Here is a 72089-nt window from a genome sequence, read left to right as displayed (position 1 = left end):
TGTTGCAGCTACTGATTATAAGCCTTATGAAACAGGATGGGAAGCTCCAAGTTGTGAGTATAGCCCAAGCTGTGACATGTACAGACATAAATTCTGCATGTTATTCACAGCTACTCCAAAAATCCATGCCCTAGAATGACAGACAGCAACTATTGCATTTTCAGAGGAAGATGAAAAAGATTTGAAGAGTGTAGATCCTGTTGTGTGGGCCACAGGTCCAACAGATGTTGGTCTGATTACAGTCATTCCACCTGTGGAAATTAAACCAATATCTTCTTACAGACCCAGAGTAAAACAGTACCCTTTGAAGCCTGAAGCTTCTATAGGCATTGAACCAGTCATTAAAGATCTATTAAAAGCAGGAATAATTAGGAAATGTAATGACTTTTCAAGATGGCGGCGCATGCATACGCAGCGACCTCTCTCTGTCCCGCCCAAACGGTGTTTTGTCCGTCTAATGAGTGTTTGTCCGGCAGTTTTTTTTTGTTCGTCTCGTCGTACTGAGTCGTGCTACAAGTACGGCAGGCAGGTTCTGCTTGACATCGGCAAAAGAGAGTTTTGTCGAGTTCTGGACTTTGATGCGGGAACATCAAAGGAGCTCGGACTGCTACGTCCTGAAGCGTCGCCGGGCTCGTCTGCTATTCCTCCCCCGGTTGGGAAGCGTCGAAAGCGGTGTGCGAGGAGGCTGAAGAGGGGCAAACGCGGGGGCGTCCGGGCCAGGCTGGCGGCCAGGCCTGCTCGCCCGGCCGTGCCTTCCATTCTTCTGGCGAATGTTCGATCGCTGGACAACAAAATGGATTACATTCGCCTGCTGCAATCTACAAACCGGACAGTGCGGGACTGCTGTGTGCTCGTGTTCACTGAGACTTGGTTGACTGTCAACATTCCGGACTCTGCCGTACATCTGGAGCGGCTAGCGTGCTATCGGGCGGACCGGGCCATTGTACAAGGGGGGAAATCTCGTGGAGGTGGAATATGCGTCTACATCCGTGACGAATGGTGCCGGGACTCTGTAGTGGTATGCAAGCACTGCTCGCCACTGGCGGAGTTCGTGATCATTAAGTGCCGTCCTTTTTACCTGCCAAGGGAATTTACCGCGATTCTGCTAGTCGCGGTTTACATCCCGCCTTCCAACATCGAAGGCGACAGGATCGCGACTCTTAGTGAACTGTACCAGGCTGTCAGTGAACAAGAGACAGCGCACCCTGACGGTTTCACCATCTTCGCTGGGGATTTTAATCATGCTAACCTGAAGTCTGTTTTTCCGAGGCTTCACCAGCATGTTAATTTTCCTACGCGTGGCGACAGCTTCCTGGACCGGGTCTACTCTTCACATAAAGGAGCTTTCAAAGCCGCCCCCCTGCCCCATCTTGGACTTTCTGACCATATCACTGTTATGCTTTTGCCCGCATACAGACAAATGGTGAGAGCGTCCAGGCCGGTTCGCAAGCAGGTACGGGTGTGGCCTGAGGGTGCCTCTGATGCACTGCGTGACTGCTTTGGCTCTACTGACTGGGACATGTTTAGGAGGGCTGCCACTTGCGACGATCGGACAGACATTGAGGAGTATACTGACTCTGTTTCCTCCTACATCAGGAAGTGTATTGATGATGTGACTCTCTCAAAATCCATCGTCACTCGGGCTAACCGGAAGCCATGGCTGACAGGGGCTGTCTTCAGGCTGCTGAGGGCCAGGGACAAAGCCTTTAGAGCAGGGGACGAGGCTGGCTTGAGGACTGCGAGGGCCGACCTGTCCCGGGGCATCAAAGAAGCAAAGAGGGCGTTCTCGTGCAAAATTACCGCCCACTTCAAGGACAGCAGGGACGCACGGAGCCTTTGGCAGGGCATTCAGACCATCACGGATTACAAGCCCGCGCCGCAGAGCTGTGAAGGCGACGTCCGTCTGCTCAATGACCTCAACCGCTTCTTTGCTCGCTTCGACGCTCAGAACAGCACTTGCCCGCTGAAGGCCACTCCCCCTTCACACGAGCTGCCCCTGTGCCTCTCCGCCGACAGCGTGAGGAGGGCGCTTGCCGCCATCAACATCCGTAAGGCGGCGGGCCCTGACAACATCCCGGGTCGGGCGCTGAAGGACTGCGCTGGTGAGCTGACGGATGTCTTCACGGACATCTTTAACACTTCCCTGCAGCAGGCCATCGTCCCGTCGTGTTTCAAAGCTGCCACCATCGTACCTGTGCCGAAGAAACTCGCTCCGTCCTGCTTCAATGACTACCGCCCCGTGGCACTTACGCCCATCATCATGAAGTGTGTCAAACGTGCACTTTCCAATAAAGTGCCTCCGGCTCCCCAGTAACGGGTTCGATAAGCCGGGGCGAAGGGACTCGTCCGCAGCTGACCACCCGAGTCAAATTAATCCTCTTGGAATCAACCCAACTTCTATACGACGTCAATCCCGCTTAAATCATCCGACGCGCAAGCCGAGTAACTCAATTCGAGGCAAGTCGCCGGTATGACCACGCCGTAATGATGGCTCCCTTCAGGTGTTTGATGCTGGTATTTCGTTACGGATGTTTTTAGATGCCTTTGTTAAGGCCTCAGGGATTCGTTAGTCTATAGCGCCCCGTAGCGCTGCTCTCGCCGAAGTAACTTTTAATATGGCCCTGCTCTGGCCGGGTTGGGGAAGTAAAGAGATTACTTCCCTTTTTTCAGTGGAAAGTCAGATTGACTAAAGTATGACAATGATAGGGTTGAAAACAGAACTTTAATACATTAATCACTAATTCCAATGTTATATATATAAACACTTAACCGTACAGGCGTAATTACTTCTGAAGGCAAATTAACCCCTCAAAATCATCCAAAGTGGCTTTTGATGCGGCCCGAGTAAATTAAATACTTTTGATCGGGCCCCGTTCCGCTTTTGATGGAGGAGCGAGCCTACTTCCCTTTTTTCCGGGAGCAAGTCCAAATAGCAGAAGTAGGACTATGACAGCGCTTAAGAATAAGTTTATCACATTATTCACTAATCCTAACGGTATATATAAACACTTAGCCGCAAAAGCGCTTCCTCGCACTCAATTGTTTCCGACAAAATGATATTTTACTTAATACGGGTTCAAGTGATTTAATCGAATTATTATTATCCGGTAATAAACTCTGAAGGCAATTTAGTCCCTCAGAATCATTCAAAGTAGTTTTGACGCGGCCGGAGTAAATCAAATACTTTGGCTCAGATTTTGACGCGGCCGGAGTAAATCAAACACTTTGGCTCAGGCCCCGTTGCGCTTTTGATGGAGCCGCAAGCCTACTTCCCTTTTTCCCGGGAGCACGTCAAATTAGCAGAAGTAAGACTATTACAGTGTTTAAGAATAAGTTTAATACTTTATTAACTAATCCTAGCGATATATATATATATAAACACTTAACCGTAAAAGCGCCTACTCGCACTCAATTGTTCCTGTAATAAATTCTGAGGGCAAATTAATCCCTCAAAATCATCCAAAGTGGCTTTGACGCGGCCCGAGTATATTAAGTACTTTGGCTCAGGCCCCGTTCCACTTTTGATAAAGCCGCAAGCCTACTTCCCTTTTTCCGGGAGTAAGTCAGAATAGCCGAAGTAGGACAATGACAGTGTTTAAGTATAAGTTTAATACGTTATTTACTAATTATAACGTTATTTATATAAACACTTACTCTAAAAGTGCTTTCTCTACTTCGATCGTTTCCAACGGAATAATATTTTATTTAATACGGGGTCAAGATGATTTAATCGAATTATTATTATCCGGTAATTAATTTTTTATTTTTTTTTTTTTTTTTTAAAGAAAGTCATGGTACAACAAAACCAACAACAGGACTGACCGACAAAGTCGTGGAACAAAAAGACAGGGTGACATTACCAAATACAGGAACAGAATGACAGTAACACATGCAATGATCCAACGGTGAGCGAGGGGCAGACAGGACTTAGATACAAAACACGTTACATCGATTGAGGTGACACAGGAAGAGAGGGGCGACGCGAACAGAAACTATGGCAACCTAGACACATAGCAAAACTGGGGACGAGACATGACAAATCTCCCCTGAAATAAAACTCACCTTTCTTCTTGTTTGTTGTCAATCGCGCATCGCATTCAGCCATCCTGGCCAACACACTTAGTCAGTAAAATACATAATTGACGACACATCGTTTGATGCGATGGTGCAATCCTTGAGGGTGTGTTATTGTCAAATATTGTTTGTTTTTAATCTCTATTGCGGACCGGACGTCATACGGAGGCCGCCATTACAGATGCGCAGAACAGATGCGCAAGACACGTCAGCTATATTAAGAGCGATAGTTGTTTTCTTCCTATTAGTTTCAATTCACAGTTTAATTAGCAGTTTCAATCAGCAAATAACAAAATGCGTATTACAGGTAAAATTTTATTTCACAACACTTTGCCTTGTTCCTTTGGTCTCTGCTGTTCATCCTAAAACACAAAGGCGCTCTTTAAGCAATGCGACAGTGAGCACCCGGCGCGCTGCGGTTGCGCGACCGCACCAAATTAAGCTCCCTGCGCAGTGCGCACTGAGGTCCACTTAAATTTTAGAAAGTACATCAGGACTTTAAAAATATCTTCTAAATTTCAGCGACGGCTCTGTCACAATAATGCTACCAGCGCGGTGCAGTTGGGCGGTCGGCGGCGTGCTACGGTTGAGAGTTCTCTCTTGCACTCTCTCTCTCGCTCTCTCTCGCTCTCGCACACACGCGCACACACGCACACGCGCACACACGCAAACCGGATATCATACGGAAGCCGCCATTACAGATGCGCAGAACGGATCCGCAAGACACGTAAGCTATATAAAGAGTGAGAGTTCAGTTCTCTACCTAAATCCGTATTACAGGTAATATTTTATTTCACAACACTTTGCCTTGTTCCTTTCGTCTCTGCTGTTCACTTCAAACACGCTCCATGCGACCGCAATGCTCTCGTATCAGACAAGGCTTGCTCGATCACCTGCTCGTTTGCTGTCCCGTGCGCGCACGGAGCGCGGTGGTGCGTTTACGGGCAGTCGTAGAAATCAACGCCAACAGAAAAAATTACATCCAGCCTAGTTAAGACCATACCAAAGACTATAAAAATGGGACCCATTGCCTCCCTGCGTGTGTGACGATCATTGGGACTTAAAAAAAAATAAAATAATAATAATAATAAAATATATTTTTTAAAAAAATTCATAAAAATTGGGTGCGTATTATACATGGGTACAAGCTTTTTCCCAGCATCAGCATGCCATTTTTAGGGGTGCGTACTATACATGGGGGCGCACTATACACGGAAAAAAACGGTAATCCCTCAAAATCGATCAAAGTAGCTTTTGACGCGGCCCGAGTAAATTAAATACTTTTGATCGGGCCCCGTTCCGCTTTTGCTAAAGCCGCAAGCCTACTTCTCTTTTTTCGGGAGTAAATCAAATTAGCAGAAGTATGGCAAAGACAGAGTTTGGAAATAAATCTAATTCTTTAGTCTCTAATTCTTAAAATCTCCCGTTAATAAATCGGCTTATCAACCCTTCCACAAACAATCGACTGCATATACCTATTATACTGTCACAACCGTGCCAGAGCACGGGCTGCCTGCACTTCCCTCGGCCACACCCCTTTCGTTACCGTAATGTCTGTCACCTGGTTCCTCTTGTTACCCTGTGTATTTAAGCCCTGCCCGTGTATTTCTCCCTGTCGGTGTCTACTGCTGTGATCCGTCCCTGTCCGCGCCCAGTGTTCCCGTCGTTTGGTTTTCCTCGGTCTGTCTGGAGGCTCACGGTCAGAATTTTATCCTTGTCCAAGTGTCCATGTATCCAAGTTTCCAAGAAGACTTCTGTCTGTTTTCTGGCCGTGAGTCTCTATCCCGTTTGTGTCTTCGTTTCCCCACCTGACTCCCTTCCAACTCCCTTTCCCTTCAATAAATCCTAGTCCAAGCTGCATTTGGTCGCCCTGGCTCACCTCATTCTTGACAGAAGACACCGACCAACACAGCGACCAGCGCTTGGACCCCCCTCTACCACCAGCTTCCGTTGCCAAAGCCAAAGTCAAGCCGAAGCCATGCCAAGCCACAGCCGGGCCACAGCCAAGCCACAGCCAAGCCCAAGCCCAAGCCACAGCCACAGCGACAGCCCAAGCCCAAGCCACAGCCCAAGCCACAGCCCAAGCCACAGCCCAAGCCACAGCCCAAGCCACAGCCCAAGCCACAGCCCAAGCCACAGCCCAAGCCACAGCCCAAGCCATAGCCCAAGCCACAGCCCAAGCCACAGCCGAGCGAAGCCACAGCCGAGCCAAGCCACAGCCGAGCCAAGCCACAGCCGAGCCAAGCCACAGCCGAGCCAAGCCACAGCCGAGCCAAGCCACAGCCGAGCCAAGCCGAGCCAAGCCGAGCCGAGCCGAGCCGAGCCGAGCCAAGCCAAGCCCCATCTGCGACGCCATCGGTTCCCCAAGTCGCCGCCCGAGTGCGGTTCATGTCCCCCAAGTCGCCGCTCGAGTGCGGTTCATGTTCCCCAAAGTCGCTGCCGATTGCGCGTCAGGCCCCCAGTGTGTGCCGCGAGTGTGGCCCTGGGCCCCTGACCTCCGCTGAGTGCAGTTCTGTTCCCCAAGTTCCTGCCGATTGCGCGTCAGGCCCCCAGTGTGTGCCGCGAGTGTGGCCCTGGGCCCCTGACCTCCGCTGAGTGCAGTTCTGTTCCCCAAGTTCCTGCCGATTGCGCGTCAGGCCCCCAGTGTGTGCCGCGAGTGTGGCCCTGGGCCCCTGACCTCCGCTGAGTGCAGTTCTGTCCCCCAAGTCGCCCCCGAGTGCGGCTCTCTGCCCCTAGTCGCCGCCCCCCGAGTGCGGCTCTCTGCCCCTAGTCGCCGCCCGAGTGCGGCTCTCTGCCCCCCCGCCCCCCCATGTGCCGTCGTGAGGGATTGGATTTTGGGACGTCGGGAGCCGTCCCTTGTGGGGGGGGTACTGTCACAACCGTGCCAGAGCACGGGCTGCCTGCACTTCCCTCGGCCACACCCCTTTCGTTACCGTAATGTCTGTCACCTGGTTCCTCTTGTTACCCTGTGTATTTAAGCCCTGCCCGTGTATTTCTCCCTGTCGGTGTCTACTGCTGTGATCCGTCCCTGTCCGCGCCCAGTGTTCCTGTCGTTTGGTTTTCCTCGGTCTGTCTGGAGGCTCACGGTCAGAATTTTATCCTTGTCCAAGTGTCCATGTATCCAAGTTTCCAAGAAGACTTCTGTCTGTTTTCTGGCCGTGAGTCTCTATCCCGTTTGTGTCTTTGTTTCCCCACCTGACTCCCTTCCAACTCCCTTTCCCTTCAATAAATCCTAGTCCAAGCTGCATTTGGTCGCCCTGGCTCACCTCATTCCTGACATATACGAATTAGCGCACAACGAATTAAATGAGTATATACAACTCTCTACAGATCACAATCCTCCAAAAACTGAACAATTCCACTCACTGATGCCCTTGCAAATACAATCATTCAATCCTGGAGTAATTCTGATTGCAACAATTAAATCAGAAAAGAGGAAAAGGAAGGTACCAATTGGGGGTTATTTTTTGGTGGAAATAAAGTCGAGTGATCAATTCGATTTTATCTCTAAAAATCTAATTTAGAAACTAGTTTTGGTCGCGGGAGGACCCTACTTCCCCGATAGCGGTCTCTCTCCCCGCACGGAAATACAGAAGGAGTCGGTCCTCTCACCTAGTTTCTCAAGCAAAGTTGTCCAGTCCAATTCTTTTGAGTGAATCCAAGTTAATCCGTGCCAGCAATCTTGCGTCTTACACAAAAATCTGAAGGCTTTGGAAAAAAGTCTTCAAACTCCTACCGGCTTCTGTTCGCTATGACCGCGGTCCAGGAGAGAGCCCTGTCGATGTCCAGGGTGGCCTTTTTATAGACTTCTCTGGCCCTTCCCTTTTCCGCTGGCCTCTATACTGTCCAGTTTCCCACGCCTACGGCTTCTATACTGTCCAGCTTCCCACGCCTACGGCTTCTATACTGTCCAGCTTCCCACGCTCATCCCCTGCGGTTTTTCCGGGCAGCTCATTTCCGGCTCACTCTTTCCACCGAGATTCTGTGGAAACCCCCTTGGCAGGCACCCTACTTCCTCTTTTCTTTACTTCTCCTTTTTTAAAACCAATACTTTAAAGTCAGACTTTGGTCAACCATTAAATCAAAATAAATCAAAGCCTTTGAATTGATTTCTTTCTTTTCTCTTTTTAACACACCCCTATTCTCATAAGGGTGGGCAGTTTAGTCCAATTCTGTGATAATATTGCTTTAAGCCGTTACAGAATATATTTCAGCCAAGCAATTGAAATAAAATACAAAAAATAAAATGAAATAATAAAACCAAGAACTCATTTGTTTTACCCTTTTTAACACACCCCTATTTTCATAAGGGTGGGCAGCTTAGTCCAATTCTGTGATAATATTGCTTTAAGCGGTTACAGAATATATTTCAGCCAAGCAAGTAAAATAAAATACAATTAAAAGAATAATAAAAACCACCTTTGTGCTCTCGTGTGTGTTCCATCGATCAGACCACGCTCAATTTTGGTTTCTGGCAACGATTTGGCACCATCTTTTGGAAAATTTTGGAATTTCAGTTTGGCCAATTCACTCCCTAATACCTAACTCAGATTTTGCCCCATCTGCTGTTTAGAATTTGGAATGTCCGCCCTGCCAATTTATTCCTGGGAGCAATCCATACTCACTTTTTTGCACCATTTGTTACCCAACTCCCACGTTACATGACAAGTGCTTTGAGCGGCTTGTCATGGAGCACATCCGATCCGTTCTCCCCCCCACCACTGACCCCTTCCAGTTTGCGTACCGAGCCAAGCGGTCTTCTGAGGATGCCATCTGCTCTGCCCTCCACTCGGCCCTCACCCACCTGGAGAGGAGGGACTCGTATGTGAGATTGCTGTTTGTGGACTTCAGTTCTGCCTTCAACACCATTGTGCCACAACGCCTCATCAGCAAACTTGACGCGCTGGGCCTCAGTACCTACCTCTGCAACTGGCTACTGGACTTCCTCTGTCAGAGGCCACAGGTAGTACGTGTTGGCGACAAAATCTCCGCCAGCATCACGCTGAGCACGGGGGCCCCCCAAGGCTGCGTGCTCAGTCCGCTGCTCTTCACCCTCCTGACGCATGACTGCACTGCAACCTACAGCGACAACCGTATCGTGAAGTTTGCTGACGACACAACTCTGGTGGGTCTCATCACCAAGGGAGACGAGACTCAATACAGGCTGGAGGTTGACCTTCTGACCACGTGGTGCAGGGACAACAACCTCCTGCTGAACGTCGACAAGACCAAGGAGATTGTTATGGACTTCCGGAAGGGTCACACCCAACACCTGCCGCTGACCATCGACGGTGCTGTGGTGGAGCGAGTGAGCAGCGCCAAGTTCCTGGGGGTGCACATCAGTGAGGATCTCTCCTGGTCCACCAACACCGCATCACTGGCAAAGAAAGCCCAGCGCCGCCTGTACTTCCTGCGGAAACTCAGGCGAGCGAGCGCTCCTCCGGCCGTCATGACTGCATTTTACCGCGGCACCATTGAGAGCGTCCTCTCCAGCTGTATTGCTGTTTGGGGTGGCGGCTGCACTGACTACAACTTGAAGGCCCTGCAGCGCATAGTGAACACTGCTGGTAAGATTGCTGGTGCTTCGCTCCCCTCCTTGAAGGACATTTACATCTCCCATCTCACCCGCAAGGCGACCACGATTGTGAGTGATGCGAGTCACCCCGCTCACTCTTTGTTCGAGCTTCTGCCCTTTGGGAAGAGGTACAGAAGCCTGCGCTCCCGCACCTCCAGACTCTCAAACAGCTTCATACTCCAGGCTGTTAGGATCCTGAACTCGCTCCCCCGTTCTGCGTAGCGTCCTGTACTTTTACTGTCTGAACTGTCTGAATGCACACTGGCTCTTATTATTTATTATTTGTTATTACTCTTGTTTGTTTGTGCCTTTTTGTTTATGATGTTTTTTACTTTTGCGCTATGCTTGCTGGCTCCGTTATTTATTGTGTTATCTGTTTATTTATTATTTATTCATCACTCTTGCTGTTGATTGTTTGAATTTTTGCCTTCTTGTTTTTATATCGTGTCGCGTACATGTATGTCTATCGTGTTATGTGTCTCGTCACCGTGGGATAGAGAAAAACGTAATTTCGGTCTCTTTGTGTGTTGTGACATGTGGAGAGATTGACAATAAAGCTGACTTTGACTTTGACTTTGACTTTGACTCTCCATGTAATACACCTATATTCCCAGTTCAAAAAGCAGAAGCATCAAAATGGAGAATGATCCAGGATTTGAGAGCTGTAAATGGTGCAGTGCAGACCAGGGCACCAAATGTTCCTGATCCACACACATTACTAAATTCATTGCAGCCAAATAGGACTCATTTCACCGTGATTGATTTGAGTAATGCATTTTTCTCTATTCCTGTAGCTGATGATTCTCAGTATTGGTTCGCATTCACATATAAGGGTCAGGGGTACACCTACACCAGATTACCACAAGGTTTTTCCGACAGCCCAACCATTTTCACACAGGCTATCATGAACTGTATGGCTGGTTTCACACCTTCATCTGAGAGTCAAGTTTTGGTCTACGTTGATGATACTTGAATTGCTTCGGAAACAAAGGAAGCATGCAGACGTGATTCCCTCCTCCTTCTGCAACATCTAGGCCAGACAGGAAATAAAGTCAGTAAACAGAAGTTACAATGGGTAAAACCAGAAGTGAATTATCTTGGTCACACACTCTCAGCAAGGGGAAGAGCAGTACAACAGGGCAGGAAACAGGCTATATTAGATACACCACGACCTGTCACAAAGAAACAACTTATGTCTTTCTTAGGACTGTGTAATTACTGCAGAGCCTGGGTTCCACTCTATGCTGAGATGGCTCAACCATTGATAGAGGTAGCTCATGGACAGCCATTAGCACTCAAAGATAAAATCACGTGGACCCCAGAAGCAGAAGAAGCATTCACAAGATTGAAATTGGCATTGGTTCAAACAGCAAATTTGATCCTACCTGACTACAGTAAAAGGTTTATGCAAACAGTGGACTGTAAAGATGGGTTTATGACATCAGTACTGACTCAACAACATGGCAGGAAATGGCTACCGATAGCTTTCTATTCCAAAAGACTTGACCCTGTAGCTAGAGCTTTGCCACCATGTGTTCAAGCTATATGTGCTGCTGCAATGGCAGTAGAATCGTCAGCAGATGTCATCTTGTTCCATCCCACAGACCTGTTTGTACCACATGCTGTTGATGTGTTGTTACTTCAAAGTAAAATGAATATGCTGTCTCCAGCCAGACATTTGTCTTATACAGCTCTGTTACTGTCACAGCCACACATAACCATTAAACGCTGCACATTATTGAATCCAGCTACCTTACTCCCTACACCAAATGATGGATTACCTCATAATTGTGTAGAGGAAACTGAACAGCTGCAGCTACCCAGAGCAGATTTGTCAGACACACCACTCACCACAGGTAAAACGTGGTTTGTAAAAGATTAAAGATTAAAGTCCCAATGATCGTCACACACACACCTGGGTGTGGTGAAATTTGTCCTCTGCATTTAACCCATCCCCGTGTGATTTTAATCCATCCCCTGGGGGAGAGGGGAGCAGTGAGCAGCAGCGGTGCCGCGCTCGGGAATCAGTTGGTGATCTAACCCCCCAATTCCAACCCTTAATGCTGAGTGCCAAGCAGGGAGGCAATGGGTCCCATTTTTATAGTCTTTGGTATGACCCGGCCGGGGTTTGAACCCACAACCTTCCAGCCTCAGGGCGGACACTCTACCACTAGGCCACTGAGCTTGTAGATGGGTCTTGCTCAAGAACACCAATAGGGAAAACGCAGACAGGTTATGCTGTAGTGGAAAACCCAGATACAGTAATAGAAGCAGCAACTCTTCCTTCGCATTTCTCAGCCCAAGCGGCTGAAATCATTGCACTGACCAGAGCATGTACTCTAGCAGATGGACAAGATCTAACTGTATACACAGACAGCCAGTATGCATTTTCAACTGTTTTTTACTTTGCAAAACAATGGGAAAGGCGTGGAATGATAACTTCAACAGGAAAGCAAATAACACATGCACAACCTCTAATCCAACTCCTCCAGGCAGTAATGTTGCCCACAAAGCTTGCAATTTGTAAATGTGAGGCACACACACGGAGGAAAGACTTGGTATCACTAGGCAATGCCTTAGCAGATAAAATAGCAAAGGAAGCTGCTATAGGCAAATACGGAACCTCAGACCTATTTCTGAGATTGCCGTCAGAAAAGGAGGAACTAATAAATACACAGATCTTGCATGATATGCAACATTCAGCCCCTAAACAAGAACAGAAAATGTGGATTGCTAAAGGTGCACAACTGACAGACAAAGACATATACATTGTAAATAATAAGCCTGTTCTCCCTAAATCCCTTTTTAGAGCAGCTGCAATTTCGACACACGGAAGTACTCATGTGTCGACAGGGGGGATGCAGGAGCTAATATCACAACACTTCACAACGTATGGTTTCAATTTGTACTCAAAACTTTTTTGTAGAGCGTGTGAAGTCTGTATAAAAAATAATCCACAAGGGAATGTAAGACCAAAGAGGGGAAAATTCCCAGAACCAAATTATCCGTTCCAAATGTTGCATATGGACTTCATAGAACTAAACAGGTGTGGATTCTACAAATACTGTTTAGTCCTAGTAGATGCCTTTTCAAGGTGGACAGAAATAATCCAAGCAAAGAATGCAGATGCTATAACAGTAGCAAAGGCTATCTGCAAGACCATCATTCCCAGTTATGGTATCCCAGAGACCATTTACAGTGACAACGGACCACATTTTGTAAATTCAGTCCTTCACAAAATGGCTGAACATTTGCAGATTACATTAAAAAATCATTGTTCCTATCATCTATCGAGTGCTGGCCTTATTGAACGGACAAATGGAACAATTAAAAATAGATTAACCAAATGCATGGCAGAAACAGGAAGGCCATGGCCCGAATGTCTAGATTTGGTAAAACTCTACATGAGGATTACGCCCTGCAGCAAGGGTTTAACCCCTTATGAGATCATTCATGGCAGAGCATACAGGCTCCCTCTTTTCTCACATGATTTAGACAAAGCGGCGGAAGAGCTAACTCTAGCTGACTACATGATCAAAACCATGCAAATGAAAGAAGTCTCAAATGCAAATTTACTGCCCTCCACTCCTTTATCTTCACAGGATGACTCAGCGAAACCAGGTGACTGGGTCTTCATCAAAGTAATCAAAAGAAAAACGTGGTCTTCACCCCGGTGGGAGGGACCATTCCAAGTCCTACTCGCCACACCCACAGCTGTCAAGATTGCAGAAAGACCCAGCTGGATACATCTCAGCCACTGTAAGCTGCAGAGAGTGCTTGGCCCCTAGGCCCCGGTCAGGGCGAAGTCTGGCTACAAAGGAGGTGTCAATTATAGTTTGGCATCAGTCTCAAACCGGTGAAGAACTAAGAACCCTGACCATTTAGCTCCCTGGGGGTTCAGGTGGCTCTGTGGAACTGAACGGGAAATGGCACTCAGAGGAGTGCTTGTCTGTGCTGTGGCTGTAGCATGCTTGCCAATGACATGGAGTGTCCAGGATCCTCAAGGGGAAAGTGGAACTTCCGCTCGAATCAAGAGAATGACGACCGAACTGTTGACAAAGTATATAAAGATAAACCCAGATATACCCCATGCAGACAACATGAACATGTGGTACCAGTATGTATCCATGTTGGCCGAAACATACAATCAAACTAAATGTTATGTATGTTCCATAATGCCACGATCAAGTCAAAAACCTGTCCTACATGCCCGACCCATGCCAGAGAAAGATGCATGGTGTTTCGCAATACTAAGGGCTTTTGGGTTTAACCCCCTCAAAGGACTCAGACGGTCGGGAACTACTGAGGCACAACTAGCCGCCTATCCCTGTTACAACATCTCAACGCCATTCACAATAGTGTCAAAAAGTTCTGTCGTCACACCCGCACCAGTGACTCTCGAAGTGAGTGAAACCGTCTCACATCCCCTGTGCTTCAGACGAAGACGTGTTGATGGAATAAAGGTGGGAGAAACAAAACGCTGCATCACCACCTCACTTCTGGAACCTACCGACGAGACCTCGATGAATACCACAGAAGCAATCAAACAAGTCCTAGCAGGAGGCGAAAATCCCCACTCTATCATCGAAGGGGGATGGTGGCTCTGTGGTCGCCGAGGCTACGCGGTCCTTCCAGGACGATGGGATGGCACATGTGCCCCCGTATATGTGTCAGATCACACTGTGTTCCTCAGTCTGACACATCTTCAGGAACATCATCAGCGAAAGACACGTGCAGCTGTTGCTCCCACCTTCCGACCCTACGACAGTGTCTGGGGCTCAGACGTACCAGATGAATACAAGCTTTGGAGCACAGGACAAAAGGTGGCACTCACACTCTTCCCACAGGCGGGTGTGGCTAAGACTATTCTCCGAATAGAGACTATGGACTACAGGTTGAAGACCTTTGCCAATTTTACTCTAGAGGCCCTTACAGGTTACCAGTCGGAACTGCAAGCCCTGAGACTAATGGCACTACAGTCCCGAATGGTTTTGGACCTCCTGACTGCCGAGAAAGGAGGTGTGTGTGAAATAGTTGGTACCTCCTGTTGTACCTACATCCCAGGAGAAAATGACACCCACATCGAGTATGCTCTACAAGGACTTCGGAACCTCCGTAGGGCTATGTCCCAGGACGAAACTCCAGCCAAGGATGGCCATCCCTTTTTGTTTTATGGCGATTGGAGGCAACTTCTCTTGAAAGTCGCAGTTCTTTTAGTTGCCATACTGTTATTTCTCTGTATTTTTACATCATGCATCATTCCTTGTATTCGTCACATGATGACTAAGATGTTGACATCAGCGTTTGCTGTCCAGAATATCATGTTGGTCCAGCGTGAACAATATGAGTGGGACTACCTTGCGTAAATCGCCTACCTATTTGGTTTTCTTTTTGATGGTCCCGAACAAAATACATTCCATTATGACGAACATGGCCAAAGCCGAATGGAGAGCTGTAGTTCTGATAAACTCCGGAACGTAAACTTTCATACTTTTTGATGTTACTATACTATATCGTGTAGGCATATACTCATTTACACATATGTAGTTATTAGTTGATGTTTTGTTTTCCCATGAATTCCAATGTTAAACAGGGGGGAATGTTGGGAAAAATACACTTTTTTATCATTGGATTCTACGTATCTACTTATGTGTGCAAGATGTTCCGCAACATGTGATAGTTTGGCCTCGTGATAATGACTTGGGAGCAGATGGCTGGTTAAGGAGCTCATGTGTGGAGTCACGAGCCGCGCTATACAATGAGCCCATAGTTAGCTATCCATGTACGTATCATGAGGTTGTCATGGGATGACTGAAGCAGACAAACGTCTTATTTAAGTAGAAGTCATGAGAACTCCAACAGAGGTATCCATCCCATGAGCACTAAGACTACGTCTTTTGTCTAGCTAAAGTCATGGGACGACCATACCGTTTCTGTCCTAATAGTATCGCTGTTGCGCGGTGGTCATGAGATGTAATTGTGGAATGTCCTTCCCGTCTAAAGAAGCTATGCATTCATGTACATGTACACTTGCCCCTTTGTTTGTTCCTCAATAAAAGGCAGGACCAAACTGAAGGAAGGGCACAGATCCCAACCACACTCGCTGTGTCTGGGATTGAGCCCATCTGCAGATGATCGCTCGCCAAAAAGAGATATCATGCCTCTGTGAGATTCTTTTCAGAAAAATGTTGTGAACCCAACAAGTACATATACAGCTTCTTCGGGATGACGGATGTGATGACTATGATGTGGTGCAAAACGTGGATTGGGTAGATGCTGTTTGACTCGGCATTATTTTACGGAAACTTGATGATTTGACCATCGAAAATGCCTTGCAAGTGATGGATACAATGATGTACCGTTTCTGTGTTTTTCTTTTTCTTTTTTTAATTGATAACAGTCTGGTCGCCTAAGGCAGAGGGACCGTGTAACTCTTTTCCTGCATTTAATCTGGCCGCAGGTTTTTAAGTTGCACATACTTTGGACTGGAGTATTGAGGGAAAAAACTCACTGGAAGTTATTGCTTTCATTGTATTTTCTTACTTATGTTTGATTGTTCGGGTTTGACATAATCATATGATAAAACAGGAGGGATATGTTAGGGTTTGCAGAATATCTTCATCGTATGATTATGTTGGAATGCAACCTGTAATAATTTAACTAGTTTGTCCTGTCTAGACAAAATTAGTTTACCAAAGTGCTGAGATCCTTTCAACTGATTGACTAGACGCAGAGGAAGCAATCAAAGTTACTTTGTTTACAGAAAGTCGTAAAAGGCCCCCTGCTATGCTTTGATCAGCAGGGGAGCGTCTCCACCCTATCCTGTGTGTTCCCACACCCCCACTTTCAACCCCACTCTGTTTCTCTCAATAAATAAGCACCTGACGAGGCCTGAGTCAGACTTTATTCGACCATCGCTGTAAGCACAGCGACGAGTGAACTCTCCGCCTGCATGTGTCTAAAACGACTAACTTGTCTCCAGTGTGGTTCTTGCAAGATAAGTTAGAGTGAGCACCACCCTAACAGCAACTTCAGACTTGCATGAACTCACTGACACTGTCACATCATACATCAGTTTTTGTGAGGATCTGTGTGTGCAGACTAAGACCTTCTGCACGTACAACAACGACAAACCTTGGTTTACACCGAACCTCAGGAGGCTGCGCAATGTCAAGGAGGAGGCCTACAGGAGCGGCGACCGCGACCTGTTCAGGCAGACCAGAAACACACTGAACCGAGAGGTCAGGAAAGCCAGGAGGTGTTACGGGGAGAACCTGAAGAGACACCTCTCCGCCAATCCTGATCCCTCAACAATGTGGAAAGGTCTGCAGAGCATCACGGGCTACAAGAAACTAACCCCCCGACCTGTGGAGAGCCCAAGGCTTGCTAAACAGCTAAACAAGTTCTACTGCAGGTTTGATCGGTCCTCCCACACAACGGGACATCCTGCAGCACAATCTACATACTCACCTCTCCCCACAACTGCTCTGTCCACACCTCTATCATCGCTGTCACCCACTCTCTCTCTTGCAGAGGCCGCGCTCGCACTCCAGGTCCGTGAGGAGGAAGTACGCCAGATGTTCCGGAGACAAAAGACCAGGAAGGCACCGGGCCCAGACGGTGTGTCACCTTCCTGCTTGAAAGTCTGTCCTGAGCAGCTGGCGCCCACCTTTGCACGGATCTTCAACTGTTCTCTGGAGCTGTGTGAGGTTCCCTCGTGCTTCAAGAGCTCCACCATCGTTCCAGTGGCCAAGAAGCCCGCCATCACTGGTTTGAATGACTATAGACCCGTCGCACTGACATCTGTGGTCATGAAATCTTTCGAGAGGTTAGTGCTGAACCACCTGAAGGAGGTCACGGGCCCCCTGCTTGACCTCCTTCAGTTTGCCTACCGGGCAAACAGGTCAGTAGATGATGCGGTCAACATGGGACTGCACTACATCCTGCACCACCTGGACACCCCAGGAACGTACGCCAGGATCCTGTTCGTGGACTTCAGCTCGGCGTTCAACACCATCGCTCCTGACATCCTCCAACAGAAGCTCATCCAGCTTGCGGTGCCTGCCTCCACCTGTCAGTGGATCTACAGCTTCCTGACCAACAGGAAACAGCGTGTGAGGCTGGGGGGCATCACATCTGACACCCGGACCACCAATACCGGAGCCCCTCGGGGGTGCGTCCTCTCCCCACTGCTCTTCTCTCTTTACACCAATGTTTTCTCCTCAGGTGACTCTCCTGTGAAGTATGCAGACGACACCACTCTCATCGGGCTGATCCAGGATGGTGATGAGACTGCGTACAGACAGGAGGTGGAGTGACTGGTCCACTGGTGCAGCCCAAACCACCTGGAGATGAACCCGCTCAAGACCGTGGAGATTACAGTGGATTTCAGGCGACTCCCTTCACCACTTTTACCCCTCACTATTCGCAGTAATACTATTCTCTCCACAGACACCTTCAAGTTCCTGGGAACCACAATCTCTCGGGACTTGAAATGGACCGGCCACATAGACGCTGTCCGGAAGAAGGCCCAGCAGAGGCTGTACTTCCTGAGACAGCTAGAGAAGTTCAACCTGCCGCGAGAGCTTCTGAAGACCTTCTACACTGCCATCATCCAGTCTGTCCTCTGCACCTCCATCACTGTCTGGTTTGGATCGGCCTCCAAACAAGACAAGCACAGACTGCAACGGACAATCAGGACTGCAGAAAAGATAATTGGAATCAACCTCCCATATATCCAAGACTTGTACCTGTCCAGGACCAGGAAACGTGCAAGGAACATCTTTACAGACCCTTCTCAGCCAGGTTGCAGTCTGTTTGAACTACTCCCCTCCGGACGGCGTTACAGAGCTCGGTACGCCAAAACCAGCAGACACAGAGAGATCTTATTCCCCCAGGCTGTTGCTATGATGAACTCACACCACTCTTAAGAGTCTCAGAGTCATTACTGTGCAATAACATCCGGTTCTCCACACCTTTTTTGAATTTGTCTACACTGTTTGTACTATGTGTCCTCTCTGCATCCATTGCAGCCTGGTCATCCTGGAAGAGGGACCTTCCCATCAGTGGTCTCTTCTCAAGGTTTCTCATTTCCTCTAGCTGGAGTTTTGAGTTTTTCATTGCCCTTTTAGGAGTTTAAGATCAGGGGATGTTTGAGAATATTTGCCATTTTTCACATGTCCTGTGTTGTTAGTCACCTAAATGTTGAACAGAGGGTGTGATTTACCGAAGTCAAATTCCTTGTTCGGCACGCTCAAACATGGCGAATAAAAACTCTTGAATCTTGAATATTTACGAAGGGGCAGGCTGTGTGAGGGAGGACACACACTGCACCGACATGAGAGAAGAGAGGGGGCTGATTAACGTGGGTTTCTATCAGCGTTGTCCCCTCTTGCCCCTGCGTAGAGCCGGCACTGTTTAATACAATTTATTCAGGGTTGGCGGGCCGGATTAAATGGTCCCATGGGCTGGATGTGGCCCGCGGGCCGTAGTTTGCCCACCCCTGTTCTAGCCTGTCAAGCGTATACGCTCACCACTAACCACTGTGTTGCCTGAAAATAAGGCAACAAACTCTGATAAAAAAAAATTTGAGCTGGGCAATTGAATTAAATATTGTAAGTTTAGTGGTGCTAAAAGTGCATCCTCAGCTCTTTTCCCTGGGAAAGCGTTCCAAGCGCCCCCCCTCGTCCCCCTCACTTTCCTCCTCCCTCCGTCCCTGCAACATTTCTCCAGGTAGCGTTCTCCAAAGTCTTGCTATTAATAAGCAACATATTTGATTAGCAATGTGCAGCAGTCTGCAAAGTCCCAAACAGCACACCATATGAGCAGCGTGCGGTCGGAGTTTGGCAGAATTATTTAAGGTGTGACGCCGCCCTGAGGGTCCCCAACATGCTTTTGGGGGTGCGGAGGTGTCGATGAGAGAATGTGGCTTTACAGTGGAACGGTTTGAAAGACAAACACACTTGTGCAGGAGTGAAGAAGTGCTTCCTGTTGCTTGCTTGTTTTGCAACCTCTGCATTGTTCAACACCTTTTCTGCTTAGGACACAAGCACCTTAAATGGTGACGTTGCTCAAAATGACTAGAATACCAGCAAATCATTTATTTATCTTTTAAATTATTATTATTATCTTTATTATTATATAACAAACATGAGGCGGATTGGTACGATGCGCTGGGCGATGTTGCAGGGAATGCTCCGGGGCATACCGTGCAGGGCCGGCCGTCCATCGTGCTCTCGTTGAACTTCTGTCCCACGGTGAAGGTGATGTGGGTTGTCCGGACCGTAGTGGAGGTCTTGATGGACAGAGTCTCGCCATCCTGCGTGATCTCCACGAAAGGCTTGGACGCGCCACGAGCGCGCAACTCTGACTTAAATTCTGCTAGCTTAATGCTAACGCAGTTCAGACTAACTACTAACAAATATCATCTGAATAAGAATTCATCCAACCAACCTTGTGACATCAACAACATTGTTACAACAACAAGCCATGTTTCAAAATATTCAACTGAAACTACTCAAAAACAAAGAAAATGAAACGTAACTACTAAAAAAATGTCAACCTCAAATATTCAAGTTCAATATTCAACGCAACATACCAAATCGACGGTTATGGCTACCCTTACTTTAACAGATGTCATTGTAATGTTTCAGCTGGTACAGAATGTACCCTTATTTTAACGCAGTGGTTCCCAAACTTTTGCAGGCTGGCGCCCCCTTTGGCTCCCCAGTGAATTCCTAGCGCCCCCCTCCTACCCCCCCCCCCCCGCATTTCATAAATAGGCCTACTTAAAGACAAAAATGACAACATTGAAGGTATGAAAAGCAAGTTTACCCTCTCATGTATTCATTTTCTTCCATTTATTCACAGAAAATGGTGGCGGACGTGATCTAAGGCAGTGGTCCCCAACCTTTTTTGTGCCACGGACCGGTTACATGTCAGAAATATTTTCGCGGACCGGCATTTATATAAATAAATAATACATTTATATAAATAAATAAATAATACATTTATAATATCATTACCATTACGTTGAATTAGTGGGAGCACTGAGTTTGTTTCTCAGAAACGAGCCGGTCCCATCTAGACGTAATCGGAGACAATGACACCCGAAGTGATTTAAGGTTTGTCTTTTATTGCAGGATGCTTGGTCTCCATGTGTTGAAGCAGTTTTGAATGCTTCACTGCCTGGTTAGTTAGCCTGTCGCCACATATTAGCTTTGCGGGCTCGACTGGGGAAACATGTCACGTGACCGGGATGAGCGTCTTGACCTGAATTAATTGATCGTCGATAAAAAAAAAATTCTGTGCGGCTTGGCGGCCCGGTACCAAGTGACCCACGGACCGGTACCGGGCCGCGGCCCGGTGGTTGGGGACCATTGCCCTAACCAGCTCAACACAACACAACACGGCGCGTTCTGGCGAGTCCCCAATTTCATGTTGACTTGAACTCAAGATGATGTTGACCGCCAGAATGCGGTTTTTATTATAAGATAAAATTCTGAACATTACAAGCTTGAAATTACAAACCTGAGCTTTTGCTTTTGTAGCTATGCTGTCGTATCTGACTGGGCCAGAGCGGCGTGCGTGTTGTGTACAAATCGACTGCCGCCCCCCTACCGCCCCCCTACCGCCCCTTTCTTCCTCACCGCCCCCCCAGAGCTTTCCACCGCCCCCAGGGGGGCGGTACCGCCCACTTTGGGAACCACTGTTTTAACGGATGTCATTGTAACGCTTAAGCTGTTGCACTAACTTCATGGCAAAGCACAAGAATGTAAAACACAACTTCATCGAACAATCATTAACTCAACACATAATCATAGCTAACCTATGCTTATGGGTACTCTTTATGTTAACAGATGTAAGGGATTTTATGACAGCAAAGCAAAATATCCTAAAACTATCCAAAAGTGAGTGAGTGAGTGAGTGAGTGAGTGAGTGAGTGAGTGAGTGAGTGAGTGAGTGAGTGAGTGAGTGAGTGAGTGAGTGAGTGAGTGAGTGAGTGAGTGAGTGAGTGAGTGAGTGTGTATTGCGGTGTGTATTTCAAAACAGGTCGTGTTACCCCAGTCAATAACTTCTACTAATCTAACGAAGGATTTACTATGTCACGTCAGTCTAAATTTGGAACTGCAACAGCGCCGAACTGCTTTTTAATAAGAGTTCATTTTGAGGAACTGACTTCCAACTAACCGTTTGTCAGGTCTCTCTCATGTTAAGCTTTGGGTGAAATTTGGAATTGCACTTGAGCCAATTTGCCTGGGCCAAATCCGATACACATTTGTGCACCACCATCTTACCTGACAAGCTAAACGCGCTGCACAAATGGGTGACGTCGGGCAGCACCCACGTGATCCCACGGGGATGCCGTTCCCAGGCTCCGCCGGCTGGCTGCTCACTTTCTGGGCCAGTTCTTCATCTCCACGAATCTCAGGCAGGCAGTATAGGTGTTGGCCAACTCCTCCTAGACCACATTGGTAGTATCGCATTTGCCACTTGCCTTGTACAGCCCATTAAGTTTGGACCGGTGACAGACGTTGTACCACCAAGCGCCCTTGAAGCTGTTGGCGCAATTGGCTCTCGACTTGTCTTGGTCGCGGTCTTTGGTGGTGAACTTCATCCCAGAATGGTAGGTGAGGCAATCGCCTGCAAAGCACACAAACTTGCTTTTGAGCACACGCAGGCGGCGCAGGCTCTTGAGCGTCCTACCTGCGTTTCCAGAGTAGCCGCTCACAAGCAGCGGGCAACCATCCTTGTCGGGGTCCAGCGAGTTCCGGCCCACCAAGAATTCGTCGTAGAGAGCGTAGTAATTTCTGCCGTCGAATATGGTGATGTCGATCCGCAACTGATAAGCGCCCAAGGCCGTCAGAGTGTGGATGTTCCGCAGGCTTGCAAACACACAATGGCGGCGTCACGTCACGTGCCCGTCAGACAAAGTGTCACCGACGCAAACCACAAAGGCTTGACAAGAAGGATGTCTTTGAGGTGTGTGCTTCAGACCGAGCCAGTGCTCTCCCGCGAGGTCACCAAATCCCTTTCGATACTCGTTCCAACCACGAAAGAAATCAACAGTGCCGTCCGTCCTTTCTCCTCTGGATCACCTGCAAACACACACACACCATCAGCGGAGCAAATGAGCATGACTGGCCAACTGGACATTCAGCATTGAAGAAAAGTGCCAACTTTATTGGTGAACGCATCACAAGGGGAACTTTGGGGTGTTTTTTTGGAGGAGGTAAAGCACTTACGGTCCACCCTCCCCTGCCCAGGCTCATGTTGCAGTAAGCCTCAAAGCTGTCGGACCCAATAAAGAAGGTATGGATTCCATCTTGGGACATTCCTGCCGCCATGACCTGACTGCAGTCTCTGGCCATGATAGCTGAAGCCCAAAAAATACTATACGTATATGTGAGAGCGCAAAATAGATGCCCGCTTTAAACAAACTCGACACGCTCGCTAGCTACGTAGCTACCTTGGAGTTCCCTGTTAAGTGTGGGCTGATCCACCACCTTCTGCTGCAGGCTGGACAAGGCCAAACTGAAGTTGTGTAACTCCGCGTTCTCTTGTGACAGCACCTGCGCACCAAGCGTTTGAAAGAACTGAAATGAGATCTCCAACTGGGACACTTTGTTTGCATCTTTCAACAATACTTTTGTTCTTATTAAAAGGAGATAGTAGTTTGTGTGTAAGAGGAGGAAGGGAAGTCCTGAAATGTCCACCTCACCTGAGGCATTCAAAGTCAAAGTCAGCTTTATTGTCAATCTCTTCACATGTCAAGACACACAAAGAAACCAAAATTACGTTTTCGCTATCCCACGGTGACGAGACACATTACACAATAGACATACAAGTAAACGACACAATATAAAAACAAGAAGGCACAAACAATAAATAATAAGAATGATGAATAAATAAACAGATAACACAATAAATAAGAGGAGGAAAACGGAGCCAGTGTGCATACAGCAGACAGTAAGCGCAGCGCAAAAGTACAGCACGCTACGCAGAAAGGGGAATCGAGTTCAGGATCCTAACAGCCTGGAGTATGAAGCTGTTGTTGAGTCTGGTGGTGCGGGAGCGCAGGCTCCTGTACTTCTTCCCAGAGGGCAGAAGCTCAAACAAAGAATGAGCGGGGTGACTATTGCTATTGTAGTCCGTCTCCAGGTCTTTCAGTGTCTGATTCAGAAGCCCTTTGTCGCTGCGAATCTCCTCCCAGACTTTGGCCAGCAGGCTCTGACTCGCGTTCTGACTTGCCTTCAGCTCTGCGAATGCGGTCTGACCTGCCTTCAGCTCTGCGAATACGGTCTGACTCTTCTCCAGGTCGCTGTGAATCTCCTCCCAGACTTTGGCTTGCAGGCTCTGACCCGCGTTCTGACTTGCCTTCAGCGGTCTGACTCTTCTCCAGGTCGCTGGAAATCGCGGTGTGACTTGCCTTCATTTCTGCGAATGCGGTCTGACCTGCCTTTAGCACTGCAAAGGCGGTCTGACTCTTCTCCAGCTCGCTGGAAATTGCGGTGTGACTTGCCTTCAGATTTGCGAATGCGGTCTGACCTGGCTTCAGCTCTCCGAATGCGGTCTGACTCTTCTCCAGGTCCTTGGAAATCGCGCGGTGTGACTTGCCTTCAGGTCTGCGAATGCGGTCTGACCTACCTTCAGCTCTGCGAAGGCGGTCTGACTCTTATCCAGGTCGCTGCGAATCTCCTCCCAGACTTTGGCTTTCAGGCTCTGACTTGCGTTCTGAATTGCCTTCAGCTCTGAGAATGCGGTCTGACTCTTTTCCAGCTCGCTGGAAATCGCGGTGTGACTTGCCTTCAGGTCTGCGAATGCGGTCTGACCTGCCTTCAGCTCTGCGAATGTGGTCTGACTCTTCTCCAGGTCCTTGGAAATCGCGGTGTGACTTGCCTTCAGGTCTGCGAATGCGGTCGGACCTGCCTTCAGCTCTGCGAATGCGGTCTGACTCTTCTCCAGGTCGCTGCGAATCTCCTCCCAGACTTTGGCTTGCATGCTCTGACTCGCGTTCTGACTTGCCTTCAGCTCTGCGAATGCGGTCTGACTCTTCTCCAGGTCGCTGGTAATCGCGGTCTGACTTGCCTTCAGGTCTGCGAATGTGGTCAGACTCTTCTCCAGGTCGCTGGAAATCACGGTGTGGCTTTCATTCAGCTGTGCTAATGCGGTCTGCAGCGCCGCCCAGTGGCAGGCTAAGTCGGTACAGTTGTGGTCCGGGACGATGTTGGGCAAAGCCGACGACGACACCAACGCGCCCAAATCTTGTTTCGTATTTCAGTGAAAAAAGATGTTCTGAGGCCTTGGAACACATAAAGCAGACATGTCCAAAGTCTGGCCCGCGGGCCAATTGCATCCCGTGGTCAAATTTCATCAGGCCCGCAGCCTCTCTCATAAAATCTATAATATGTGGCCCGCCACCACTGTTGACCAGCGCATAAAATACACACGTACAAAAGCTATGTTATATTTACTCAGAAGAGGGCAGCAGCACTCGGTCGAACTCTGGCTGCATGATCCCTGTGTGACCCTTTCCTGCCAAGTTCTGAAATGGCAACCGCGAGTAAAAAAAAGGAAAGTTGACCGTGAGAGCAGGCGCTTCCAGGACAAGTGGAAATTGGACTATTTTTTCACTGAAATACGAAACAACTGTGTCTGCCTAATTTGCCAAGAGACTGTCTGTTTTTAAGGACTACAACAGGGGTGTCCAAACTTTTTGCAAAGAGCACAACTACGGAGTCACTCACTTTGTCATTTTTCGTCAAATTTTACGTTGTGGTTGATGCGTCATTTGTAGGGGTGTAAATCCCGGTTTTTGTCATATTACGATATCATATCGATAAAAAGAAGCACGATACGATATTAAGCCTGCTGTGATTCATTCACGATACATCACGATATAGTGCTCTACGATCGATATATATATACTTTTTAAATAAAAAATATAGAACAATATCCTGATTTATAACAATTCATACGCAAAATCAACAAGGTACTGCAAACTCTTTATTTAGGAAATTACAAGAGTATTATAGTATACAAAGTGCTTATTTTAACACTGAACTTTGATGTCGTGTTTTTCCTTTAAATGTGCGGCGAGATTTGTGGTCCCTGAATATTTGATCACCGGATGGCAGGATTTACAAACTGCACGTGTCTTGTCCGTTGAGCCGTCTTTTCTTTGGAATCCAAAGTGCTTCCAAACGAATGACTCGAAGCCTAAAGGGGAGCAAATTTCCTCGTCTTTTTGGACACTAGCCATAGCACCAGCCCAGGAGCCGGGTACTAGTTGTCGACTCCCCTTTCAAGTGCCTGCTTTTTTTTATTGGACTCATCCGTGCCTTATTTATTTTAAACTAATTGGTGTTAGTCTTCACTTTTATGAAAGCTTTGCAGAAGTCAAAATGAAGTGTTGCATTCAAAGACAAGTTTACTTTAAATTGTTTAACATCTTAGCATGTTCATCTCAAATGTAAGACGGTCCTGATGGGATGACGATCTAGTTTGTGTGGGGAATTGACAACGGGGTACAAGATGGACGAAGTGCTCTCTCTAGCGGACATTGAGTAGATTGAGTACAACAGTGATTACGTCGTCATTAGTTAATTCAAAAAATCCTAAATCATCAAAACACAGTTGAGAAATTGAACCACACAATATTTGACATACGGTGAACCCCTGCACATTTGCAATCAACATTCTCAACTTTGCAAATTTCTTTGGAATCTACCTATCAGCTATTTGCTGAGAACTTTGGCTAGTTGCCGTTTTTGTGCTGTAAGGGAAACAGTTTTATTATCCACATTTGAGATGTCCTGTTATGTTGGCTGATTTTGAATGCATCTTGTGAACTGTCAAAAGTTTGCCATTACAATTTGTCTATATTATTGCTACCACGTTGTGGCATCTCTCCTCCATTATAATTTTATTTTTTATTTTTAAATTGCAGGGGGAGGAATTAGTCACAGACTTTCTCTATTCATTGCAAAGAAGAGTTTCTTTCCCCCTGCTCTAATAGCGGAAGTTCACTGTACATCTTCCATTCAAACTATCAATCTAAAAACAAATGTCTCATTGGAAGAGAAGTACTTTGCAAATCTCACACAACTTTCTTATGTATTCCTGAAATGAGTGACATTTCTTGTACTCTGCTGTTTTCAAATTAAATTGAAATTATGCATGACATTAAAACTGTCTGGGACATTTTGGAATTGAAAGTTGTCATGTGTGGGATGAGCTTCATCACTCATACGTTACAAAAAATTGTGATAAGTGAAATAAGGTGTAAGACGTCCTGATTGTCATTTACAAATTCCTGGTTTTCACATTGTTTTTAATTTGATGCTATATGTAGGCAGATGCTCTATAAAAGAAATGTCCACAGCTGCATGCAAGGGGCATATTGCACTTAGTCCGGCATTTTTGGGTTTTCCATGTATTTCCTCTCAGGTGCTCGGCTAAGAGTCTCGCTCCGGTGAATGTGTTTCTGCAGTTGACGCAGATGTAACTTTCGGCCTCGGCGTGCTGCACCCGGTGGCGCAGGAGGTGCAGACGGTGCTTGAAGGCCCGGCCGCACTGGCACCGGTGCGAGCGGCTGCCCCGGTGGAGGTAGCGATGGCTAACAGCAAGGTAGGGCTGCCGTAAGACGGTGCCGCACTATCGGCAGGTGCGCTGCGCTCTTGTGTTTGTTCGCTTTGTCAAGACCTGCCTTTGATTCTCCAACAAGGCCACGATGGTGGGTAGTGGAGCTGAGCATGCTAAGTCAGGGCGCTTTGTCCCCAACTCCACCGAACAAGAATACGTCTGGTCCGAAAGGGGCTGTTCATTCAAGACCTGCTCAGTCTTGAGGACAGGCTTGGGCTTAATCTCTGCGGCCACATTAGCCAAAAACCCATCTTCCTGCTCGGTCTTGATGACAGGCTTGGGCGTAATCTCTGCGGCCACATTAGCCAAAAACCCATCGTCCTACTCGGTCTTGATGACAGTCTTGGACGTAATCTTTGCAGCCACATTAGCCAAAAACCCATCGTCCTGCTCGGTCTTGATGACAGTCTCGGACGTAATCTTTGCGGCCACATTAGCCAAAAACCCATCGTCCTGCTCGGTCTTGATGACAGGCTTGGGAGTATTCTTTACGGCCGCATTAGCCGATAACCCATCGTCGTGCTCAGTCTTGATGACAGGATTGGGCGTAATCTTTGCGGCCGCATTAACCGACAACCCATCGTCCTGCTCGGTCTTGATGACAGGATTGGACGTAATTTTTGCGGCCGCATTGACCGAGAACTCATCGTCCTGCTCGGTCTTGATGACAGACTTGGGAATTAACTTTGTGGCCACATTAGCCGGCAACTTATTGTCAGTCAAGCCCGACGGTTTGTTGATGATGCACAACTTAGTGCTGAGCACTGACGTGTGAACTCGGATCACGTGGGCCAAAAATAACTTTTCATTGAGAAAGAACGACTTGCATATGGTGCACGTTTTGGGCATTGATTCGGGGCAGAAGGAAACCACCCTCAGGTAGGCTGGTGGTGATGGTGCGAGACCCACTTATTGAACACCTGACCGCAAACTTCACAGGAGTATAAGACGATGCGGTGCGCCTTGAGATCCTCCTGACTGGGAAAGAAAGTCTTGCAACAAGAGGACTGAAATAATCTCCCCGGGTAGCCAGTGCAGTAGCGCAGATGTAGCTTGATGGAACTGAAGGGGCCTCGGCCACAGTCTTTGCAGATGGCGTTCGTGTTAACAGGGAGGATAAGGTTGCCACGACGGGCAATATGTGCAAAACCAGCGGGATTCATCGTGCTTGAGTTTGATTCCTCATCTGATTCTGTGTCACTGAGATCAACTTGAGCCGTTTTGGCGTCAAACTCACTATCATCATCAGAAGAACCGTTTGTTGACTCATCCGTGCTCACGTCATCAGAGTCAAGCGGTCTTCCCAGTTCATAGTCCACGCTGTTTCCAGATGTCCCCGGGCTCGCAGCTCCACGTCCGACGCTAGGTCACTACTTTCGTCTGCTGAGCTCAAGCAGTGTTCCTCAAGCTTGTTAAACTCCCATACATTACTAAAACACTGAGAGCAATTCCAGCACAACGTCGGTGTGAAGAAAGCGCCGACATGCGTTGGAAGGTGGTGTTGCAGATGTGGCAAGTGGCTATGATGTTGTGTGGCTGGTGTGGTGGGACATCAATTTTGTGGAAACATTTACCGCATTTTACTTGTCACTGAGCGGAATGCCATTGCGGTTGTTCGACCTCACCACTTTTATCGCTGCTCAGGTCTTCAGACGAAAGCAACCCAGGAATAATCTGAAAGCAGAGCATTGCATTAAACGTTTTCCAACGGCCATGAGAGACTGTGTCGAGATTAATTAAAGAAAGATAAGTAAACGCAGTGGTTATGGCTCGTTTGATAACGAGTCTTAACATTGATGACAAGATTACAGCGAAAAGCACATCTCTTTGCCAGTAAATAGACGACGCCAAGCACAATTGCCTTGGTATTATTACAAAGAAACGACAATCATATGATTAAACGTCACATATATATAACATTATAAAAGAAAGACAATATCATTACGTCGCTTTATTTGAAGACAGCGATTAACGAATGGTGAGAAACTTTAAAGCGGAAGAATAACGCGGTCTACTTCAGTTCCCAGAATGCACCGTGTTGGTACAAAATCAGAAATGAACGACGCTTTTAAAGCGTGTAAAATTAAGCAAAACGAATTAAATAATTATAAGATGAAAGAGAATATATATAATGTGTCGTTCAATTGAAACACTGCCGTTAAATTGTTAATATGTGTCGGAACTATCGATGTTCTAATATGTTTCTTAACATCAACATTTATCAGACACACGCGCGTTTGATGTGTTAAACTAAAGCGTACCAAGCGGGCGGAGATTCTTTGTGAAAGGTAATCGGGGACACTTTCGTTCCCAACGGTTAACATTGGTTTAATCTCAAACTCACTCATAGCACGTTAGCGTAGTTTGTGTCTATTGACTGGCGTGTATTTTTTGTTTTCTTTTACAGAATACCTCCCCATCAACTTCAATGTATTAGGAGCAACGATTTTTTAATATTGTGATCGCATTCTAGGCAAGCAGAATGTCTTGATCTCTCTTCCAGGCTAAATCAGGTGGCGCTAGCTAGCCCTGAGGAAAATGGGATATTACGACAACTGCCAATGTTATAAGTGATTACCATTAAGTGTGTGGCAAACATGTCAGAATCGGGCCACAGTCAACCTGGTATGTATGGACCAGGACGTAGGAGAAGACAACGTCGTGGTGATCGGGACATTGGACCTGCATGTTTAACCTATCCGGTCCCAGTCGGGATTGCGATTACCTACCACGAGAACGAAGGGTAACGCTTAACAGTAACGTCGATTATTCTGACTTTCACCTTCACTGCTGTAATATGTGATTGTCTTTTCGTTATTCCAGGGTGGAAGTGAGGACCCCCCAGCTCCTCTAATTCAGAAGACCCCCATCATTCTAGCGAAGCCCCCTGGGGAGAGGGTATTCTACTTATTCATAAAGGAACCTCTTTATCACAAATACATTACTCAAAAGTCAAAGTCTGCTTTATTGTCAACATCTTCACATGCCGGGACACACAAAGACATCGAAATTACGTTTTCCCTATCCCACGGTGACAAGACATATTACACGATAGACACACAAGTAAACAACGCAATATAAAAAACAAGAAGGCACAAACAATAAATAAGAGTAACAATAAATAATAAATAAATAGATAACACAGCGAATAAAAGCCAGTGTGCATACAGACAGTAAAAGTACAGGACGCTACGCAGAACGGGGAAGCAAGTTCAGGATCCTGACTGCCTGGAGTATGAAGCTGTTTGAGAGTCTGGTGGTGCGGGAGCGCAGGCTTCTGTACCTCTTCCCAGAGGGCAGAAGCTCGAACAAAGAGTGAGCGGGGTGACTATTGCAAGTTGTAGTCAGTGCAGCCGCCACCCCAAACAGCAATACAGCTGGAGAGGACGCTCTCAATGGTGCCGCGGTAAAATGTAGTCATAACGGCCGGAGGGGCGCTCGCTCGCCTGAGTTTCCGCAGGAAGTACAGGCGGCGCTGGGCTTTCTTTGTCAGTGATGCGGTGTTGGTGGACCAGGAGAGATCCTCACTGATGTGCACCCACAGGAACTTGGCGCTGCTCACTCTCCACCACAGCACCGTCGATGGTCAGCGGCAGGTGTTGGTTACTCTATAGCAGGGGTGGTCAACCCGCGGCTCGCGAGCCGCATGCGGCTCTTTGGCTGGTTTTATGCGGCTCTTTTACGTTCATATCAACATTTGTGTTTATTTTTCATGCGTATTTGCTTCGCTTGAGTCCAATATGGTATTTTGGTCAAACGCGCATGCGCGTGAGGTGAAATCCCGCAAAGGAGGAGGGACAAACCCATTTGAGGAGTGTCAATTTCGCTCTCAAAATGGCAAGGAAAAAATGCACAGCTAAACGAATATATGACGATGAACACAGGGCAGAGCGATTGGTTTTGCTGGCTTTTTAATGAATGGCGACTGTGACTACGGGGGCCCATTAGGTCCAGAAAAGCTGACAAGACGCTAAACCAGGGGTGGCCAACCTGGCCAAAATGGCAAGGAAAAAATGCACAGCTAAACGAATATATGACGATGAACACAGGACGTTTTTAACAGAGTTAAAGTTGTTTTTTGTTGAACGCAATGGCAAGCCATTCTGCCTGATATGTCGGACGTCATTAGCGCATTTAAAAGCTTCAAATGTTCAGCGCCACTTCAGCTCACTTCATGGCAATATCGATAAGGACTTTGCAAAAGGGACTGAATTTCGCAAGCACAAGTTTGGACACTTTGAAAAGTCAGGCAGAAAAATAGGTACAGTTTTTCAAAAAAATTACGAAGCACTCAGAGACTGTCACACTTGCATTGTTTCAACTGGCTTGGAACATTGCACGGGCTAAAAAGCCATACAATGAAGTGGAGTTCGTTAAAAGATGCCTCAGTGACGTTATCGAAATCTTGTCTCCTGAAAACGACAAACTAAAACGAATGGTCTGTCCCGCCACACATAGTAAGTGAAAAAACTTATTATATTTTTGTTTGTGGAATTTGTTGAACTGAGAGTTTGTCTGTGTGAGACAATGCACACAATGTTCATTGTTGAAAATGTGGTCTGTGGTTTTAGTATTGTAGGAGTCAATTTGTCATTATCATGTTGGTGCGTGACATAATAATGTCACACACTGTGTGTGTGTGTGTGTGTGGGGGGGGGGGGTTCATGTGTGCTCATGTGTATGATGTGGCTCTTTGCGATGACACAGTAAAAATGTGGCTCTTAGTCTCTGACTGGTTGGCCACCCCTGCTTTATAGTATCAGTGATGCCCTGATTGTAAAATAAGCAAATGAAAGACAACAAGTACTGCAGTAACTTATCCTTATGCAAAATTTACTAGTCCAAAATCCAACATGGTCTTTGTGTATTGCTGTAGGCCAAGCCATTACAAAATACGTCTGTGAGCGGAGCTCCAGTCCTTGATAAGCCAATCATGCTCATGAAGGCTCGGGATGGATGACACAATGAAGCCGCCAACTCCTCCAGAAGCAACAACCCAGCCTTCCGGTCCCGGGCCCTCTAAAGTGGAGAGGGAAGGCCAAAGACCGACCCAGCCCGTTTACCAGATTCAAAACCAAGGAATGAGTGCATCTGCAAGCAGCGCTGTGGACCGTAAGTTATCAACCAGTTCACTCTGAAGATCGCAGATAAAATTCACAAATGAATTCAACATAAACTGATCTGATTGCAGCTTTGGTTGGCCAATCTAAACTCATCCCACCAGAGAAGATGAAGCACAGCATCAAGCTGGTGGATGAGCAGATGAACTGGTGTGACCGTGCCATGGAGGTGAAATCATGACTGCATAGACTGCTTTTCTTTTCATGCCTAAGCATCAATAATTTATATGCTGCCTTTTGTTATGCAGTATCTGCGGGACCAAACTGATATGTTGGTGTTTGGAGTCATTGGCCTGCAGGGAACAGGAAAATCCACTGTCATGTCTCTGCTATGAGCCAACGCCCCCGAAGAAGACCAAAGGTAAATAAGACCACAAAATGTATGTCATCTGTTTGGTTGATAAAAATCCGGAGTTTGCGGATTTACAGTTTATAGTAAATACATTCAGCTCTTTTTATGTCTTTTTTGGACTCAGGACATTCATGTAACATTTGAGACCATGGGTGTGGTTTTCTCAAAATGTAAACAAAAGAACCCAGCCAGACAGGTTCTAGTTTCCAAGGTGAGATTAGTGCCACAAGGTTTCCAATTGCCCATTTGGCACAATGCCCTCATTTTATCACCATTGGATTAAACATTTTCTCACACTACAGCCTTTTATTTATTTGTATAAAGCGTATGAGAGGGGAAAAACAGAGAAGGGATGTTGGCAATGTATTTTTAAGTTTAAAAAAAAAGTATGTTTTTGAACCCAGTTGTTGCTGTGCACAGGGGTTACGTATTCCGAGCCCAAATTCAAGAGATGAAGGAGCGAAGTGGAAACCAGAGCACAGGAATTGACTTCTTCATCACGCAGGAGAGGATCATCTTCTTGGACACTCAGGTGGGAATCAAAGTCATGAACTTTGGAATGTGACAAGTTCGACTTTTCTCTTTTGTTTTGTTCCTTCAGCCAGTTCTCAGCCCCGCTATTCTGGACCACCTCATCAACAACGATCGCAAGTTGCCCCGGAATACAACCAGCCTTACACATATGTGGAGATGCAGGTTAGAGACCAGCCGTTGTTAAAAATATAATCCGTACCTGAAGACAATGAGGGAATTCTGAATTAACATGACAACTTCCTTTGTTACAGTCTCTTCAGATTGCCTCCTTCCTGTTTACAGTGTGCCATGTGGTCATTGTGGTTCAAGACTGGTTTACCGACTTAAACCTCTACAGGTCAGAGTCAGCTTTATTGTCAATTCCTTCATGCCAAGACACACAAAGAAATCGAAATTACGTTTCCTCTATCCCACGGTGACGAGACACAGTACACGATAAACATACAAGTAAACAACGCAGAATAAAAACGAGAAGGCACAAACAATGAACAATAAGAGTGATGAATAAATAATAAATAAACAAACAACACAGTAAACAAGAGGAGCAAGAGCGCACAGCAGACAATCAGAACAAAGCTCAAAAGTACAGGACGCCACGCAGAAAGGGGGAGAGAGTTCAGGACCCTAACAGCCTGGAGATCACAAACTCCGCCAGTGGCGAGCAGTGCTCGCATACCACCACAGAGTCCCGGCACCCTCCGTCACCAATGTAGACGCACATCCCACCTCCTCGCGACTTTCCCCCTCGTACAATGGCCCGGCCCGCCCGATACCACGCTAGCCGCTCCAGATGCACAGCAGAGTCCGGAATGATGACGGTCAACCAAGTCCGAGTGAACACGAGCACACAGCAGTTACGCACAGTCCGGTTCGTAGATCTCAGCAGGCGAAAGCAAACCATGTTGATGTCCAGCGACCGAACATTCGCCAGAAGAATGGAAGAATGGCGAGCTGGGTTGGCCGTCAGCCTGGCCCGGACGCCCCCGCTCTCGCCCCTCTTCAGCCTCCTCGCACACCGCCTCCAACGCTTCCCAACCGGGGGAGGAATAGCAGGCGAGCCCGGCGACACTTCAGGACGGAGCAGACCGAGCGCCTTTAATGTCCCCGCTTCAAAGTCCAGAACGCCACAAAACTCGCTTTCGCCGATGTCGAGCAGAACCAGCCCGCTGCACATGTAATACAACCCAGTACGACGAGACGAACACACAAAACTGTCGGACAAACCCACATTAAACGACAAAACAAAACACCATTCGGGACAGAGAGAGGCCGCTGCGTGTGCACGCGCCGCCATCTTACTTCCTGGTGGGTACTTGTTTATCCGATACCGCTCTGTGTGTAAAAAAATAAATAAAAATAACGTGCGTAGTGACAGAAGGAGATATCCAAACTTCCCGCCTGGAATGTTGTGCATTTCTTCTTGTACTGTGACAGGATATTTGTCTTCTGCTCCTTTCATAAGCTCAGTTATGTTGTTCTCGCAGTTGGTCTAAAGCAGTGCTTCTCAATTATTTTCTGTTACGCCCCCCCCTAGCAAGAAGAAAACTATTCGCGCCCCCCCCTCCCCACCGTGACTATCCTAACTTGTCTTGTAAGTCGTAAAATGTTGCACTGTCGCAAACGTCACAGAAGTAACAATGAGAGCGCCACTGCCCCCTGCTGTGAAGATGCGCAATTACACTTTATTCTAGTACTGCCAAAAAAAAAGCCTGTTCCCCAGGGTCACACGCGCCCCCCCAGGTATAGCACCGCCCCACTATTTGAGAAGCACTGGTCTAAAGGAAGACGCGAGGACAATCCCGGGCTTGTTGAGAACTTAGTGTACAACATCAGATGTGTCTTATTATTTACTTTCTTGGCTATGCAATTATCCACAAGATTTCCCATGGGGAATTTGAGTACCGTTTTTTTCCTTGTATAATGCGCAAAATTTAACTAATTTATTGTCCTAAAATCTGGGGTGCGCATTATACATGGGTACAAAAAAAAAAAGACTTATTTTATTTTTTAATCCGGATATGATACGGAGGCCGCCATTACAGATGCGCTTTCTTCTCTGCTGTTCACGTCAAACACGCTCCATATGAACACAATGCTCTCATATCAGACGCTTGCTCGATCATCTGCTTGTTTGCTGTCACAATGTACCCTACACAAATCCGAAACATTTCTTCGCTATCGAGTTTGCTAGCGCATGCGCAGTGATAACAGTAATAACATCCGGTTGTTCCCAAAGATCTTTTTTCTGAAATAATTTTACGTTAACTGACTTAAGAGTCAAAATTTGGGTGCGTATTATACATGGGTACAGGCTTTTTTCCAGCATCAACATGCCATTTTTAGGGTGCGTATTATACATGGGGGCGCATTATACATGGGAAAAAACGGTATTTCAGAAGATTCTGTTTGCAATTTCATGCTCTGCAGATTTTCCACCACTATTAAAAATCAAAATCTAGAAGTGGTCATTTTTGGGTTTTCAGGTTTCTCCAAACGGCCGAAATATTGAAACCTTCCACGCCATCTGCAAACCATGACAGCACGGGCTTGTCTGGTGGTGAGGACGGCGCAGAGCACTATCCGCATATAGGTGGGACTTATTTACTCACTCGTCCAGCTACCTTTTCAAAATAGTTTTACCGTAATTTTCGGACTATAAGTCACGTTTTTTTTTCATAGTTTGGGTGGGCGACTTATACTCAGGAGCGACATATATGTTTTCTTTTTTTTCAAAGATTTTCAAAAAAAAAAAAAGTGGAACCGCAATGTAGCAAGGGATTACTTTAATTTGAATTTCAAGTGACGACAGCAGCGCAACGTCGCGTCAGCAGCAGCTGTCGAGTCAATCTTTGTCCTTTATGTAAACAACCGCCGCGCAGCTGCCGCAGTGTCGCAACAACACGTGAGCAACAACAGGCTAAACGATAGGTATGCTAACGTGACATAAACACAAACTAAGAGCTGAGAACGGCCCTGACGTAAAATTCAGAGTTATTCAAAAAACTATTACATAAATAACACGTTAATAAAACCATCTGCGTCACTCCAATTCATTAAATCCATCAATCGTCCTTTGTCAACAATGCGTGCGCGCCGCTGACGGCTCTTGCACTTCAAAATATTCCACAGGCCCATATAACGATATATACCGTTTTTTTCCGTGTATAGTGCGCCCCCATGTATAGTACGCACCCCTAAAAATGGCATGCTGATGCTGGAAAAAAGCTTGTACCCATGTATAATACGCACCCAATTTTTATGAATTTTTTTAAAAAAAAAAATTTAATTCTTTTTTTTTTTTTAAGTCCCAATGATCGTCACACACGCAGGGAGGCAATGGGTCCCATTTTTATAGTCTTTGGTATGGTCTTAACTAGGCTGGATGTATTTTTTTTTGTTGGCGTTGATTTCTCCGACTGCCCGTAAACGCACCACCGCGCACGGGAAAGAGGCGGCTCTGTATGGGAGAGACGTTGAAGAGGAATAAAAACACCCTTGGAAACCAAAACTTGCCCCTCGTCGTGACTCGGAGCCGCAACAAATGTTTCGGATTTGTGTAGGGTACATTGTGAGACAGCAAACGAGCAGGTGATCGAGCAAGCCTTGTCTGATACGAGAGCGTGCGCCCTGACGTCAGCCTTGTCGTTATTCCACAGATCTACTATATAACTATATTGTAGCGTGAAAAAAGTTCAAGGAAAGACGTGGGTTTGGTAAACGACTCTTTATTTAACAAAACAAACTTACAGGCGTGTGGCGGCGTGGACTTTCATCCACGGAAGTGTCCGAGCCCCATTCACCGTCCCTGGACGAGTCGATCTTTGTCCTTTATGTAAACAACCGCCGCGCTGCTGACGCGCGACCGCGACGTCGCGTCGCGCTGCTGACGTCAGCATGACCATTTCCCGTGACTCCCGGTTCAAGATGGTGGACAGGTCTGCACATCGTCAACCAGCTAAAGCGATCATCTAGTGTTTCTTTGTATCTCTATGAAGCCAAATCCCAAAGTAGTAGTAGTAGAAGAAGAAGCACATGTGATTGACGCTTTGCTGAAGGGCTGCTGACGTCAGCAGCGCGACGTCGCGCGTCACTCGATGGAGCTCTGCCTTGACTCCCCTGTCCACTTCCTCACAGCCCTCACCACAGGCTTAGAAGTTTTTAGTTTCTGCCTGTAGGACGGGATCAGATGAACTAGACAGTGGTCCGAGAGTCCTAAAGCTGCACGAGCCGCAGAGTGGTATGCATCCTTGATCACGGTGTAGCAGTGGTCCAGAGTCTGTGCCCCTCTGGTGGTTACGTGCTGTCTGTATCTGGGGAGTTCGTGTGCGAGGTTCGCCCTGTTAAGATCACCCAGAACAATGATTAGTGAATTTGGTAGAAGTTTCTCCATGTCTGTTACCTGGTCAGCCAGCATCTGCGTGGCTTCACTCGCACGTGCGTGTGGTGGAATGTAAACAGCCGCCATGACGATCGAGGAGAACTCCCGTGGTGAATAGAACGGCCGGCAGTTTATGAAAAGTGTTTCTAGGAGGAAAACTCTTTCAACACCGTGACATCAGTACACCAACGTTCATTAATGTAGAAACAGAGACCACCTCCCTTTGATTTTCCGGAGAGCTCCGCGCTGCAATCTGCACGTTAGCCGAAACCCCGCTAGCTCCACGGCGTGGTGGGGGGTTCGTTCGCTGAGCCACGTTTCAACAAAGCACAGCGCGGCGGATCTGCTGAAGTCCGTGTTCCTTGAAGCGAGGAGCAGCAGTTTGTCCATCTTGTTCGCCAGGGAGCGGACATTCGCCAGATGAATTGACGGTAGGGCAGAACGGAACCCTCTCTGCCTCAGCCTTACGAGTGCTCCGGCTCGTTTTCCGCGCCGCCGTTGTCGCGCTAGCTTGTATAGCACCGCCGCTCCGGCTAGAATCTCCGACAAACAGTCCGAATCGAAGAGAACGGGAGAGAAAATACCAGAAGAAGACTGTCCGATGTTTAACAGCGCTTCTCTGGTAAAAGTGATCCAGGATGGACAGCAGAGGACACAGAAAACACACAAAATAAGACAAAGAAACAGAGAGCGACTCACCGTGGCTCCCATCCGCGGCGCCATCATATGACGTCTCATATGACATGTTCATTTAACGCAGTGCTTCTCAATTATTTTCTGTTACGCCCCCCCTAGCAAGAAGAAAACTAATTTTTGGTAAGTGGGAAGTTGTGGAATAGGTAGGCTAAAGATGAAGAGTTGAAAGTTGGAATGGGTTTGTTGGATTTTGTCCACATTTTAGGGAGCGCGCTATCTGCGCCTCACGGCAAAAGCCATTGCCAATCACCTGTTATCCAATTTACTCACTGCTTGCTCGTTTGATTTCTTCAGATTTAGGAAAATGCTAAGACACTGAAGCAGAAATTAGATTTACACAGGTTGGTTGAGTTCAATCACAATTCTTGTGAAGAAAGCTCTGTTTTCAGGAAAGTACAATACAGCGCTGGGCCTTTCAAGAGCAGAAAATCTCCATTCAGAAAAGGCAACGTTCAAGGTTCTTTGGTCAGCTTATATTCAGTTGCACATGCCGGTCGGTGTGGGCCGAGTTTGATGGGTGATGAGTCTTTGGGGTGGGGCAAGTTCGCAGTAGAGTTTGATTCCATAGGACTGGGTGCTGGTTATGGGCGATTCGGTGTGTGTGTGGGAGGGCTGTTGTCTTCCATCCCGTCTTTCGGCCTTGGTGATCATCTTTGGCCGAGTCCTTGGCTGTCTCCCTCTGCTGGTTTTATCTCCAAGTGACCTTCCTGTAAACATTCTGCTCCATTCTTACACTGTAGCACCTCATCCATTCGCCTTTCTTTCAATTTTATCATTTTGTACGGTATTATCAAAGTCCAAGTCAAAGTCTGCTTTATTGTCAACGTCTTCACATGCCGAGACACACAAAGAGATCGAAATTACGTTTTCTCTATCCCACGGTGACAAGACATATTACACGATAGACATACAAGTAAACGACGCAATATAAAAAACAAGAAGGCACAAACAATAAATAATAAGAGTAATAATAAATAATAAATAAATAAACAGATAAATAAACAGATAAATAAACAGATAAGAGCCAATGTGCATACAGACAGTAAAAAAACAGGACGCTACGCAGAACGGGGAAGCGAGTTCAGGGTCCTAACAGCCTGGAGTATGAAGCTGTTTGAGAGTCTGGTGGTGCGGGAGCGAAGGCTTCTGTACCTCTTCCCAGAGGGCAGAAGCTCGAACAAAGAGTGAGCGGGGTGACTCACATCCCTCACAATTGTGGTCGCCTTGCGGGTGAGATGGGAGGTGTAAATGTCCTTCAAGGAGGGGAGCGAAGCACCAATAATCTTACCAGCCGTGTTCACTATGCGCTGCAGGGCCTTCAAGTTGTAGTCAGTGCAGCCGCCACCCCAAACAGCAATACAGCTGGAGAGGACGCTCTCAATGGTGCCGCGGTAAAATGTAGTCATGACGGCCGGAGGAGCGCTTGCTCGCCTGAGTTTCCGCAGGAAGTACAGGCGGCGCTGGGCTTTCTTTGCCAGTGATGCGGTGTTGGTGGACCAGGAGAGATCCCTTCCGGAAGTCCACAACAATCTCCTTGGTCTTGTCGACGTTCAGCAGGAGGTTGTTGTCCCTGCACCACGTGGTCAGAAGGTAAACCTCCACCCTGTATTGAGTCTCGTCTCCCTTGGTGATGAGATCCACCAGAGTCGTGTCGTCAGCAAACTTCACTATACGGTTGTCGCTGTAGGATGCAGTGCAGTCATGCGTCAGGAGGGTGAAGAGCAGCGGACTGAGCACGCAGCCTTGGGGGGCCCCCGTGCTCAGCGTGATGCTGGCGGAGATTTTGTCGCCAACACGTACTACCTGTGGCCTCTGACAGAGGAAGTCCAGTAGCCAGTTGCAGAGGTAGGTACTGAGGCCCAGCGTGTCAAGTTTGCTGATGAGGCGTTGTGGCACAATGGTGTTGAAGGCAGAACTAAAGTCCACAAACAGCAATCTCACATACAAGTCCCTTCTCTCCAGGTGGGTGAGGGCCGAGTGGAGGGCAGAGCAGATGGCATCCTCAGAGGACCGTTTGGCTCGGTACGCAAACTGGAAGGGGTCAATGGTGGGGGGGAGAATGGATCGGATGTGCTCCATGACAAGCCGCTCAAAGCACTTCATGATGATGGGCGTAAGTGCCACGGGGCAGTAGTCATTGAAGCAGGACGGAGCGGGTTTCTTCGGCACAGGTACAATGGTGGCAGCTTTGAAACACGACGGGACGATGGCCTGCTGCAGGGAAGTGTTAAAGATGTCTGTGAAGACATCCGTCAGCTCACCAGCGCATTCCTTCAGCACTCGACCCGGGATGTTGTCAGGGCCCGCCGCCTTACGGATGTTGATAGCGCCAAGCGCCCTCCTCACGCTGTCGGCGGAGAGGCACAGGGGCAGCTCGTGTGAAGGGGGAGTGGCCTTCAGCGGGCAAGTGCTGTTCTGAGCGTCGAAGCGAGCAAAGAAGCGGTTGAGGTCATTGAGCAGACAGACGTCGCCTTCACAGCTCTGCGGCGCGGGCTTGTAATCCGTGATGGTCTGAATGCCCTGCCAAAGGCTCCGTGCGTCCCTGCTGTCCTTGAAGTGAGCGGTAATTTTGCACGAGAACGCCCTCTTTGCATCTTTGATGCCCCGGGACAGGTCAGCCCTCGCAGTCCTCAAGCCAGCCTCATCCCCCGCTCTAAAGGCTTTGTCCCTGGCCCTCAGCAGCCTGAAGACAGCACCTGTCAGCCATGGCTTCCGGTTAGCCCGAGTGACGATGGATTTTGAGAGAGTCACATCATCAATGCACTTCCTGATGTAGGAGGAAACAGAGTCAGTATACTCCTCAATGTCTGTCCGATCGTCGCAAGTGGCAGCCCTCCTAAACATGTCCCAGTCAGTAGAGCCAAAGCAGTCACGCAGTGCATCAGAGGCACCCTCAGGCCACACCCGTACCTGCTTGCGAACTGGCCTGGACGCTCTCACCATTTGTCTGTATGCGGGCAAAAGCATAACAGTGATATGGTCAGAAAGTCCAAGATGGGGGAGGAGGGCGGCTTTGAAAGCTCCTTTATGCGAAGAGTAGACCAGGTCCAGGAAGCTGTCGCCGCACGTAGGAAAATTAACATGCTGGTGAAGCCTCGGAAAAACAGACTTCAGGTTAAAATCCCCAGCGAAGATGGTGAAACCGTCAGGGTGCGCTGTCTGTTGTTCACTGACAGCCTGGTACAGTTCACTAAGAGTCGCGATCCTGTCGCCTTCGATGTTGGAAGGCGGGATGTAAACCGCGACTAGCAGAATCGCGGTAAATTCCCTTGGCAGGTAAAAAGGACGGCACTTAATGATCACGAACTCCGCCAGTGGCGAGCAGTGCTTGCATACCGTTACAGAGTCCCGGCACCATTCGTCACGGATGCAAACGCATATTCCACCTCCACGAGATTTCCCCCCTTGTACAATGGCCCGGTCCGCCCGATAGCACGCTAGCCGCTCCGGATGTACGGCAGAGTCCGGAATGTTGATAGTCATCCAAGTCTCAGTGAACACGAGCACACAGCAGTCCCGCACTGTCCGGTTTGTAGATCGCAGCAAGCGAATGTGATCCATTTTGTTGTCCAGCGATCGAACATTCGCCAGAAGAATGGAAGGCACGGCCGGGCGAGCAGGGTTGGCCGCCAGCCTGGCCCGGACGCCCCCGCGTTTGCCCCTCTTCAGCCTCCTCGCACACCGCTTTCGACGCTTCCCAACCGGGGGAGGAATTATTATTATGTGAGCTTTTGGCTGTGACCTCATCAATTTATTAATGTTCCCTGACTGGGCAAAGTTTGTTCTCACCACTTACCATGTTTTTGTTTGTTTGTTCTTTTGATACTCCATGTCTTTGCTTACGTCATTATATTCTTAGTTTAATCATGCTTCCAACCGTATCTTTTCTTTGTTAGGCAAAATATTTCCATCTGTGCAGAGCGTTCAGTAGGAATCAAAAAGATGGCGTCTCGCTTTCAGCGACATGACATTTAGTCAAAACACAAGATATAATCAAGTACTGAACGGTCAAGACGACTCTGGCCGTGTCCATGATTTAGAGAAAAAACATCAGGCATGCATTACACAGTTCCTTAAGGGTCATTAAGCTATTTAGGCAATATATCAAAAAACATTTGTTATTTCACAGTGCTCAGAAATATATATCAGATCATAAAGGTATAAAAACCTTTGTCATTACCACCTATTAAAAATGTCTAGTTATGTCTTCATTTATATGCTTAAAATATTTCTTTTATTGCTTTAATATGTGAATATACTTTTCTGCTTATGTACTTTATTCAATGAGGTTTGAGCGTATCTGTTTTTGTAGCGAGGCAGGACTTTTTGTATTTCGACCCCATTCCTTCACTCCCTCTGTTGACCTCACTTAACTGAGGTCACCAAAACCGTTGATACCACCAGGGTCCCTCTGTTGGCACACCATGTCCCTCTGTGGAGCCGCTTCAAGTCCCTCTGTGGGGCCGCCAATGAGTGAGAAGAATAAATATAGATAAAATTCATACCCAGACATTTGTAAAAGATGGAGAGTGAAAATTGGCAATTGGCCTAGAGGACATTCCAGTGACAGCATGGAACTATCAAGGAGAGATGGCAGGGGAGATTCTTAAAAAGCGAGAAAAGTCCTGGAAAGGTGCTGACTCCTATTTTTTATTTCAGACCACGGCAATGTGCAGAACTGTAGTAGCTACAGAGGTGTTGTTATGTTGATTAAACAAAGCATGAAGTTATGGGAAAGAATGTGAGAAGCGAGGCTTGGAAATCTTTACTGGCCAAAATAATGGAGAGTGTGGCATAGATGAAGATGTTGCAGGACATGCAGATGGTTGGACAGAAAGATATGGAATATTGCTCTGCTGTCGCGGGCCCCTAACAGGAGCAGCCGAAAGAAGTGGAAGATCATCATCGTCATCATCATCGGTTTAAAGTCCGTGTTCCAGGCGCCGCTGGGTTGGACTGGATTCTCAGTATGGCTTTCTTTCACCCGGGACAGTCCATGGCCATCTCGTGGTTGAGAGTCCTATACCGCGAACATTTTTGGAGCAAAACTTTTTACAGCCGGATGCCCTCTCCTGACACCGACCCAAGGGGAAATTGATTTTCTGTAGGGGTTGACTCCCTTAGCCCATTCCTCTCCCGAGGAGCCCACAGGGCAGTGGTACTATTTAACCCATAGTTGGGGGCTGGTTTGTGGGCACCAGGGCGTGTCCACACATCGGTGGGCCTGCGTGCCGCACGTCTAGGGGCCAAACCTCCTCTGAGTCCCTTGTAGTTTAGCCTGGGTCCGTGTTGTACCCAGTGCTAAATGGACGTCGAACGCTGAGCGCTCGCTTCTCTTCCTTGGGGGGCTGGTGCTAATTGGACGTCGAACGCTGCGCGCTCGCTTCTCTTCGGGGGGGGGGGGGGGGGAGTGCTAATGGGACGTCGAACGCTTCCCTTGATTTCATTTGTGTGGCGGGCTCCATCTAGTGTTGAAACTGAGAAGTGCAACAGAGTTGAGGTCAAGCTTCTTGTGCGGGCCATATTCAATTATGTTTTCAGAATTTGCTGCGGGCCAATAAAAACTGGACCCCTGCACTAGACGCATCATAACAACCCGACTTGGTCTTATGAAGTCAGACACACGAGTCAGGAAGATGAGAAAGAAAATGTGAGAGAAAAATACATAAACAAAAAACGAAATACATACATACATAGTATATACATACATATAAATTTCGTTGTACATGTGACAATGACAAATAAAGATCTATTCTATTCTATATAGACAGACAGACATCGAACGATCGCCCATTCGGTTACTCAGTCATTTGGTCTCAGTCATTCTGTCACTCGGTCACTCGGTCACTCAGTCATTCAGTCAGTCAATCAATCAATCAGTCACTCAGTCAATCAGTCGATTAATAAATCAATCCATCCATCCATCCATCCATCCATCCATCCATCCATCCATCCATCCATCCATCCATCCATCCATCCATCCATCCATCCATCCATCAATCCCACTCACTCACAAGTGTTAACTAATTTGTAATTGTATTGCAACCAGTTTAAACTCTAATGGAATATGTGGATGTCCATATCAGTTTTATCAAATTCTAATCCTACATTACCTTTGTATAGGGCACAGGTGTCAAACTCAAGGCCCGGGGGCCAGATGCAGCCTGCCACATCATTTTATGTGGCCCGCGAAGACAAATTGTGCTTCATATTCATGTGTCATTACTCGAATCTTCACTTTTAATATTTTATTTTTAAATATTAGACCAGTTTTTACTTGTCTGATTTAAAAACGAGTTACTTGTCAGTTTGTTTTGTAGCTTTTACTGTATATAATATGAGGTGCTCACACATTTATTTGGGGTGACAGTCATACCTCCGAAAGAAGCTATGACTACCCTGCGGCCCGTGAAAAAATGAGTTTGACACCCCTGGTATAAGGGATAGTGTTAGAATAATTAGTTTTGCTGAAGCGCTGGTCGGCCTGAAACCGGAGGTCACATATCTTCGCTCAAGCCAACATATCTGCCAGCCAGCCTTATACTCCCTTCCTTGTCTTATCTGTGAGAGGCCCTCACTAGTTATGAACAGAACACCTTTGTTCTTTGTTAGTTTAAGAGAAGTCCTTTCTCCTTTGATTGTTTTTGTCCAAGACAGTTTTTTAGTTATCCCATATTTACTCATATTTGTTTAAGTAGACTTCATGCAAGTTATCTCACATCTACTTAACGTTTATTGGAGTGTATGCCAATACACCTGAGGATTCCAGCGGGCGTCAGCAGAGATCCAGAAAGACCGCGCGCGGCAGGACCTCCCTAGGTGGGGTCCTAGAATCCTTTTCAAGGGCTGGCTCGTCAGCTGGGATCTAAATGTTGAAGGCAATCCGAGGTGCAGAGGTGAAGAGAACCAGAGGGTGAGTTTGTTTTTGTTTAAAAGTATGGTGCGGCCGAGGGCTTGTCATGCCCTGTAAAACCCTAGGTGTGTAAGTAGGACAACGGAAGTCCACAGACCCTGCATAACTGAAAATCCGTGTAGGACAGCCATGTCCAAGTAGTAGGTTGCGGAGCCACAAAAAGCTGAAAATGAAAATTCCGTCTAAAGGTACAGAACGGAGACGTCCGTCTAAAACTGTGATTGAGAGTGTGAATGGGAATACGTATCACTAGATATAGTATTCCATATTAAAGCAGTGGGGAGCACAACGTGGTTCTGTGGACGCAATAGGCAAGGATTCTCCACCAGAACGCTGGTTGAAGTGAGAATCACCACAAGATCTTTTCGTTATCCCACTGGGAACACCCGACTTTAGAAACCCCTATGGTTTTACAGTTGTGACCAAATTGATTAAAATGGGGAACTTGCAGACCAAAAATAAGATCCGAGATGCACTTAAATGTAAGGATTGGAAAATAATTGAAAGGCAGGATCCTGACCGACTTAAAAATCTTGATAAATGGGTTAAAAAATATAAATTTGAGGGTCAACTTAAAACAACCAAATTGACCGAACTTAGAGGTGCCATAAAAGAAAAGACAAAAAGAAACCCCAAAAAGATGAAGGAGGAGGATGTAGTGTTTTGGTTGAAAGTAGCAGGAGAGAAAGAGAAAGGAGAAAAAAAGAAAACTCAGAAAGCGCTGTATTGCAGGCAGGAAGACGATGAGACGGGGCCTCGCAGCAGGCAGGCAAGGAGGATAGATAACACACAGAGGGCTGAAGAGGAGGGGGTTAGAAATGAATTGGTTAAAGAAAATGGGAGCAGATTATCCATTGTCGCCTAAAAACAAAGCTATGCCTTCAGCCCCATTAGTTGAAGAAACTAGTGTTGAAGATTCTGAATTAACTCAAAACATGCCATTGTATCCAATGATACAAGTGGCCAACCCAAATTATGATCCAGGTAATGAAAATATTCACCCCTGGGTGGTAATGGTCTACAGCAGTGGTCCCCAACCTTTTTTGCGCCACGGACCGGTTACATGTCAGAAATATTTTCGCGGACCGGCATTTATATAAATAAATAATGCATTTATATAAATAAATAATGCATTTATATAAATAAATAAATAAATAAATAAATAAATAAATAAATAAATAAATAAATAAATAAATAAATAAATAAATAAATAAATAAATAATACATTTATAATAAATACATAAATACGATGAAATAAAATGATACGATTGACAAGTACAAATGACAAAAATAAAACTCACCATTACGTTGAATGCAGGGGGAGCACTGAGTTTGTTTCTCAGAAACGAGCCGGTCCCATCTAGACGTAATTGGAGACAATGACACCCGAAGTGATTAACGTTTGTCTTTTATTGCAGGATGCTTGGTCTCCATGTGTTGAAGCAGTTTTGAATGCTTCATTGCCTGGTTAGTTAGCGTGTCGCCACATATTAGCTTTGCGGGCTCGACTGGGAAAACATGTCACGTGACCGGGACGAGTGTCTTGACCTGAATTAATTGATCGTCGATCTTTTTTTTTTTTTTTTCTGTGCGGCTTGGCGGCCCGGTACCAAGTGACCCACGGAGCGGTACCGGTCCGCGGCCTGGTGATTGGGGACCACTGGTCTACAGGACGTGGACAATGGAGGTTGTAAGGAGAGCATTAGAAGGGGTGGTTCCTTGTAAAGAAGACGTGGAACAATTCTGTGCAGGTATGGAAGACTTGAGGAGATCTTACAATCTGAATGGGACTGAAGTCCAACAAATTTGGATGACTGCTTTGGGTCCAGATTGGCACCTAGTCAAAGGGGACTGGGCACCCATTAATGCCCGGGATTACCGTGTATAGTGCGCCCCCATGTATAATACGCACCCTAAAAGTGGCATGCTGATGCTGGAAAAAAGCCTGTACCCATGTATAATAATTTTTTCTTTTTTTTTCTTTTTTTTTCTTTTTTTTAAGTCCCAATGATCGTCACACACGCAGGGAAGCAATGGGTCCCATTTTTATAGTCTTTGGTATGGTCTTAACTAGGCTGGATGTAATCTTTTTTGTTGGCGTTGATTTCTCTGACTGCCCGTAAACGCACCACCGTGCTCCGTGCGCGCATGTGAAAAAGGCGTGCGGACGTGAAAAAGGCGTGCGGACGTGAAAAAGGCGGCTCTGTATGGGAGAGACGTTGAAGAGGAATAAAAACACCCTTGGAAACCAAAACTTGCCCCTCGTCGTGACTCGGAGCCGCAACAAATGTTTCGGATTTGTGTAGGGTACATTGTGACAGACAGCAAACGAGCAGGTGATCGAGCAAGCGTCTGATACGAGAGCAATGCGGTCATATGGAGCGTGTTTGAAGTGAACAGCAGAGACGAAAGGAACAAGGCAAAGTGTTGTGAAATAAAATATTACCTGTAATACGCATTTTGTTATTTGCTGATTGAAACTGCAAATTAAACTGTGAATTGAAACTAATAGGTGGAGAACTGAACTCTCGCTCTTTATATAGCTGACGTGTCTTGCGCATCCGTTCTGCGCATCTGTAATGGCGGCCTCCGTATGACGTCCGGTCCGCGATGGAGATTAAAAAACAAACAATATTTGACAATAACACACCATCAAGGATTGCACCATCGCATCAAATGATGTGTCGTCAATTATGAATTTTACTAAGTGTGTTGGGCAGGATGGCTGAATGCGATGCGCGATTGACAACAAACAAGAAGAAAGGTGATTTCAAGTTTTATTTCGAGGGAGATTTGTCATGTCTCGTCCCCAGTTTTGCTATGTGTCTAGGTTGCCGTAGTTTCTGTTCACGTCGCCCCTCTCTTCCTGTGTCACCTCAATTGATGTAACGTGTTTTGTATTTAAGTCCTGTCTGCCCCTCGCTCACCGTCGGATCATTGCATGTGTTACTGTCATGATGTCTGTTTGGTTTCTGTTCCTGTCTTTGGTAATGTCACCCTGTCTTTTTGTTCCACGACTTTGTCGGTCAGTCCTGTTGTTGGTTTTGTTGTACCATGACTTTCTTTAAAAAAAAAAAAAAATAAAAAAAATTGTACCCATGTATAATGCGCACCCCAGATTTTAGGGTTAAATTTTGCGCACTATACACGGAAAAAAACGGTAACCCTTGCCCTGTAACAGCCCAGAATTAATTAATCAAGTGGAAGGGCTGATTAATCGGGTACCAAAAGATAAGGAAATGAGAGCAAAATATACAGAAATAGGGAGAGCAAAGCAAAATGATGATGAAACCTTTGATGAATATTGAGTGCGCATGACAGAAGTATTTAAATTACACAATGGACTGGTAGAAGATAATGCACCCCAAGGTGCTTATCAACAGCAATTAAAAAATGCCATCCACGTGGGGTCCAGGCCTGCAATACGAATTAGGTTGATCAATACTTATATAGGAATGAACACCGGAACTTTGGAGGAATACATAAGTCACGCCCTCCATGCAGAAAGAGTAGTAATAGACAAACAAAAACAAAAACAAATGAAAGCTTCAAAAGACACTTTTTTGGTAGACCAGGATAGTGACACTTTTTACCAAAATGCAGGCAGAGGACAGAAAGGCCAGAGAGCGCGAGCAATACCCAACAGAGAAGGCTTTAGAGGCAGAGGAAGAGGAGTTGTGCAACCTCCAATAGAATGCTGGAGTTGCGGGGAAAACGGTCACATGGCACGTGACTGCACAAATGAACAAAGACAGTTATGACCAGGCCAAAATCAAATCAGATTTCCATGTAATGAAGTGGGAACCCGGCTGCCAAAATTAAAGAGAAATTAGCTTAAATATACAGGAGATATTTGTGTTAAAAGGATAAAGTAAGATAAATAAACACTAAAGTTAAAATTTGCTAAATAAATGGAAAAGAATTACAAATAGCTTCTAAAAGTGAAATAGAGAATAAATCAGAAAATTAAGACGAACAAAAAAGTCTGTTAGTGGGATCGATGTGTGTTTTATATGTTGTGCGTCATCCTTTTGTGCTGGTGTGTATATGAGTGTTTGTGTGATGTGTGTCCTATGAAAGAAATCAGTAATGGAGAATGTTCAGGAGGCTGTTGAGCGATAATAAGGAAATTAAGGAGTGGACGATGGTGTGTTTAAGTTGGTTAGAGAAACTATGATGAAACAATATCAGCACGGCCTCGCTTGAGTAGACCTGGACCTGGTCTACTCTTCGCATAAAGGAGCTTTCAAAGCCGCCCCCCTGCCCCATCTTGGACTTTCTGACCATATCACTGTTATGCTTTTGCCTGCATACAGACAAATGGTGAGAGCGTCCAGGCCAGTTCGCGAGCAGGTACGGGTGTGGCCTGAGGGTGCCTCTGATGCACTGCGTGACTGCTTTGGCTCTACTGACTGGGACATGTTTAGGAGGGCTGCCACTTGCGACGATCGGACAGACATTGAGGAGTATACTGACTCTGTTTCCTTCTACATCAGGAAGTGCATTGATGATGTGACTCACTCAAAATCCATCGTCACTCGGGCTAACCGGAAGCCATGGCTGACGGGGGCTGTCTTCAGGCTGCTGAGGGCCAGGGACAAAGCCTTTAGAGCGGGGGATGAGGCTGGCTTGAGGACTGCGCGGGCTGACCTGTCCCGGGGCATCAAAGATGCAAAGAAGGCGTTCTCGTGCAAAATTACCGCCCACTTCAGGGACAGCAGGGACGCACGGAGCCTTTGGCAGGGCATTCAGACCATCACGGATTACAAGCCCGCGCCGCAGAGCTGTGAAGGCGACGTCCGTCTGCTCAATGACCTCAACCGCTTCTTTGCTCGCTTCGACGCTCAGAACAGCACTTGCCCCTTCACACGAGCTGCCCCTGTGCCTCTCCACCGACAGCGTGAGGAGGGCGCTTGCCGCTATCAACATCCGTAAGGCGGCGGGCCCTGACAACATCCCGGGTCGAGCGCTGAAGGACTGCGCTGGTGAGCTGACAGATGTCTTCACAGACATCTTTAACACTTCCCTGCAGCAGGCCATCGTCCCGTCATGTTTCAAAGCTGCCACCATCGTACCATCGTACCCTAACCCTAACCCGCTCCGTCCTGCTTCAATGACTACCGCCCTGTGGCACTTACGCCCATCATCATGAAGTGCTTTGAGCGGCTTGTCATGGAGCACATCCGATCCGTTCTCCCCCCCACCATTGACCCCTTCCAGTTTGCGTACCGAGCCAAACGGTCCTCTGAGGATGCCATCTGCTCTGCCCTCCACTCGGCCCTCACCCACCTGGAGAGAAGGGACTCGTATGTGAGATTGCTGTTTGTGGACTTCAGTTCTGCCTTCAACACCATTGTGCCACAACGCCTCATCAGCAAACTTTACACGCTGGGCCTCAGTACCTACCTCTGCAACTGGCTACTGGACTTCCTCTGTCAGAGGCCACAGGTAGTACGTGTTGGCGCCTAAATCTCCGCCAGCATCACGCTGAGCACGGGCTGTGTGCTCAGTCCGCTGCTCTTCACCCTCCTGACGCATGACTGCACTGCAACCTACAGCGACAACCATATAGTGAAGTTTGCTGACGACACGACTCTGGTGGGTCTCGTCACCAAGGGAGACGAGACTCAATACAGGCTGGAGGTTGACCTTCTGACCCAGTGGTGCGGGGACAACAACCTCCTGCTGAACGTCGACAAGACCAAGGAGATTGTTGTGGACTTCCGGAAGGGTCACACCCAACACCTGCCGCTGACCATCGACGGTGCTGTGGTGGAGAGAGTGAGCAGTGCCAAGTTCCTGGGGGTGCACATCAGTGAGGATCTCTCCTGGTCCACCAACACCGCATCACTGACAAAGAAAGCCCAGCGCCGGCTGTACTTCCTGCGGAAACTCAGGCGAGCGAGCGCCCCTCCGGCCGTCATGACTACATTTTACCGCGGCACCATTGAGAGCGTCCTCTCCAGCTGTATTGCTGTTTGGGGTGGCGGCTGCACTGACTACAACTTGAAGGCCCTGCAGCGCATAGTGAACACGGCTGGTAAGATTATTGGTGCTTCGCTCACCTCCTTGAAGGACATTTACACCTCCCATCTCACCCGCAAGGCGACCACGATTGTGAGTGATGTGAGTCACCTCGCTCACTCTTTGTTCGAGCTTCTGCCCTCTGGGAAGAGGTACAGAAGCCTGCGCTCCCGCACCACCAGACTCTCAAACAGCTTCATACTCCAGGCTGTTAGGATCCTGAACTCGCTTCCCCGTTCTGCGTGGCGTCCTGTACTTTTACTGTCTGTATGCACACTGGCTCTTATTTGTTGTGTTATCTGTTTATTTATTATTTATTATTACTCTTATTATTTATTGTTTGTGCCTCTTTGTTTTTTATATTGCGTCGTTTACTTGTATGTCTATCGTGTAATATGTCTTGTCACCGTGGGATAGAGAAAACGTAATTTCGATCTCTTTGTGTGTCTCGGCATGTGAAGACGTTGACAATAAAGCAGACTTTGACTTTGACTTTGACTTTGAGATTAAAAAACAAACAATATTTGACAATAACACACCATCAAGGATTTCACCATCGCATCAAACGATGTGTCGTCAATTATGAATTTTACTGACTAAGTGTGTTGGGCAGGATGGCTGAATGCGATGCGCGATTGACAACAAACAAGAAGAAAGTTGATTTCAAGTTTTATTTCGAGGGAGATTTGTCATGTCTCGTCCCCAGTTTTGCTATGTGTCTAGGTTGCCATAGTTTCTGTTTGTGTCGCCCCTCCCTTCCTGTGTCACCTCAATCAATGTAGCGTGTTTTGTATTTAAGTCCTGTCTGCCCCTCGCTCACCGTCGGATCATTGCATGTGTTACTGTCATGATGTCTGTTTGGTTTCTGTTCCTGTCTTTGGTAATGTCACCCTGTCGTTTTGTTCCACGACTTTGTCGGTCAGTCCTGTTGTTGGTTTTGTTGTACCATGATTTTCTTAAAAAAAAAAATATATATATTTTTTAATTTGTACCCATGCATAATAAATTAGTAAAATTTTGCGCATTATACACGGAAAAAAAACGGTAATTAATAGATTCAACGTGGTTAAGTGAAATAAGTACTGTATCTTTTATTGTGTCCAATTGTGTAACAGTATTTTGAACATTTCTCATAGTGACGGTGTTGTGCTTGATTTGGTTCCCCCCCGCGAGATTTTGTTTCCCCTGCCGCGGGAGCGCGCACACCTTATTTGGAAAGCGAAAAACCGATGTCGTACGGCATCGTACGGCGTCAGGACTGCGTTGTTTTCAATAAAAACATGAATAACTCACGTTTGCGTCAGTCAATTTTAATTCTTAAAAAGGATTATTCTCATGTGATGTCTTTATATTCATCCGCGTTCTGAGAAATCTATTTCTTCATTTGAAAGATGTTCTGCAAACTGAAAAAGACAATGTCAGATGTTTACAGTGCATAAAGAATGCTTTAAATGTTTGCCATCTTTAGCCTATATATCATACAAAAAATTCTAATGTCAGACAATAATTTGTTTTACTCCTTTGTTGTATGAACTCTAAATTAGTTTTTTTAGTTTTGAGTAATGTTTGATTAAGTTTTTGCATCATTGAGTGATATGAGTTTGGTAAATCTAGTCTGTAAATCAAATGCATACTTTCAAAGCAAATACACCACAAGAGGTTGAATCTTGTTGCCTGGGATGGGGCGACGGTGCCACAAGTCCAGCTGGAAACATTGCACCCTTTCTTGCGCATGAACGTCCTGAAAAATAAGAGCCAGTACATATTATCACAAATTTCAAGTTTTATCCATCAATTACATAATTTACGTATATTGGTAAAAACAAAAACCTAGTCCACTTTCAAAAGAAAGCGCACATCTTCAGTTAAATGTTGATATCACAATAGTACTCTGACTTTTAGAAGCTGTGCTTACCGGGTTGATTCCAGGCATTTTTTAATGTCCATTTGAGACTCACCAAGAGGATCAACTAGTAAGGATAGGGGTGTAACGATACATCGATACACATCGATTAATCGATATAATGCTCTACGATTTATTGGCATCGATGCTAAATGTAAACATCGATTTATATCGCCGTGTTTGACCTCGGACATTAGACGCGACTTTATTTTGAAATCCAGTTCATTGTTGCTTGCTTCCTCTTTCCGGGAGCAGGGAGCAGTGCGCGGCGTTGTGTTGTGAGCAGAGCAGGCACGTGAAAGGGGAGTCGACAACTAGTACGCGGCTCCTGGGCTGGTGCTATGGCTAGTGTCCAAAAAGACGAAGAAATTTGCTCCCCTTTAGGCTTCAAGTCATTCGTTTGGAAGCACTTTGGATTCCAAAGAAAAGATGGCTCAACGGACAAGACACGTGCAGTTTGTAAATCCTGCCATGCGGTGATCAAATATTCAGGGAGCACAAATCTCGCCGCACATTTAAAGAAAAAACACGACATCAAAGTTCAGTGTTAAAATAAGCACTTTATATACTGCAATACTCTTGTAATTTCCTAAATAAAGAGTTTGCAGTACCTTGTTGATTTTGCGTATGAATTGTTATAAATCAGGATATTGTTCTATATTTTTTATTAAAAAAAAAAAAATCGATCGTAGAGCACTATATCGCGATATATCGTGAATGAATCGCAGCAGGCTTTAAGATATCGGCAAATATCGTATCGTAGTTCTTTGTATCGATATTATATCGTATCGTGACAAAACCCGCGATTTACACCCCTAAGTAAGGACCTTTTTTCTCCTGGCATGATTGCCTATATTTTAAACACAAAAAATGAGGTTTTATTATTCATATGCATGAATTATTAAACATTTTGCAAATAACTATATATTTTTTGCTGTAATGTTACTCCTCTTGTGGCCTTAAAACATTTCTTTGCCGCCAGTGTCACGTACTGGCGCCACCTGTGACAGGACCACGCCCCCCCATCAGCGGAATCGCCGCCACCTGCCACAGCCGCATGGACGGCGCTATATAAACGCCGCCAGCGCAGACCCGATTGTCCGTCTGTCCCGAGATGTTGTGTCGCTCTCCGGTCCACGACGATCTGACGTCAGTGGAGAATTCGAGTAAACAGAAGAACCGCTTGTTCGTCGAAGCAGATCGCCAATCCAGCTCCGGCTCCAGCTTCGCCCACCTTACCCCCCACCCGCAATAAACCTCTTTATCGTCACGCACTTGGCTGTACTCTCCAATCCCTTACAGACAGCTTCCAATGCTTATGCTCATTGATAATGCCAACAATAAGTTTGTATTCCACCAGGTTGATCTAAAAATAAACAGAAGAAAAAAATACGTCTGTCAATAATTTCAGTAAAATGCGTAAAGAACAAAATTAATGCCAATTGAGTTTTTTAATAAAAATGTTATGTCTTAATAACGTTGTTGGGCCACTAATTGGCTCGACAACAATATTAAGACATTTAACTTCTTAACTTCATTGATCATTTTGCAAGATATAATTCAATAAACAGTACTAATACAGACACACCTTGAGTCTCTGGCTCTTTCCATTCCATAAATTTGTCATTGCAAATGAGTCTATATAGGAAACCTTTTCCACGCTGATTTGGTTGCTTTTGTTCACCAACAACAGGAGGTATGCGTTTATAACCTGTAATTGAAACGGCAAACAAATTGAAACAGAAAATATTACCCCCCCCCACACACAAAAATATACAGTGCTGCCAATTAAGACAAACCTAAGTTTCAGATATGAAAACATAATTTTACCTCCGATTCTAGCTCAGAATTGGGTCTAACGTTCATAATGTCCCAAAACAACAATTTGTACGCCCCGATTTTTGATAGGAGAACATGGACGTGCTTTCCCTTCCAGGCATCTTGAACGTCTGCCAAAAATAAGTCAGAACAATACCTCAAAATACAATTGGAAATGTGGTTCATTCGATAGCAGCAAGTGGCATTTATAAAACACTTTGTGAGTACAAGACCTATGTGCCACATATCCATAATGTATGTTTTAATATGTTTACTGGAGGAGCAGTGGCTGGAGGAGCTGAGGCTGGTGGGGATGGTGACTGTGTCATCCAGGAGGATGCTCCTTTTTTGTTTTCATATCTATGAGGCACTCTTGGTTTATTTTCCTTGTATGGTTTTAGGTAGTCAATGTTTATTTTGGGGACCGAGGCTCCATTCTCATCCTGGAGGTCAGCTGTCTTGCCCTCAATCGCCACAATTTTGTATGGGCCCAAAAAATTGGGGTTCAATTTTCCTCCCTTTCTTTGTTGAGACCTGATATTTTGTCTTAGAACAAGATCTCCGATGTGTACAGTTGGTGTGGTCCCTGAGGTTGTTTTTGGGTGCCTTGTTTTTTCCTGCGCTTTTCTAATGTGCTCTCTAACTTGCTCAAATAGTTAGTCTTGTTCGTTATGGTCTTGTGCCATAACTTCCATCCCCACCACATCCTCCACAGTGCCATCAACCTTCAGAAAAAGCAAACATTTGCTGTCATGATTAAAGTGTCAACAAGTTTTAGTTTTATATTTGTGTTTTACAATTAAGATGTAACTAAACAAATTCAACAAGCAAATTGTCCTTGATCGTATAAAAACTTCTCCATGATACTGTATATCCTTGTAATGGATCATGGATCTTGATGTGCCAAAATCTTACCTCGTAGTGTTCTGTTTTTGGCGACTCAAATTGGTAGACGAATTTTAGGATACAGGCGGTAACATCAGCAGCAGACTTCGACCTCAATGGATAGGCTTGAGGACATTTTGTGAAATAATCGACCATCACGCAAATATATTGGTATCTATCTTTTGTCTGAGCCAGTTTGCCAATGAGGTCCATCCCCAAGAGTTCGAATGGCTGAGACACCTAATAAATAAATATTTATAAAAACAAATTGTGTTAAACTGATGTTGCTGAGAAAATAGTTATATAAAATATGCCACATAGAAAATACTATATAGACCTTGAGTCAAAATAGAGAACATTATTTGGATTAACTGACCTGTATAGGCATGACCTTTGTTGGGCTTTTTATTGATATGCCGGCTGCCTGACACTCGGTGCACTGAGACACCTGACAATGGCAAGTTTTGTGGAAAAGTAGTCATTGTTAATAAATGCATGCAAAAAGGGCGAAATCTTAGATAATGATTTTGAATTGTTTGCAAAAGATAGAAAGGAATAGTTTCATTCATTATGTTTGCAGGCTAAAAAAAATGAACAAACAAGTATACTCTTTTTGTATTGTTTACATACCCACTCATTAATGTCAACAGACATCGCTGGCCAGTAATATCTCAGAGAGATGCTGTGTCTTGTTTTATTTTGCCCGGTGTGTGCCCCTGCCGGGCTGGCATGAAAACTTTTAAAAATTTCATTTGCCTCTTCAGCACCACAGACAACCTTCACTTGGACTGCCTGGTCTGTGCCTTTTTGCGGCAATAATACAGCGCCCCTCCTGAGTAGAAGTAAAAATAAAACGTTGAATTAGCACCATACTTGTGGTAATTCATCAAGTGCTCACTCAATACACCTAATTACAAATTTACTACTTGGACAAAAAAAAAACATTAGTTAATAATGTTTAATAATTAGATATATTTCCATTAGTTAATATATCAAATGTTCACTCAATGGGTCTACAACCAAATATGTTACTTTAGTTTGATAATTTATCAAATATCTACTCAATAGATACACAAATAGTTACTTGAAAGAAAAAAAACATAGCTTGAGTTATATATATATATATATTGCTTCCAACATTTTACAAGTCAATTACCGTTTCTTTTCGTGTATAGTGCGCCCCCATGTATAATACGCACCCTAAAAATGGCATGCTGATGCTGGAAAAAAGCCTGTACCCATGTATAATACGCACCCAATTTTTAAGAATTTTCTTCTTTTTTTTTTTTTTTTTTTTTTTTTTTTTTAAGTCCCAATGATCGTCCTACACGCAGGGAGGCAATGGGTCCCATTTTTATAGTCTTTGGTATGGTCTTAACTAGGCTGGATGTAATTTTTTTTGTTGGCGTTGATTTGGAAACCAAAACTTGCCCCTCGTCGTGACTCGGAGCTGCAACAAATGTTTCGGATTTGTGTAGGGTACATTGTGACAGACAGCAAACGAGCAGGTGATCGAGCAAGCGTCTGATACGAGAGCTTTGCGGTCGTATGAAGCGTGTTTGAAGTGAACAGCAGAGACAAAAGGAACAAGGCAAAGTGTTGTGAAATAAAATATTACCTGTAATACGCATTTTGTTATTTGCTAATTGAAACTGCAAATTAAACTGTGAATCGAAACTAATAGGTGGAGAACTGAACTCTCGCTCTTTATATAGCTGACGTGTCTTGCGCATCCGTTCTGCGCATCTGTAATGGCGGCCTCCGTATGACGTCCGGTCCGCGATGGAGATTAAAAAACAAACAATATTTGACAATAACACACCATCAAGGATTGCACCATCGCATCAAACAATGTGTCGTCAATTATGAATTTTACTAAGTGTGTTGGGCAGGATGGCTGAATGCGATGCGCGATTGACAACAAACAAGAAGAAAGGTGATTTCAAGTTTTATTTCGAGGGAGATTTGTCATGTATCGTCCCCAGTTTTGCTATGTGTCTAGGTTGCCATAGTTTCTGTTCGCGTCGCCCCTCTCTTCCTGTGTCACCTCAATCGATGTAACGTGTTTTGTATTTAAGTCCTGTCTGCCCCTCGCTCACCGTCGGATCATTGCATGTGTTACTGTCATGATGTCTGTTTGGTTTCTGTTCCTGTCTTTGGTAATGTCACCCTGTCTTTTTGTTCCACGACTTTGTCGGTCAGTCCTGTTGTTGGTTTTGTTGTACCATGACTTTCTTTAAAAAAAAAAAAAAAAAATTAAAAAAAAAAGAATTAAAATTTTTTTGTACCCATGTATAATGCGCACCCCAGATTTTAGGACAATAAATTAGTTAAATTTTGCGCACTATACACGGAAAAAACGGTATTTGTCTTATAGAGTAATTACTCTAAAACTTAAGTTTCTGACGTTAGTGTAGAAATTACCAGGTTCTGCAATGAGAATTATTGGTGCGTCTCTGGATCTAATTCGCTTGATTTATGTACGATGTATATCTTACCCTCAACGTCGTAAAAAGAAGTTTTTCGTCTCAATACGTACTTCTCCTTCTTCGTAATACCATTTGGGTATTCTTGTTTTGTTTTGTAGGCAATAATTTGTTGGTAAATAGTTGGGTCCATTGTGCGGCAGCGTATTGTTGTCAGAAATCAATGGCGAAATAACGCGAAGTGCGCACTTACAAGGTGGGGTAAAATGGGTGCTTTGGTGACAAGTTTGAATTCAAGACAATATTGTTTGACCAACAAAGGAAAGAAAACATTATTATCTATTAGGGGTGTAACGATTCATCAATACACATCGATTAATCGATATAATGCTCTACGATTTATTGGCATCGATGCTAAACGTAAACATCGATTCATATCGCCGTGTTTGACCTCGGACATTAGACGCGACTTTATTTTGAAATCCAGTTCATTGTTGCTCGCTTCCTCTTTCCGGGAGCAGTGCGCGCGGCGTTGTTGTGTTGTGAGGAGAGCAGGCACGTGAAAGGGGAGTCGACAACTAGTAAGCGGCTCCTGGGCTGGTGCTATGGCTAGTGTCCAAAAAGACGAGAAAGTTTGCTCCCCTTTAGGCTTCAAGTCATTCGTTTGGAAGCACTTTGGATTCCAAAGAAAAGATGGCTCAACGGACAAGACACGTGCAGTTTGTAAATCCTGCCATGCGGTGATCAAATATTCAGGGAGGACAAATCTCGCCGCACATTTAAAGAAAAATCACGACATCAAAGTTCAGTGTTAAAATAAGCACTTTGTATACTACAATACTCTTGTAATTTCCTAAATAAAGAGTTTGCAGTACCTTGTTGATTTTGCGTATGAATTGTTATAAATCAGGATATTGTTCTATATTTTTTATTTAAAAAAAATATGTATATATCGATCGTAGAGCACTATATCGCGATATATCGTGAATGAATCGCAGCAGGCTTTAAGATATCGGCAAATATCGTATCGTAGTTCTTTGTATCGATATGATATCGTATCGTGACAAAACCCGTGATTTACACCCCTATTATCTATCTATCTATCTATCTATCTATCTATCTATCTATCTATCTATCTATCTATCTATCTATCTATCTATCTATCTATCTATCTATCTATCTATCTATCTATCTATCTATCTATCTATCTATCTATCTATCTATCTATCTATCTATCTATCTATCTATCTCTTATTTATTTATTTATTTAACATCCAATATTGTATAGTTATCAGTGCACAAATCATTTATTTACATATACACCGTTTTAAATGTGTGGGGGGGGACATATTCTCACAGGGCAGCTGTGAGGATTTGTTCCCCCCCTTTCTTGTGTACAGCATGTACAGAAATTAAATGCTAAATATTTGAAGCTTGCTTGAAGACCATTTTGCTTTTTTTTTAATTACACTTTGTATTTTTTCATTTTATTTTATTATTATTTTAAAAAATTAATATTTATTTATTTTTCTTAATAAAGTTCAAAGTTATAATTTTTTATGTATGTTATATTATTAAGACACAAAGTTGTTTGACCAAAATAAGGCCAAAGAAATTGATAAAGTGCAGTAATAACGGTATCACTGTACAAATCATCAGAAAAAAAAGAGCTGGAGTCTAATTTGGCCTAGGAATGAGGGAACCTGTTCAAATTTGGCACACAGCCTGAAAGGACCCCCAGGAAGACAGAAAAAAAACAGCTGGAATCCAGCACTCACCGTTCTCAAAATAAGGGGGGGGGGGGGAACATATCCTCACGGGCCAGCTGTGAGGATTTGTTCCCCCCCTGTAATTTGGCCTAGGAATGAGGGAACCTGTTCAAATTTTCCACACAACCTGAACAGACCCCCAGGAAGATAGAAAAAAAGCCAGTCGATGTCCAGGACTCACCGTTCTCAAAATGGGAGGGGGGCACAAATTCTCACGGCTTGACATTTTTTATAGAGTTCCAGCACTCACGGTTCTCAAAATAAGGAGGGGGGGGGGGGGGGACATATCCTCACGGGCCAGCTGTGAGGATTTGTTCCCCCCCCCCTGTAATTTGGCCTAGGAATGTTACAATTTTTATCCCCCCTCCCAACCATCTGTCACTTTGCTTGGGACAAAAGGAGCCTTCAGAACTGAAACTTCTTCTCTATTATTCATTCAAATCAATTCACTCAAATCATTCTCGTTATGAAAGATTTGATCACAAAACGTGTGTGGCTATTTCTTAAATGAACACGGTTGACATTGCTATAGTGTCAGCTTTTAATTATATTGCGCTGTCATGTTAAAGCGGGCGGCTCGGTGGTGCACTTGGGTAGCACGTCCGCCTCACAGTTAGGAGGGTGCGGGTTCGATTCCACCTCCGGCCCTCCCTGTGTGGAGTTTGCATGTTCTCCCACGGGCCCGCGTGGGTTTTCTCCGGGCACTCCGGTTTCCTCCCACATCCCAAAAACATGCTTGGTAGGCCGATTGAACACTCCAAATTGTCCCTAGGTGTGAGTGCGAGTGCAAATGGTTGTTTGTCTCTGTGTGCCCTGCGATTGGCTGGCAACCGGTTCAGGGTGTCCCCTGCCTACTGCCCGATGACGGCTGGGATAGGCTCCAGCACGCCCGCAACCCCAGTGGGGACTAAGCAGTACAGAAAATGGATGGATGGATGGATGTCATGTTAAAGCAAATTAATAAATGCAACAATATTAATTTGCTTTGAAAATACCTGAGTAATAAAATAAAATGGATGGATGGATGAATGATGATCACAATTAAGTATAAAGTCTCCTTTGTGATATATACTCCTTGTAGCCTGTACCCAAAAAGAGGAGTTTCTTTGCATTGTTGCGTTTTGGTGAAGTGGATGAGTACTCCGCCTGTACGACTGGTCTTTGAATGCACCCCGCTTCAATGGCAGAACGCGGATGAATTTAAAGACACCAAATGAGAATAATCCTTTATAAAAATTAAAATTCACTGACGCAAACGTGAGTTCTTCATGTTTTTATTGAAAACAACGTAGTGCTGACGCCGTACGACATTGGTTTTTGCGTTCCAAATAAGGCGTGCGCGCTCCCGCGGCAGGGGGAACAAAATCTCACGGGGGAACCAAATCAACAACTGCATCATTCGCACTAGTGCAGCTACGTGCGCGTGCACGCGCGCCTCGGGACTGAGGATGCGAGCTCCCAGTAGGGTGTCCGAGTGCGCATGGGACTGAGGACGCGAGCTCCCAGTAGGGTGTCCGAGTGCGCATGGGCGGTCAACGGCGGCCCACAGCAGCCAGGGGGCGTCAACATGGCGCTGTTGGACGCTAACTGACTGACAGAGAGCGAGCGAGCGAGAGAGCGAGCAAGTGAGTCGTACGCGGCCGGGAGGAGAGAGAGCCCGACCCCCCACACCACCATCACCCATCCGTATGAACCCAAGCACGGTGCAAGGACAGCCGCGTCGCTTGTGAACGTTCGCTCGCTCCCAGTGCGGTTCCTCCCGCGTGGTGGATGTGTTTGTCTCCGCCGCCGCGGAGCCTCAGCTTGTAGGGCAGGTGCTAGACACCCGTTCCCGTCCCCTCCTCTGAAGAGAGGGGTGGAAAATGTCGAGCGACAAGCCGCATTCGGCTTGCTCGCTGGCGGCCGCAGACTCAGCCTCCTCTTCACCGCCGCCACCGCCTCTTCCGGGGGAGAGGATGCCGTCGTCCGCCGCGGGTCCCGTGGTGCTTCCGGCCGGTGTCATCAACCCCACCGTCCCGATCAGGAATATCCAGATGAAATTCGCCGTGCTGGTGGGCCTCATCCAGGTCGGCGAAGTGAGCAACCGGGACATCGTGGAGACTGTTCTCAACCTGGTGAGTGGATGGCCGCCCGCCCCCACCCCCCCAACACCACCTCCATCACACACAATGAATCCTCCATGTTTTATTTGACGCCTCTTGACTCTCGTTGAAGGGATGATGTCATTTGTTTTTTCTTCTGTTCATGGAGTTCAACCATTTAATGTGAATTTTAATTGATCAAGTGAACCTTTGCGTCCCTCCCTCGCTCCCCTCTCATCCTCCTCTTCCTCATCCTTAATCCTTAATGGCGCCGATAAAAGACCCCCCCCCCATTTTTTCCTGCTGCCTGGTGCAGGTGGTGTCAAAATGGCACCAAAATGAACAAAGGCCCACTTAGCATGACGACGCTATCCATCGTTATGCATCCATTGTGGTTGATAGGAGGAGGCTCGTAGGGTTTTTGGCTAGGGAGGGGGGATTGCACAAGGCCCCATTCATGGCAAAAAGTGAGGTTCAGGGTGGCACACATGGACACGTGTACAACCCCCACCCCGTCATTGTTAAAGTGGAGCTTGTAATGCAGCCGTCACCCTATCAGATTTGAATCCCGCTTTTTTGGCTCACGAAACAGGCGCTGCTGCTAAGCTATGCTACTCCCCTTCCTCTATGCATGCATGCATGCGTGCATCATACATGCATGTGAGCGGCCATGTTGTTTTTAGCTCAAGAGCTGACCTCAGGCCAGCCATGTTTCTTGCTGTTTTTATCTCCTCTTTTGCCACTGTGGCCTATTTAAGTGAAGGACAGCCAGCAAACAGCTGGACTCTACCATTCTGCCACTGCCGCCCCCCCTTGCTCTGCTCCTCCCAGATAGACCGACAACCCCCTCCCTGTGTCCCCCCCACAGAAAAACGCTGCACAGGCTAATCCAAAGCGCCGGTCGACCAGGGCTGTGCCGTGCATTTAAAAGCAGGTGGGAAAGCGGTGGAGTAGGGGCTCTAGGGAGAAAGTGGGGGTGTCTGGGGGGGGGGGGGGGTTGTAGGTGGAAGGATGCTGCAGTGTGCCTCAAATCATGCAGAGGAAGCGCAGGGACGAGGCTGCTTACGGCTAAATGTCATCTGAGTGCTCGCAAATGGCAGCTTGGAGAGGTGCGCTGATGCTGAGTCTCCTCCCGTGCCTGCCTGATTGAACAGTCACTTTGCCTTGTTGCTAGCGTCCACATGCAAAATGTTGTTGGATGCCCAGCTTTGCGCTCGTAACGCGCTTGGAAGCGGGCCCATAAGAACACGGTGTACTGTGTGCTACGTGATACGCCAGTCAGTCCTCAGAATCCGAGAAACGCGTGCCTTCCGTTCTGTGTCGCCGGCGACACAAAAGCGTGAAAGGGGAGCGACTTGCGTTACCATAATAGACGGGTGACCAAATTCTGAGCAAAATGGGAAAAAATGGGCTACGCCGTTCAAAACCTGCCCCTCTGTCATCCTGACCCTGTGGGTCCCTTTCGCACAGTCCAGTCACACCTGGAAAAGAAGACGGGGGGGGGGGGGGGGCAAAGCTGATAAGCGGAGCCAGGAAGCCAGGAACCACCATGCGCTCCTCTACTCGATTGCCACATGCATGCCAAGTTCTTCCCGAGTTCACGTTCCCAGAATGAGCGCCGCTCCTCCCAAACAGGGCAGCGACGAACCGCCTGTGTCCACTTGCTCATGAATCGCTTTCTTAATTAAGACAAAGCGGAGGGAAACCCTCAAATCCGCTAGGCCCAAGACCACAGAGGCGCCGCCGACCGCCGTATCGATTGTGTCACGGCGGCGTAACCGATGGCCCGTCCGATATGCTCGCCGTGCAACGTGTGGCTGAGCGCAAAGGAAGAAAAAAAGGTAAAGCCCCCCCCCCCTGCACGCAGTTAGCTATTATTGTTGGCATCCCGGTTGTCATGGCAACCGTGCTCTCAGCGTGCTCATGAGCGGACGGCGGGTCACTCGCTGCTGTTCTGCGCTGCTGTTTTTGCTGAAAAAGGCGCTTAATCTCCTCTTGGCTAAGTAGGCGCTGTATCTATTGTTCAAACTGCTTGTCTTTTTTGCAGAAGCCCTCACTTCTTGCACTGCCCTTTGTCTCGTCTTGGTTAAAATGAGGGAAAAAATGTCGCAAAAGCTGACGCAGACACTGGACGCTGACACTTGTCTCCTGTTGGTTGCAGCGGCCGCTTCCTTGCTGTCCTCCATTTCTTGACGGAAATGTTACAAGAGATTGCAGTCTTAAACTCCACAGTCTCCATGTAGCCTTAGCACTCACTCTTCTGGGTGACCTTAGTTAGTCTCCTGTTTTATTGTTCAGGTTTGATCCAGGAATTTCTCTTTTTGAGTTATCCCCCCACCCTCGCATATAATGGTACGGTCCTGTCCTCTTATGTCATGTAGCGCGTGTTCTGATTTTTGTTGGCCTCTCTGCATTCGCTTTGGAAGTGTTTTTAAACATCAAACTCGAGCAGTGTGTATTTTTAGATGTGAAAAAAGGACTCGGCGCCGGTGACTTTGCTGTGCGTCGATTCCGCAGGAGGCCACCTCCTCCTGCTGTGGGTCTGGCTATCCCCGTGCACTCTCTCCCCACGCCAAGGTTGCCCACAAACGCACTCACCAAACGGCGATAGGCGGCCACCATACGGCAGAGTATGGCGGCACCTCGACGTGCCAGTTCCGTCATTGCGCTTGCAACTCGCAATGCAAAGCATGCGGCCTCAATGAAATAACAAACTTTGCCTTTTTTCAGTAAATTTACATTTACCGTGTTTTTCCATGCATAATGCGCCCCCGTGCATAATACGCCCCCTAAAAATGGCATGTCGATGCGGGAAAAAAACCTGTACCCATGTATAATACGCACCCAAATTTTGACTCTTACTTAAGTCCGTAAACGTAAAATTATTTCAGAAAAAAGATCATCTTTGGGAACAACCGGATGTTATTCTGGCGGTCAGTATCACTGCGCATGACTCGGAGCCGCAACAAATGTTTCGGATTTTTGTAGGGTACATTGTGACAGCAAACGAGCAGGTGATCGAGCAAGCGTCTGATACGGGAGCATTGTGTTCGTATGGAGCGTGTTTGAAGTGAACAGCAGAGAAGAAAGGAACAAGGCAAAGTGTTGTGAAATAAAATATTACCTGTAATACGCATTTTGTTATTTGCTTATTGAAACTGCTAATTAAACTGTGAATTGAAACTAATAGGTAGAGAACTGAACTCTCGCTCTTTATATAGCTGATGTGCAGGGCTCGAAACTAACGATTGCCTGATTGCCCGCGGCAAGTAGCGATGGCAGAGGGGCAAGTAGAAATTTTTCCTCACTTGCCCGAACTTGCCCTGCCATAATACCATGTTTTCAAGCTGTAAAAACACGATTTTGTGCATAATTTCTCGCAACTTCTGCCGCTTCTGGTCCGACATTTTGTTTTCTAGGGAGCGGTTAGTTTCTCGTGTAAGTCTGCAATACATTGATAACGGCAAAGCGCTTCGTAATTAAATGCATGCTCCCTCACTCGTCCCTGGCTCTTCTGCGCCTGCGCACCAGCAGAGCTTGTTTCCGGTTGGCGGATACGAAGGCATATGAAGGCAAAACTTATAGTGTTGTCTTTTTTATTGCAAAAATGTGTCGGGCAAGTAAAAATCCACTCCAAAAAAATTCGGGCAAGTAAAATTTTGTTTCGGGCAAGTAAAATTTTCTCCAACTTGCCCGAGGGCAACTTGGGCAAAAAATAAGCTTCGAGCCCTGTGATGTGTCTTGCGCATCCGTTCTGCGCATACTGTCATGGCGGCCTCCATATGATATCCGGTCTGCGATGGAGATTAAACAAACAATATTTGACAATAACACACCATCAAGGATTGCATCATCGCATCAAACGATGTGTCGTCAATTATGAATTTTACTGACTAAGTGTGTTGGGCAGGATGGCTGAATGCGATGCGCGATTGAAAACAAACAAGAAGAAAGGTGTGATCTCAAGTTTTATTTCAAGGGAGATTTTCTTCAAAAATTGTTGTACCCATGCATAATGCGCCCCCCAGATTTTAGGACAATACATTAGTTAAATTTTGCGCATTATGCATGGGAAAACACGGTAAATTTCAACTCTCCCATCACATCATGTCTTTTTTTAGATGATGTTTTCCTCTACACGTTAGCATTAAGCCGCTTAAAGGCGACATGAAACAGCGCCGAGCCTCCATTGGGGAATATTGTCCACTACGTATTTGCCTATTTCACATTTTCAGCTTGGATTGGATACAGTAGGAGGAGTACTTTATAGCCATTCATGTTCACGATGATGCACCAACCGTAAATAATGCTACATTAGCGGTGAGCTGCGTAGACATTAAGCACAAAGTAGCGCTAAGCTTCTTGTTAGCTCCTTAAGTGTCAGTCTTTCCAAACTATTGTGTTCAAATGTATGCCGCGGGGGGCGTGGGGATGGGGATTGATTCTGTGGCATGTGTCCTCAGATTCTGAGAGAGAGAGAGAGAGAGGGCAAGGGAGAGGGCAAGGGAGAGGGCAAGGGAAAGGGCAAGGGAGAGGGCAAGGGAGAGGGCAAGGGGCAAGGGAGAGAGCAAGGGGCAAGGGAGAGAGCAAGGGGCAAGGGAGAGAGCAAGGGGCAAGGGAGAGAGCAAGGGGCAAGGGAGAGAGCAAGGGGCAAGGGAGAGGGCAAGGGGCAAGGGAGAGGGCAAGGGAGAGAGCAAGGGGCAAGGGAGAGGGCAAGGGAGAGAGCAAGGGGCAAGGGAGAGGGCAAGGGAGAGAGCAAGGGGCAAGGGAGAGGGCAAGGGAGAGAGCAAGGGGCAAGGGAGAGGGCAAGGGAGAGAGCAAGGGGCAAGGGAGAGGGCAAGGGAGAGAGCAAGGGGCAAGGGAGAGGGCAAGGGAGAGAGCAAAGGGCAAGGGAGAGGGCAAGGGAGAGAGCAAGGGGCAAGGGAGAGGGCAAGGGAGAGAGCAAGGGGCAAGGGAGAGGGCAAGGGAGAGAGCAAGGGGCAAGGGAGAGGGCAAGGGAGAGAGCAAGGGGCAAGGGAGAGGGCAAGGGAGAGAGCAAGGGGCAAGGGAGAGAGCAAGGGAGAGAGCAAGGGGCAAGGGAGAGAGCAAGGGAGAGAGCAAGGGGCAAGGGAGAGAGCAAGGGAGAGAGCAAGGGGCAAGGGGCAAGGGAGAGAGCAAGGGAGAGAGCAAGGGGCAAGGGAGAGAGCAAGGAAAGTTATTATAGAGATATTCCCTCTTGTAGCCCACATCATTGCCCTGTAGGGCTGATTTTCAAATCATGCTGGCCTAGTTCGTCCTTTTCCATTCGCTTTGCACATGCGCACGCACATGTGCTTTTCCTTGAAGTATATCCAAATGTTGTCGTTCATCACGCTGCGTACTGCGGTGGCGGGAGGCTCGATGCTACACACTGCTGCGTGCACATTGGCATGCGCATATTAGAGGTATGAACCATGCGCTAGCAAACAATATCTTTGCTCCAGGAAATACACTCCTCCCCATGATTGCTGCTATGATCCCTCCTCACATCCAACACACACAACGATTTGAAAATCCTTCTCAACCCATATTCAATTGAATATACTACAAAGACAACATATTTGTGTGAAGGCGAAGGCCTTCACACATATGTTATTCTACACCATTCTCTATTATTGTGTGAAGGCGAAGGCCTTCACACATATGTTATTCTACTCCATTTACTTTATTATTATTGTGTGAAGGCGAAGGCCTTCACACATATGTTATTCTACACCATTCTCTATTATTGTGTGAAGGCGAAGGCCTTCACACATATGTTATTCTACACCATTCTCTATTATTGTGTGAAGGCGAAGGCCTTCACACATTGATATTGTACTTTATTATTAAACAACTTATTCCTCCCACTTTTTTGACATCTAACTACTCCCACATGCTTCAACCGATTCACCTCGTTCAACCTTTCACACGTTCCAAAATTTCATGGCACGCTTGCCAGTATTTTTCGCGTTCATAACATTTACCGTTTTTAAGTAATTAGCAAATTTGTGCCTTTTATTTCCCCATTCATTCTTAATGGCAATGTCAACCCGAGCCAGTTTCCTGTAGTGGGTTCGATTCCCACATTGGGCGTCATTAATTATTTTACTCTTTATTCTTCCCGCTTATCATTTTCAACGCTTATCATTTGTAACTAACATTCGCATTCAACATTCATTACATTAAGCAATTTCCACCACTTTGATTACGTATTCGCATTCAACAAACACATTCATTACATTAACCAATTGCAACCACGACATAGTAAGGGACTCAATTAGCTCGTGGGAAACACAAGTGATTCCAGTACATGAGCATCATTCCCGAGTGGTATCAAAACCCGCGTCAGTTCGATTCCCACATTGGGCGTCATTATTTATTTTACTCTTTATCCTTCCCGGTTATCATTTTCAACGGTTATCATTTGTAACTTTTGTCATTCGCATCCAACATTCATTACATTAAGCAATTTCCACCACTTTGATTACGCATTCGCATTCAACAAACACATTCATTACATTAACCAAATTCAACCGTCACTGAGGTAGGAACCTGATTAGCTCAGTTGGTAACACAATGGCAATGTCAACCTGCGCCAGTTTCCCGTAGTGGGTTCGATTCCCACTTTGGGCGTCATAAATTATTTTACTCTTTATTCTTCCCCCTTATCATTTGTACCTTTTTTGTAACATTTGTAACATTTCATTTTTAACGTTTATCATTTGTACCTTTTTGTAACATGTATTTGTAACATTTTCCCATTTATTTCGCAATAATTTATTTTCCCTTTTCATTCTTCCCGCTTATCATTTTTAACGCTTAACGTTTGTAAATTAACATCTGCCTTCGCCTTCACACGCAATTTCTTCCGAAATTGCAATTCTAGTTGTGTGAAGGCGAAGGCCTTCACACATATGTTATTCTACACCATTCTCTATTATTGTGTGAAGGCGAAGGCCTTCACACATATGTTATTCTACTCCATTTACTTTATTATTATTATTATTCTATTTTATTCCCGCCACTTTTTTGTCCCGCTTCTTCTTCCACAAAATTCATCCGATTCACTCCATTCCACTTTTCACGTATTCCAAATATTCACGACATGAGCGCTTGTATTTTTCTCATTCCGAAAATTTTCCGATTCCGCAAAATTCCCAAAATTCCGACAAATTTTTCCCCATCCATTCTTAATGGCACATTCCACATTTCACAAAATTTCGTTTTTCACCTCTAACTTCTACATTTTTCAACCGATTCAACCCATTCCAACTTTCAACTGTTCATCTTTTGCCTACCTATTCCACAACTTCCCACTTACCAAAAATTCCAAATTTTCAAATTTGAAATTCAACCAAAATTCTCTCAAATTCTGTTTTTCTACTCTAATTTCTACATTTTTCAACCGATTCAACCCATTCCAACTTTCAACTGTTCATCTTTTGCCTACCTATTCCACAACTTCCCACTTACCAAAAATTCCAAATTTTCAAATTTGAAATTCAACCAAAATTCTCCAAAATTCAGTTTTTCCACTCTAATTTCTACATTTTTCAACCGATTCAACCCATTCCAACTTTCAACTGTTCATCTTTTGCCTACCTATTCCACAACTTCCCACTTACCAAAAATTCCGAACTTTCACATTTGAAATTCAACCAAATTCTCCAAAATTTCGTTTTTCCACTCTAATTTCTACATTTTTCGACCGATTCAACCCATTCCACATTTATTCCCTTTATTCATCTTATGCTTACCACATTCACTCCCATTCACCCCCACTTCCACTATGCTTACACAATTCAACCCTTGACCCCCAATTCCAGTGTGGCGGCCATCTTGGATGACCCTGAAGTGCCACCAATGAACCCAGAATGAACCGGAAGTGCCCCAAATCAAACCGAAAGTGACCCCAAATAGACCGGAAGTGACCTCAGGTAAACCGGAAGTGACCCCAAATCAAACCGGAAGTGACCCCAAATGTACCGGAAGTGACCTTTTTAGACCGGAAATGACCCCTAATAAACCGGAAGTGACCTCAGACGAACCGGAAGTGACCCAAATTAAACCGGAAGTGACCCAAATAAACCGGAAGTGACCCCAAATAGACCGGAAGTGACCCCAAATAGACCGGAAGTGACCTCTGGTAAACCGGAAGTGACCCCAAATCAAACCGGAAGTGACCACAAATGAACCGGAAGTGACCTTTTTAGACCGGAAGTGACCCCAAATAAACCAGAAGTGACCTCAGCTAAACCGGAAGTGACCTGTTTTAAACCGGAAGTGACCCAAATAAACCGGAAGTGACCCAAATTAGACCGGAAATGACCCGAATCAAACCGGAAGTGACCTTATTTCAACACTAAGTGCCCCAAATAGCTACAATTGCTAACTTTTTCGTTTTTTGTCCGATTTAACCCGTTTCAACATTTTTACCCCAAAAGTGAACCTCTTGAGGCCGTTTTTTGTTTTTTTTCCAAATTTAGAAAGATTTTGGCGCAATTGCTTTTTTTATTTTCCCATTCATTCTCTATGGGGATTCAACATTTGCTCTAACTTCTATATTTTTCAACTGATTCAACCCGTTCCAACTTTCAACTGTACATCTTTTGCCTGCCTATTCCACAACTTCCCACTTACCAAAAATTCCAAATTCGAAATTCAACCAAATTCTCCAAAATTTCGTTTTTCTACTCTAATTTCTACATTTTTCAACCGATTCAACCCATTCCAACTTTCAGCTGTTCATCTTCTGCCTACCTATTCCACAACTTCCCACTTACCAAATATTCCAAACTTTCAATTTTGAAATTCACCACAAATTCTCCAAATATTCTACATTTCTCAAGTAATTCAACACGTTTCAACATCGTTCGGCAGCATTCCCCGAAAAAGTTATTCATACATTTCGCCTTCACACGCAATTTCTCCAGAAATTGCAAAATTCTAGTTATTATTATTATTCTCTTTTATTCTCCACACTTTTTTGTCCCGCTTCTTCTTCCACAAAATTCATCCGATTCACTCCATTCCACTTTTCACGTATTCCAAATATTCACGACATGAGCGCTTGTATTTTTCTCGTTCCGAAAATGTTCAGATTCCGCAAAATTCCCCAAATTCCGACAAATTTTTCCCCATTCATTCTTAATGGCACATTCGACATTTCACATTTACGTCGTTCCAATTTGAAATTCACATCATTCAGCACATTCTAATCACATTCGGAGGGATTCTCGACATTCCCAAAATTCCCAAATTCAAAAATTTCACGTTTTCACGTTAAAAATTCCGACAAATTTTCACAAAATTTCGTTTTTCAGCTCTAACTTCTACATTTTTCAACCGATTCAACTCGTTCCAACTTTCAACTGTTCATCTTTTGCCTACCTATTCCACAACGTCCCACTTACCAAAAACTTCACATCTTTTATTTTGAAATTCAACCAAAATTCTCTAAAATTTCGTTTTTCTACTCTAATTTCTACATTTTTCAACCGATTCAACCCATTCCAACTTTCAACTGTTCATCATTTTTCTACCTATTCCACAACTTCCCACTTACCAAAAGCTTCACATCTTTTATTTTGAAATTCACACCCAATTCCTTTTCCCTTCTCATTTCTACATTTTTCAACCGATTCAACCCATTCCAACTTTCAACTGTTCATCATTTTTCTACCTATTCCACAACTTCCCACTTACCAAAAACTTCACATCTTTTATTTTGAAATTCACACCCAATTTCCTCTTCCCTTCTCATTTCTACATTTTTCAACCGATTCAACCCATTCCAACTTTCAACTGTTCATTATTTTTCTACCGATTCCACAACTTCCCACTTACCAAAAGCTTCACATCTTTTATTTTGAAATTCACACCCAATTCCTTTTCCCTT

General features: G+C 45.9%; 2 long non-coding RNA genes and 1 pseudogene across 2 annotated transcripts; 2 read left to right on the top strand and 1 right to left on the bottom strand.

Annotated features, from left to right (window-relative positions):
- Window positions 1-22607: 22607 nt before the first annotated feature.
- LOC133168073 (uncharacterized) lies at window positions 22608-29462 on the bottom strand. Its single transcript, XR_009718149.1, has 5 exons — window positions 29238-29462; window positions 28867-28966; window positions 23118-23220; window positions 22894-23024; window positions 22608-22746 (listed from the first exon to the last, which is right to left on the bottom strand). It is a non-coding gene; the product is annotated as an uncharacterized LOC133168073 (long non-coding RNA).
- Window positions 29463-29556: 94 nt separating this feature from the next.
- On the top strand, window positions 29557-52601 carry LOC133168071 (nonsense-mediated mRNA decay factor SMG9-like; annotated as a pseudogene).
- LOC133168072 (uncharacterized) lies at window positions 43781-47212 on the top strand. Its single transcript, XR_009718148.1, has 2 exons — window positions 43781-45285; window positions 46704-47212. It is a non-coding gene; the product is annotated as an uncharacterized LOC133168072 (long non-coding RNA).
- Window positions 52602-72089: the final 19488 nt, after the last annotated feature.

The sequence above is a fragment of the Syngnathus typhle genome, linkage group LG15 (genome assembly GCF_033458585.1).
Source record: "Syngnathus typhle isolate RoL2023-S1 ecotype Sweden linkage group LG15, RoL_Styp_1.0, whole genome shotgun sequence".
Taxonomy (NCBI): domain Eukaryota; kingdom Metazoa; phylum Chordata; class Actinopteri; order Syngnathiformes; family Syngnathidae; genus Syngnathus; species Syngnathus typhle.
Note: the sequence above shows the minus strand (reverse complement) of the source record. Positions and strands in the feature narration are given on the sequence as shown.